We start from the raw sequence: 72,089 nt of genomic DNA on the forward strand, positions 1-72,089 counted from the left end.
TTTTCAGCACTATGATTGCAAATTTAATTTACTGACTTTCAGATTTCCCTAGAACTTCGGGATGTTTCAGAATTTTTCTTTGATGTTTACCAATTCAATTTGAATTTCACCATAGCTCCAATTCTTTATATTATCTTTGACAGAATTGAAAGCTTCAATGTAAGTATTCTGAAACGATGCTAAGTTCTATGGAATACTGATTCTATTTTAACTAATGTAACGTAACTAATGTAATGTCTCTGTTGGTTACGTCTGTCTGTTTCAAAGCATTGCAATGAAATATAAGTAAAAGAGCTATAAGAATAAGTCGCATGAGAATAAGAGAAATGAAATCTTACATGTTTTTCTTACATGATGATAGATCGTTAAAATTTAATGCAGCGAGCCTATATAACTTGTCGTGTAGAATATAAGAATCTCACTTGAGTCCTAATAGTGTTTTATTAAATGTTTTTGGGTAGCATGTGCTCAAAACCGTTGTATTACTTTTCATTAGGGGAAAACAAATTATATTTGAAATAGTCAAGACATGATAACTTAATAAATGCCACACTGGCTGGCAATCAAACATGTGATTATTAGAGCTTGTATAATAGAAATCATTGATCCACTATAAAAATTATGTACTAATGCTGTAGAGTTGATACTTCAGCTTCTTCCGGGCCATCGAATCTGTCTGAATCGCGGGCCTTTTCGGGTCACCAAGTCAGACCATATCTCGAAAAGCTAAACTCACACCCGGATGATTGGAACAAAAGTAGTGGCCAGGCGCGCACCCAGAAATTTTCGTTTAGAGGGGTCTAAGCTTGGGGACCTTCAACACTTCAAGTTATTACGTCTTTGGTAGTATTGAACGGGCATTATTCTGCATTCAAAAAGACTATGAGCAATTGTAAAATACTTCCAACTATATTTTCAGAAAAAAATGATAGAATTAGATGATTGTTTTTATAAGAGAAAGTGTACAGATGAAGTGTATGATCAAATTTTCATGCTACATCGATAATTTCCCTATTGAAAAAGTATAGTTTTATTGAAAAAATGTTGTCAAGCTATCAAGTTTTTGGTTGCGTCCCTGGTCGTGACCCAAGTGATCCGTGTCATTACTGGTGCACAGGCGTACATTTTACATATCTCCTGTCTTCTGTGTGACGTTTTGTTTTATTTTTACAGTTTTCTCTAATAATGTGGAGTAAGTTCCCATAATAATAATAATAATAATAATAATAATAATAATAATAATAATAATAATAATAATAATAATAATAATAATAATTCTTAACTACATCAATAAATATGAAAGTCAGGACATTTTTCAAGTCCCAGCAAAGCCATATTGGGGCGCGAGATATCTTTTTCAAAAATTGGGACTATTCCGATAAAATTGGGATGGTAATAACCCTTTCTACTATGAGAAATAATTCTAGTTACACAGAATAAAATGTTCCTTTAGTCTGTTTACAATTTGAATCTAAAGTGAGCTAATTAAGTGTCAAGTTACTGATAGAACTTTATATGCATGCTTCATACATGATAAGGTGAGAAAGGAATTCAAGGTTTTCCTCCTATATTGCTGTGACACAGCCCAATTGTCTATCTTAAGGTGTAAGTGTAAGTGCTTACTAACGATTTCCGTAGTGTGAAGCTGATCCTAGGGTGGTACTAAAGATGGGCGGGGTATGGCAATGGTACATTCTTCGCTCATTGTCTCCCCTCCTTTCTAACTAAAAATATCTTTCTCATACTCCCTGTCGAGTAACACGTTTATCCAGCTCCAGAATCATCTCACTGGCCTTGAAACATTGCAGCTTCTTCTTCTTAAAAAAATAGAAGGTGAAGAAGAAGAGGCAGAACGTGAATATACTGCATGGAATAATTTACTCTACATAATACCTGTTGCTACGCTAGTGAGTTTAAATAATTGTTAACGTATACTGAATAGCAGAAGTCGGTTATCTTCTTTGACGACTTCTTCTCTCATGTAAAGAAAGGAGAAAAAAATAGGATATGTAAAATCGTACTTGTGAGTATTGATCAACTGTCCCATTTGCACAACTCATTTTTGCACAATTTTTCAAAATATCCTGGAAATTATAAAAATATAATTTAAAATTTTCACTGTCTAATCATTTACTACTGAAATAGTTTGCGTTACCGAGGTGTGGTCTCCATTGCAAATAATATGTCTCTAAATAAATTCTAGTGAAACACTAAAGAGGATTACACGAAACCAGTGGCGTATAAAATCTGGGGGAAGGCAGCCAGAACCCAGACTATGATAGATATATTATAAGTTTACATATAACCTTTCAAAAATATATAAATAATAGCTTCAGATATTTTTGTCATTTAAAAACCTGGGGGCCTAGACCCCCGGCCCCGCGCTAGGTCTGGCACTACGCGAAAGTTACATTTATGAATGAACCTATGCTGGTCGGTCAATATACTCTCATACCCCCAAGTATGTGAGATTTCAATCTCATCAATATTATTTTAGGTTTAGCGAAAAAAGTTATATTTGTTGTTAAACTGATGCCATGCAACATATGATACTTTATGCTTTATATACCCTTTCATACCCCAAGTATGTCAAGTTTCAACCTCAACAATATATTTTTTTTTTAAAGTTTTACGAAGAAATTTTATATTTGTAGTGAAACTGATGTCAAATATCAACTATATTCTAGGTTTTATATACCCTTTCATACCCCAAATATGAAAAGTTTTAACATCACCATTTTTTTTTTTTTTTTTTTTTTTTTTGTAGGTTTATCGAAGAAATTTTATATTTGTAGTTAAACTGATGCCAAACAACAAAAATACTCTAGGCTTTATAATATACCCTTTCATACACCACGTATGTCAAATTTTAATTTCACCAATATTTTTTTAGGTTGTTGAAGAAATTTTATATTCGTAGCAGTGGCGGAGCCTCTTGCTCAAATTCTTGGCCTCCCTAGTGAGCCCCCTCCCCACACACACAGACTGATACTGCTATAGGTCGAAAAACTGTGAGTTGAAGTGGCCACAATAAAACTACTACCGAAACATCTCTCGGACACAAAGTTACCAACTGCAGAATAGCGTATGTTGCAAGCAATAGTCTGCGTTCCGAGTAAAAGGTCCATTCTCGTTTTTGTAGTACAGCAAGATCTAATTCATCGAAATCTGTAAGGTGCATGCATTGACCTCACCATCTGAACGTTCCTTTTAACCTCTGTCCCTTATCTGGTTATCTTCTTTGTTTTCGACAAAGAGCCAGAAAAAAAGTACAATCAGTTGGTATTCTCATTCGCTTTGATGTTGAAAGTCTTACTAAAATAAGAGATGCTTACTTACAAATAGCATATACTTCTGTAAAATATTATACTTGTGTTGGACGAAAGAAGTCTTCGTAAACTAAGTAATTAATTTCCATTGATTACGGCGACATAGAAGAAATGCATACCACCCATTAAATAATTTATTATTATTATTATTATTATTATTATTATTATTATTATTATTATTATCAAATAATCTTAATATCGAGCCGTCTTGTTTAATATACAGTAAAAGAAGAGAGCAAAATTTTTATTATTTCTGTCATTCTCTTTGTTGTTCTTATCCCAATCGTTTGAGAAAATTAAGATATTGTACACTACCAACACCTACTCTGCTACTGATACTGGTTCTCCTTCTCTTTTCTAACGCTCTTGGCCGTTGACAACTCTGTCGAAACCTTCTGCTGCGATGTTAACAAGTGATATCCAAGGAAAACGGAGTTAGCGCGTGGTGAACCTATACTAGTCTACTAACTAAAGCCTGGAAAAACGAGGCTAACAAAAACCAGTGATTCTTTATAAATCGTTCAGAAATATTTTCTTTTAAACGATTTTAACTGTAGCTTAATTCCAAAACTGCTACTACTAGAGAAATTCTGAAGTTTATCACAGAGCAGTGCTATAATCTCCTGATTACTAAGCATAAAATAAGATACCGAGATGATAGAACTAGGTCGCACCAGTAATGCTATTTTGTGTAAAAGTGTTAGTTACTCCCGTGACCAGGTTGAATCATTCCGTTTTCTGATGTTTAGTAATCAGAGAGATACCAGGAGTTTGTGGGACTGGTTCATATACAAGTCCCAAATGTTCCAGATATTCCATTCAGTAAGTTCAGTTAGTGAATACCCACTTTTATTACATATTTATATTTGTTCTTTGTCAAAATATGCATTTCTCAGAAAATTAAGTATTAAATATTTCTGAGAAAAAATCAATTATGACATTAATTTTCGACAGGATATACTAATTAATGCCCCTCCTTCAAATCTAATCTCAAAACTAACAATATTAATTTACCATCGACTACAGGATAGAAACGTTAAGGTAGATTTGAATTTATTTTAAGGCTCTGAAACATCCGAGGCTCAGGGAATAGAAATTAGGGAAATGAGTCAATAGAGCCATAAAAATTTCCCTACTGACACCGAGGAAGAATCTTGACAAACTTCTCAGTCGAAATATTTACCCACGATGGATTGATCACGCCATCTTCTTAAACTTAAGCTGATGTTCTACCGCTGAGCTTTGGTCATTCGGTGTGGGTATGAAGTGTTCGTGTATTTGAATTCATGTCAAAGTTAAAAAAAAAAAAAAAAAAAAAAAACTAATCAAGGTAAATAAATGAAAGAAAGAAAAAGGCCACATATATTTCTTTTGCTGTAAGGAGTTCTTATTGAAATGTCTGTTCTGATATTGTTTGATATTAGGGAAAGAAAAACATTTCCTCTTTTGCTTCAATGAGTATTCACTTCATCATTTTAATGAAGAAAAGGCAAATTCATTACCCAGTTTTAGAGCTCAAGGGTAAAAGTAACCAAAAATAATTGAACTACGGCCAGATCAAAACAAAAGGCTGCAACCTGGGCAGTTGCCCGTGCGCCAGCAAACTAATATGTGTGTTTATTGGTATAGATGTAGATGAAACGGATGCTAATCGCAAAATTTACCCTGGGTGGCAAGTGTCTGGTTTCATTACTGATTATGCTACCATATTCTCAGAGTGTGAAATCGGAACACTTTTCTGAAATGTTAAGAATACATGATAATTATTGGAAATTTACTTTAAAGTGAAACTTAAGCTTCAAGAGCAAGGCTTAAAACTTAAAGTGGGCTGGGACGGCAAATCAGTGCCCTGTTAGAATTCAGTTCCTATGTCTATGCGACGTTTGTTTCTTCAGAAAATTTGTCCTTGTCCATCACTTTTAACTTTATTATTATTATTAATACAGTTTATATACCAAACAACTATTTATATTATTATGTGGTATTAAACCAAATCTGGAACTTATGATATTTATTTGCTTCCATCATTCCATCCGATAAATTAGTGTAATCTACACAAAAGGGAATGTTTTCGGGATGGTAAACTTTGAGATGACTGCTGCCATGCTATAACTTTGAGCTTCGCCTTATCTCAAGTAGATGCAGATATGTCGGAAGGTTTGATTCTTGTAGATTCACTAGTTCAAACGATGTCGAAGATGAGTTCTGGAGAATATGACTCTCAAAAAACAACATTCGAACAAATTTATCAAGAATGTTTGGAAACATGCAAAGACAATGGTCTTGAAATTCCAGAACCGGAAACAGATAAACAATTGGGTTCCTCGTGAAAACGAATTAGACATTCGCCATCGAAATATCACAAATTCATTTTGGATGAATCTCTTCCTTCATTAGAGGCAGAAGTTCTTTAAAGATAATATAAAAGAGACATTTTTCTGCCTACTATTGATAAGGCAATCACTGAGATTGAAAACTGCTTCGGAATATGTAGCAAAATCATTAGATCAATTACTGCTCTACATCCAAAATTTAAAAACTTTCTAAATTACAAGATCGTGGAGCCTGTGGCCCGGTATTATGTATATTTTCGTGTTAAATATCAAGAAAGCAATTAGCGAATTTGACGACGATTTCGATCACAGTGCTCAAGTCCATAAGTTTGTTTTATATGTCAACCATCTTAATTTCTAACTATCTTAATAAACGCCTTGAGACCTTTGTCTCTGCAACATCTTTGTAACTAAAAGTTTCTAACTAAATCCTACTCTTCTGCCACCTGTAAAGTTTATTTGGTCCTAGCTGGTCCTAAAGAATTAGATAGTAGCAAAAAAGTCGAAACCAAGAATATTAGATTACTGAATCCAAATTAGAAATGTTGGAATTGAACCATAGAAGTTTATTTGATTTTTCATACACAAAAAGCTGTTAGTACTCTGAATTTACTTCACAGATGGAAAAAGAACATTATGTTTCAAAATTTTGAATATACTTCTAAATAGCACAAACTTTTTGAAGAAATACAGTGAAATTATGAGAATTATTAGTATAGATTAGGCTCACGAAAATGAAAAATGAAATGAAATCTTTCAGTTTCCATGATTATGCCCTTTAGGCTAATGGAAATGATGACTAAAGCAAGTGAATGATGATGGAACAGTAGGTGAATAATAAAGTCGGAAAAAAGGAAGTACCCCGAGAAAACTCAAGAACACGATCTTGTCTGCCACATACTTACTTGGATGGGGATTGAACCAGAGACCCCACGCAACAGAGATAAGCGCTCTACACTGAGCCACCGCGCCCACCTCACAACCAAACCGGTCTTAGGGATCGGATTCCTAAATTTTCAATGGTTCCCCAGACCATAATGTGTAATTGTTATAGTGTACAGTATTACAATGTAATACAAGATATACATGTATATATGTATAAGGAAATAAAAGATAAAGAAATGTAGAAAATAGCTAAAAACAAGAAAGAGAATACGCATATTTGCATCGAAATTCTTACACAAATTCCTCATGAGTGGAATTGAACTACAGTAATCATAGAATGTAGAATGGTACGGTACCGTATCTAGAAAATAATACAAAACAAATTCTATTTAGGAAGGATACAAAACAAATGCTAAAACCCACGAATCCCGACTGAAGTTGGGACCTTCGTGTGTCTGGACAGACGTCCAGAAAATAGCAAGTGATAATGGGGCTGGCAACTCATTAAGAAGTAACAGGGAAGATGTTATTATTATTGCTGTCAAGACACTCTTTGGTGTATTTTTGTTTGTCAGTTGGCAGAGGATGGAAAATGAGCATTATTAAGTTTTGGATTTAATCGTTGCTACTGTCAAACATGGGTCTACAAATTGGCAAAATTTTGGAAGAGATTTGTTGATTTAACAAGAAATAATACTCAAGGGCACCGATTTCTGTCAATTTGGGGGGCCCATTCAGATGCAGAAGGTATATATATATATATATGAGGATTTTAAGACAAATTGCATTCAAATTATGAAAAATATTGTATATTCATAAATACAATAGGGGCCCACATGAGCTTTAGGGGGCCCGGCCCCCCGGCCCCCGGAGGATCTTCGCTCTTGATAGTGCTACTACAATGTAATTCACTCAACAAACGGCAATAAACATTAATTAGAAAGAACAAATCGTGTAGTTTAGGCATTTAACGTTGTGCGAGGAGTTCTCCAAACAACATACTAAAAGACCCTGAGGGTGCAGGGTCGGCGGGCGGTGAAGAAAGGTTTGAATGTATATATATATATATATATATATATATATATATATATTTAATTTCTCTTAAATATCCCTAAAAGTATAAGGTCTAGAAAGAAAAGATTAAATCACAAAAGTACAAAATTAAATCACATTACATTTCCTACGAAAATAGTCCTACACATGTTTTTTTTTTTACCCTAGGATTAATAGTTAGAGAGGAATAAAAAGCACTTATTTGTTAAAAAAAGAACACATTGAAATGACAAAATTAAGTAAAGTGTACAGATAACCTTCAGAAAATCTCATGCCTTTATTACAGCAATACATTGCTTCGTGCATTAACCTACACATTCATCGGTGCGGCTATTGTTGAAAGAAACCGTTAATTATACGAAGAATCATAGTTATTTACATGGCGGATCCAGGGGAGGGGCGATCGGGGCGATCGCCCTCCAGAAGAGGAAACTTTCTAATTTTATATATAAATAAAATCCATCCTAGAGTTTAAAGCTCTTAAAAGTAGCTCTAAGTAGCAGTATTACTACTCCCCGCAGAAGTTTATCCTGGTTCCGCTCCTGGTTATGTACAACAGTTACGTAGTTTGAGAGAAACTTCCTCAATTAGAGAAATTTCGTAGGTAAATTTAGCAGAAAGGGAAAAAGCGGATTTTTCGATGAAACATGAACACCAAGGGAAATTTTCGCGCGGACTGAATGTCCAATACAAATGCTTAAATTTTTCGTTGTTCTTCAGAAATAAACCAATACAATAACCATAGTTTGCGTATTTTGTTTGTATGTGTCTGATCAAATTAGTATAATTTACACCCATTCTTGGCTTCACTGTAAAAAATAAAACACCATTGAAACACTTTTAGTACAGATGTTGAGAGGGTGAAAATTGATGTAAAAGTGTTTATAAAGTGTGCTTCGCGTGTCCAAAAGCGTTAATTACCTGAAACAGTATCTAGTACTATGACATATTTAAAAACACTTCTTCTCGGCAAACATTTCGGAAACAAAATGATGACACACATTTTGCACATTTTGTACATGTACATACATCTGGGACATACTTGGACAACACAGTATCTGCAAGGGGTAAATATGTGTCTTCTGGAGGTGTTCAAAGGGTGTCGGTAATGCGTACAGTGTCCTACCGTGTCTAAAAGTAGTCTCTATGTTTTAAAAAAGTGAAGAAAAGAGTAAAAAAAAAAAAAAAAAGAAAGAAAGAAAATAGAAGATAGATTCAAGAACAACTTAATAGAACAAATGTAGTTGGCACTTTCTTTAATAAAGTTAAATTAATCTTAACACATAACTTCTGTTATAGGAATTGGACAGTGACGTTGGCTTGTGCAGTTCGCAAGAGCACGTGAACAACCAAATATCGAGCAATGTTTGTTGCTCCTTAAGATATTTAATTATACTTAGAATATTATTATATTGTCGTTTCGTCTCTACACAGCAAAAAATGAGGTGTTGAAACAACACAAAATGACTACCACTTTAGCGTGTTACTTGTGTGTCAATTCAACACCAAGCACATCGCCTTCAGAGAATATTAGAAATACCTGGGTACTGGCTGTGAGTATTTGTATTGTTTTTTATTGTTTGGTAATATAGCTTTGCAAAATATATTTCGCATTTATGGCAAGTAGCTAATAACATTCTATGTCTTCTGTAATCGGTTACAATAATATAGTTGTAAACCTGTGAATTATCTGACAACAGTTACACAGATAGCAGTGCTTCCATCTGTCTTCTTTATCTGTTATTATTGTGTCTTAGTACGTATGAACAGAAGATGGCAGAACTTTTGCCTACGTAACTGTTGTCAGAAGATTCATAGGTTTACAAAAATATTATTGTGACTGATTACAGAAAATATAGAACATTATTCGTTGCTTGGCATAAGTGTCAAATATATTTCGCAAAGCTTTTCTCATATTAAAATAAATACGAATGCAAATTCTCTCAGGTAGTAAATAGATATTTCTGATATGCTCGGAAGGCGATGTGCTTGGTGCTGAATTAACACACGAGTAACACGCTAAAGTGGTAGTCATTTTGTGTTGTTTCAACACCTCATTTTTTATAGTGTATTCTCAACTTGCTTTGCCCCTTGCGTACATGCATTCCATCATCATACCACCACGTTCACAACAGAGCATGCGAGCGCAATAGACTGCTCTGTATGTAGTACAGGAGGGAAACGCAGGCAGCTGAAGGAGGAACTGTAGTCTCCTGACGTTCAAATCAAGATTTGAACTTGCAGCGTTGACGACTGTTGTTGAGTAATTTCCAGTAATGAGGCGCTTTAAACAGAATGAAGTTATGCAATTTAAAATACAAAAATATGGCAGTATATTGAAAATAAACTAATGGAACAAACAAAATTAAGGCTTTCCGAGGTCGTACCAAGGGAAATGGGAGGTTCAGAACCTCCCCCAGAGATTCTAATGTTAACGCAGAACAAAGTTAAATTTTAATTTATTTTTAAGACTTATTTTTAAATACATATAATCTCTGATTTTTCTTTAGGGTACTTTTTTCTTGCCTATAAACTGATTGTTTCTGAGAAAAGTAAGTAGCCTGTCAAAACATACTGTGCTTGCTAACATTGCTACAATAGTAAAATCTTACCTTATGTATTGTGGGAATCTGAAGGAAATTTTGGAACTGATTTTTCTCTTTCAACATTTTACTTTTGTAGCAACCTTCATAGGATATTGTAGAAACCTTCATAGGAATAGGAGAGACAAAATGTTAAAAATGTAGCGTCTGTGAGGTTTCCTAAAAACTAAATTGTTCATGGTCATTACAAGCAGTATCTTATTGATAATTTCTCTATCTGTTTCTGTCAGTACTTGGAAACCACTGTTCTATAGTAAAATTCCTTTTCCTATTTCTCAGTATATCCTTTCACTCCGAAGTTTTCCATAAACATCGTTGAACTACAAGGGGAAAATACTACCTATTAGTTTCTGACCTGGTTCACTGGTAGATCGCTTACTTCTGGTACGTGGGGTCCCTGGTTCGATTTCTGGCTAAGTAAGTTGTGGTGGACAACATCGTTTCCGTATGTTTTCTCGGGGTACTCCCGTTTCCTCCCACTTTCTCATTCCAATAATTATTCCATCATCTTTCATTTGCCTTAATCATCGTCTCCATTAGCCTAAAGGACATAATCGTGGGACGTTAAACTGAAAGATTTTATTTCATAGATTTCATTTTCGTTTCTGATTTTCTGACTCAGTGCCTAGCCAATTAGTGATTGGTTGATCCTATCTTCATCAAAAGCGAGGGTATGTAGGACAAGACCTAGAGTTTAGAATGTGAAACGAACCATTGTACTGCGATCGATGCTTTACCACTGAGAACCGAATATGGAGCCTTTTTGTACCTCTGCGTTATCCACTGGAACAGCGATGAAGGTATCTTGGTGAATTAAGTCACTGAACTAGGATCTATTATCGGATGGAATTCTCAGATAAGACAGCCCTTATCTCACCCTTTACATAACACTTCTACTGTTATAACTAAGTTTATATCGTCTCTCTCTACATCGATGGCTTACACTTTTAATCCTTTAAGTACACTTTGGGGTCTTTAGCACCCTACCACATTTTAAACCTATACCTACTGTAAATTAAGTTTATCAGTCTAATCGACTAGACTTGATCTAAAGTCAGTTTCCAGTCTCAACTTCCGAAAACACTACTCATGCTATCCGTATTTACTAAATATTTTCAATCCCATACTGTTATGTTGAAAGCGGCGTATCTGCTAATTTACATATATCTTCTATAGTACAGTTGAGTTCAGTGATGATTTCACTGGGTGCCACGGGGAGAATTTCTCCCCTAGAGCTACAAAAGTTCTCCCGAGACCTTATCTAATTGTGCTTAATATATATTCCCAGCATTTTCGTAATACCACTTTTCACAATAGTGTACTGAAATTATCTCCCGGAGAAAATCTTCTGAAATCTTCACTGGTTGAACTTATTTTAAATCGAACAACAATAATACACCAACTTTGCAATCCTCTGCGCTAAAAGCTCTCATGATCGTTCTAGAAAAAAAAATCTTCCTACTCATAATCTTCCAACATTCAGATATATTTCAGTAACATACATTTATTAATTAGTTTCTATGAAGTTAGGTTTGCTTAAACTCAATATATTTAATCTGCATGTTCCTTCGTCCGGCCGTACCTCTGGGAGACAAAGAATCTGAAGAAGTACTTGGACAATCACCCTAAATTTGGTCGGGATGTAGAGGATCAGGAGTTAGGAAACCGAGTTCATTAATGGATGCGATATTTACACTGGAAGTAGTAGATATCATCCATTAAAAAAAATTACTTGATCGTTATAAAGTAAAAACGATAATAAACAACGACAAGCGCTTTCCTACAGTCGATTAAGCGTATCGCGTTTCATCTCCATCCTCAACTTTGTACTGAAACGGAGGTGAATGAATTCACTACAACTTCTGGATATATTTAACATTTCAACATTATTTAAATATATCAAAAACGAGAACAGATAGCGAGAAGCTTTTCTTCTTTCTTGAATAGATTTAGTTGTTCTACCCGATATTCTCTCTTAAACCTCTATTGAAATACGAAGTGGCAGAAATTAAAAACTTCTGTTTTTAACGGTGATCGCTTTAGAGCGAAAACAGTAATAGATAAGGAGAAGCAGTTTTCTGCAGTCAAGCATCCCAAGAATAGTCTACTTCCACTCTAATCTCTCTGCTAAATTCGAAAGATTTAGAAATTTACTACTACTTCCGATTTCAGTATTAAACGAGAAAATACCACGACATACAAACCAAACTCCATGAAGTGGTGTACGCTTGGCATTGGTACCTGTTATATCTTACAAAAAATCATTCTAAGTATTCCGGGATCTGGCAGACTCTAATCTTCCTTTGTGTATCAAAAAGTAAGTGTATATTTGCAGGGTTAATACGGCAACAGAGGTAAAGTTATTAAAGCACTTTAATAATCTCAGCCCTAAAGTAAGATAAAGAAGAAACATGTAGTTCTGGTATATTTAATTAAGTATATAATAAAATAATGTGCGTGTCAGTATGTCTGTGTGTCATTAGATTTTTATATAGAAATCAGTGATCTAGAACTCACAATTTTATACATAGACAGATCTTCACTTGATTCAATCCCCTAAGAAGCCCCCTGTTTTCGACTTCCAGCTCGGAGGGCAGATTTGCGGGGGGAGAGAGCGAAAAAATATGCTAAAACTGCTTCACATTAGTAGCAGTTAGAAAAAACTCCTAGCTTATTTATATGCAACCCACACTGCGGTAAAGTTATGCAGGCTTACATAATATTACAGGATAAACATCAGAGATTCCAACAACATTTTTTCCCTCTGGTTCTGAGTCGTGGGTGTTTTAATCATGGTTCTGAATTTAAAATCGGCAACTATGGGTGCTACTCTCTTTATCCAGGTTCTGAATTAAGACCCGGCAATATGGGATCCATATAGCTAGTATATAATAAACTTTACAAGGTATAGCATTGATGCTGCTGCTTGGATCATTTCTTAAAACACTTTTGTTCTCTGAACGAAGGCCATACATCAGGCAACGAACTTCATATTACGTAGCGGTTTGAAGGTAAACCAGTCTTCACTAATCTATCAAAACAAATCTTTCATAATATCTCTTCCACTCGTACTACATATCGCTCTGTGAATCTTCGATAAGATGCTCACTGTATGTTGATCTCCAGTAGATTTAGTCATGTTTTGCTATAACAGTTATCATTTTATTTCATACTTTCATTCATCTTATGATTTCCTTTGTTTCGCATTATCTTGTCTTTCTTTGTCTGAGACGCACAAATACACACTTGCATACGCAAAATATAGACAATGGCAGAATACACACGCATCAAAGTAGGTGGGATACTCACACCCAGCTTTTTTATTACTTTTTTTTTTAAATAATGGATGGCCTTCAAATACGAAACTGCCTTTGATGAAGATAATGTCTACTGCTTTAACCCTGACCAAGAAACGAAAGTTTAACAGCTTAATGACACATTTTCGTGCGTATTTAGTAGCATAATTATGTATCTCAAAAGTTCATACGCACAAACGAAACATGGAACTAAATTCTATTAGACAATTAGGTATAATATACTTTTAAATGGTTACATACTATATACTTCTGTATATTTAAAAGACATCTAAAATGGCCACAAGAGTTTCCAATTTCTCACGAAAAATTGGGTAATATACATCATATACTTTGAAAACTAAGTCGTTTACTCAGTCACTTGATTCGATGCTTTTGGTAATACTGGGTGAGCACAAAAACAGTCATTGATTTGAAAAGAGTACTATAACTTTAATACCAAAATCACTATTCTACTTAAACTTCAGCAGTAGTTACATGAATTCAAAAAGTGTTGATGGTAGTAACTGAATTATAAAGAAACAATGTGTACGCCATCTGTTAAGCGGGAACTATCAAGATAATAATCCAGCTCCAGCAAATCTTGTGAAGCGTCACCGATGTATTGGAGTTTATAGCTGCACTAATGCGTTCCTGACGACCACTCAGGGGTCTGTGCAGTGTAGTGTACTAGGTTTACCATATCTTCAGGAACGCATTACTGGAGCTTTAAACTCCGTTATGTCAGTTACGCTTCATAAGATTTGACTAGAGCTGTATTAGCATTTCGATGGTTCCCAGGTGGCGCACACATCGCGTGTTTGTGATTTCAATTAACACCACCAAAAACTTATTGAGTTTATGTAACTACTGCAAAAGTTTGAGCAGAGGAGAACTTATGGTAATAAGTAGGGCCCGGATAATTATGTACTAAAAACAATGAAAATATGTACATATATATGTACAAGAAATCTCAATAATATGTAATAAAACCCTTCCAAAAGAGCAAAATATGTAAAATGAAAATACCAGCATTTTCTATTACGTTTTCTACATTTGATGTGGTAAATACAATATTTATTCAATTGCAATGTTTACTACCTGTTACTTTTCCAGCATGATCTCCGCAACATTAAGAAACAGAATGAGTTTCAAATTTTCAGTCAGAAAACTTATCTTGTTATCGCGTATAAAAGAGTTTCTATGCACTAAATGGTCGTTTCACACTACACAAAGTCTTGCTTCATATTTATACTTTCAGAAATCATCCGAAGGTCGTTCAACTGTACATTACGGGAGAAATCTAGAACACTGGCCCGCCTACCTGTACAACAGATAGTAACCTACCCTAACATAGCCTAACCTCTCTAATCTCTAATTAATCTTAATTAACCTTATTTAGGAAGGAATTTTTACGAAAACTTTGTTTATGCCAATGTACATCTAATGGGCGTCCAGCGTTATAGAACCTTCCCGTACATTACACACTCAAAACTTTTTAGTAAAAAATATCCTGAAGAACAAAAGATTCTCAATTAATTTTTTCACTATTTCAACAGTCGATCTCCGTAACAGTAAGGAAGGAAAATGTGTTTCAAATTTTCAAACACAAAACCTCTCCTGTTATCACGCAACAGAGCTTTGTATTGACTGAACTATCGTTTAACATTACACGAATTAATTGGTGCATACTTAAACTTGCACAAATCAGAAGGTGCGTATTCAATAGCCACGACATGGATTTAGCTTCACTTAACACTCCACTAATAGAATAGATTGTCTTATAGCCTGGATTTTTCTCCAAAACGAAAGTTATCTTCTTATTCACTGCATCCCCAACAGATCCTTTCACACCTACCAGAGAAGCAACTGTTGAGCGAACAATTTCAAGATTGTCTGAAAGGCTAGATGATGATTTCTCCAAGGATTCAATAGTACTACTGAGACGCGAAAAATTGCTCTGAATGTAGGCAATATCATGCTTAAACTTCCCGTCATCAAACATTTGTTTCGCTATTTCTATGGAATATGCATCTTCAGAATCAAAATGTTGTAACACGTGTTTCACTGCATCAAAGTTCGTAGCATAGTAACACACAGCATCAATCCAGCTTCCCCACCTCGTTAGTACCGGCTGAGGAGGAAGAGGTAGTTCAGGGAACAGTTCTTTAAATTTCTCAACTCTACTGGGAGCCTTCAAAAATACCTTCTTTGTATTTGAAATTAATGCATCCACATGTGAAAATCTAGAACGAACAAATGCGATGAAATGCGTGGGCAAGACAAGTTAGATGTAACAGCTTCGGGTACAATACTTGCAAAGCTTCTGCGGCTTTGCACATGTACAGTGCTGCATCAGTCACTAGAATGAAGACATTGTTATGCTTGATACCATCAGGCCACAAAAGTCCCTTAGGATCATTAAAGAGTTTTGCAATGGCTTGATGGTTGCAATCCGGCAACAAATCACTAGTTAACAAGATAGGCTAGCTGACTTCATTATCTTTCAACAAACCTATTACAACATTACCAACATGTCGCCCCTCTACATCAGTTGTTTCGTCAATTGACACCCAAATAGGACCATCACCGATTTCCCCACGAATAGAGTTCATCCGCCAAACCAATCCGCCAAACTACGCTTCAATACTATTTTAAAAGGGTGGAACGCAGTGAAACAATATAAAATAAGTAAATAAATAAAAATTAAAAATTAAAAATTAAAAATAACGCAAGCACTTTTAAATTCAAAGAGAGATGAGTGTTTTCTTCTTTCCAAAGTCTATTGTTGAACAGTTTTTGTATGAAAAATCCCGATAAAACATGAAAATATCAAGAAATATGTAAAATTATGTGCTCATGAGTAAAATATGTAATTATATGTACATAAATGTAAAATATGTAAATATATGTACTTTCAAATGGGTGTTTTTAGGCACTATGGGTCACAAATGACATTATTACCCTGATTTGGTATAAAAATATAACCCCTACAAAAATATGTAATTAAATAATTATCCGGGCCCTAGTAATAAGGTTATGCCCTTTTCAAATCATTAACTGTTTCAGTGTTCATCCGAAAAGAAAAGAAAAGAAATCAAAATTGATTTATATTATTTTGCTTAACGTAGTCAACTTTAGAAAAAAGATACGCAGGCTTAGAAATGAAATAGACAAGTACCATCTATAGGGATAACTTTTCTCTTTCTTCTTCTTCTTTTTTTTATCAGTTTCCTAAGTTTCACATTCATAACTACCAAATGACCCTACGTATTACTATGGGTAAAATTTTGTGTTACTCCTGCGCTTTTCATGTATGTAGAAGTCGTGAGAACTCGAAGTCTTGTAAGGAATTAGAATGCCTTACATGGGAATTTTAGACACAGTGAAAATTATAACAATTAATCCTTGCTCTAAATATGTTATTAGTAAAAATTTCAACGTAAACTCGACGAAGATAAAACCCTACTTTGATGGCCACGAAAGCGAGAACCAAATGTAAAAAAAAAAAAAAAAAAAAAAAAAAAAAAAAAAAAAAAAAAATCCCATTCGTAGTAACCGTGTGTGGGTCCACTTCAATGACAGTTTGACCAAAATCAGAGGTGTTCAGTACACTGCATAGGATATTCATTGGAATTGTGAGATTTTTTTTCAAAAGAAAAATCCAATGATCGAAAATTCAGAAACTAAGACAATTAGCAGTCATTTCTAACTTGTTTCGTGTGTGGTGATTTTAGGGTACACCTTCCATGGGTAATTATTTCCACTTAGACCTACCTTTACGGTTTCTACAGTCCCCTACTGTCTTCAAAACATTTTGTACGATGCTTTTTTGACTACTTGAACACCACTATTAACTCATTTCTCCTGTAATTTTTTTTGGCTCCCAATACTAGTCACCAGAAACTGTATAAATGTATGTTGAGTTAGGAAGTTTTTTTTTTTTTTTTTTTTTTTTACGGATACAGATCTGCTGCCCCCCCCTCCAGGGTGGAATGGTGGAAAGGGGTGGGATGGTTTAGTAGCACAGGGTAGGGTAGGGTACTAATACCAATTGCCACTGTCAGTAACTAGAGATTTTTGATACCCTAGGAAGGTTAAAATAACACGCTAGTACTACAAGACAAATTGAGTTGTTTTCACAACTTAATTTTATTTTGCAATGTATTCGTAGTACATGGAGTTTGATCTTGTCTTTTTGTTTCAGTAACGCATTTTGTAGTACTAGTCCTACCGGCGGTAGCGTTACAATATTATAAGAATACAGATAATTTAACACATATAATCTAATTTACTTTTAACTATACTTTTTTTCTTTTGATGGACGATGAAATTTTTCGCAAACGTGAATATGTACTAAGATATAGCTGTTATTAACCTTGTGTGCCATCTATCTCGCTTTCTTACAAGATTCACTACATAGTAATGTTGCAGAAATCTCTGATGAGTGTCCACAGAAAGAATGATATCACTTGTAGGCATGTGCGCCGACTACGTGGGTGCTCCGGGGCTCCGACACCCACACAAATAATCTTGTGGGTGCACCGCACCCACAAGATTTTTATTTTTGGACCCGAGTTTGACCCCGTTTTTCTTGCGTTTAAGTTAGCCGTCTAGCGACTGAGCTAGGGCAGCTCCAACTTATTCTTACAGTACCGGAATATTTTACTTTATCACTGCACATCCCTTTGTGACAGTGCTTATAAAAGATTTTAACTAAAAATAAATCACTCAAATGTCGAGATTTCCTTGAAAACATATACGTAAGCTAATACGTCCCAACATTGATATGCACCCACAAAAGTTTTGGAAAGTCGGCGCGGTTGCTTGTAGGCTATTTATTCATTTTTGCTTTGCACAGTGTACTTACAGTTGTCAGGCAAGTCTAGTTGCCTGTGAGGTTATTGGAATCCATGGCTGTGCATCAAATATGAAAGTAATTTTCTTGCTTCTCTTCGGAAGTAGAAGTAAATGACAGTATAAATGGAAGTTACATGAGTAATCCCATAGCAATTGTTTATGGGGTATCTGACTGTGAGTCGATTGGAGAATGGGTTCCCACCAAGGGCGCCCATGTTGTGGTTTCCAAGGGGGGCAAGTATAAGCAACGTTTCAAAAATAGTTTCAAATTTTGCTGTAACTAATGTAAACATTCTATTGGATTTTCGATATTCTGAAGTACAATTTCCTCTAGGGGGCGCGCGCCCCACCTTGCGCCCCACCTTGCACCCCTGATGGACACGCTTGGTTGTCACTACTCAAACAAATTCAATTTACTCTCCTGAGCAATGTAAAGTATCATCTAAAGGGGGAAATAAAATACTACGAAGAAAATTACACTTTTTTCCGAACATTTTTGCTACAGACTAGAGTGATACTGTAAGTTTGTTTGCAGACCTAAAAGGCAGGACAATAACTATGGAGTTAAGGTTAAACAACAAAGTCTCATTCCGTAGTAACCATCACAAAATTTGCAGACCGCAACACAAAACAAATCCTCAGTTGGTTGATACACATACACTTGCTCCTCAGTTGGTTCATTAGAGTTTAGTGTCCTCTTAAACAGCGAAGCTAAATAATATGTGGCTCTCAGCTTAATGCGGATACGAACCACATGAGTTCCAACCGGAAATCGAGCCTGCATCTCTCGCATTAATTATATGGAAAGGAGGGAACTCAAAACATCTTGGTATTTGAAGGCGGCGCTGAGAGTCCAGCGGTATTGCCACGTTTATTTTGTACACATCCACGTCTATCCTCTGCCACCTGATCGCGCTGTAGTTCGTCTGCTTGGCCATAGCCACACCCCTTAGCACTCAGCAACATTGCGTCAGAGCTTGCGTTTTATTCGTCTAGCTGAAATGCCAAGATGTTTGTCACAGGCTTTAGAATGCAAATTTTGTATTGCATTGATGCAAACCCTCCAGAATGATATCCAAAATTGCAAAAGATCAGTGTTGCATAGTGTTAAAGGATAAGAGCTGATTTCTTTTTTTTTTTTTTTTTTTCAGCACGGATACAACGAAACAACTCAACAAGAGATGCGGTTCTCGAGGTTAGTCATGTCGATCATAATTAACAACAAAGTCGCAACAAGTTAACTGCACAGAGGTATAATGACGCTTCTGTTATGGCGAAAAAAAACATTAATGGTCTGCACAGGGCCACAAAGTCTTAGTGGTATCACATCTGGCTCTTCGGATCTCTAGTTTAATGCCAGCTCCCACCAAGTGTGCTTTGTGGTTGACAAACATCGTATACGTGGGTTTTCTCGGAGTTAGCTAGTATCCTCCCACTTTTGTCGATTCACAATATCAGCTATCTCATCACTGTCTCCCTTATCTCAAATAATGTGATGTCACACTTTTCAAAAATGGTTTGAAAACTAAAGTTCGAGGAAAAAATATTACTAATCATTATTTCTTCATTGTTATATATAATCTATGTATTGTTATTATTATTATTATTATTATTATTATTATTATCCTACTACTACTACGAAAGGGGTGAACTGGCAAACTTTGGTCCACCCGCCTGAACTACCAAGTTGGACCACCACATGCATTGACTTCTACTACATTTATTAGTACGGCCATCGATTGTTTTCTAACCCAAGTTTACAGTTTGTCTATTCTGAATAATCTCTTATATTTCTTGAGCATTATCAGAGTTCCACGTCAGTTTTTGTTCAGCTGCTATTTTCAATCCGCTATATTGGATAAATTGACCATTTTCAAATCATATGACCAACTTTATTTTTCCTATTCTGATCATCTCAAACAAGAGTCAGAAGTCGAAGTGATGGGACATCTTTGTACACACTATACTAGTTGTAAAACTGGCCCCTAAACTAGTTGTAAAACAACAGTAGACCTCCAAGCTATGTAAATTCAATATTGAAACACAAATAATAATAATAATAATAATAATAATAATAATAATAATAATAATAATAATAATAATAATAATAATAATAATAATAATAGAGCAATTAGTAATAAATATATCAGAACCAATATTGAAAAGGAAGTAGCTCTAATTTTCACTCCCCTGGTTTCAGAAGAGAAGGAAGAGCTAAGATGAAACTTACTCTTCGGACGCTGAATCCACACCTTTGGGACTCTGAATCCATTATAAACAATTCTCGCTATCTCTTATTGTTTTTGTTTTATGAAACTTACTCTTGGGATGCTAAATCCATTTTAAAACAATAATTCCCTCTATCTCTTACTGCTTTTACTTTATGAAACTTACTGTTTGGACCCTGAATCCGTTTAAAAAATTCTCGCTATCTCTTACTGCTTTTACTTTATGAAATTTACTGTTTGGACGCTGAATCCATCTAAAAAAATTCTCGCTATCTCTTACTGCTTTTACTTTATGAAATTTACTGTTTGGACGCTGAATCCATCTAAAAAAAATCTCGCTATCTCTTACTGCTTTTACTTTATGAAACTTACTATTTGGACGCTGAATCCATCTAAAAAAAATTCTCGCTATCTCTTACTGCTTTTACTTTATGAAACTTACTATTTGGACGCTGAATCCATCTAAAAAATTCTCGCTATCTCTTACTGCTTTTACTTTATGAAACTTACTGTTTGGACGCTGAATCCATCTAAAAAAAATTCTCGCTATCTCTTACTGCTTTTACTTTATGAAACTTACTGTTTGGACGCTGAATCCATCTTAAAAAAAATTCTCGCTATCTCTTACTGCTTTTACTTTATGAAACTTACTGTTTGGACGCTGAATCCATCTAAAAAAAACTCTCGCTATCTCTTACTGCTTTTACTTTATGAAACTTACTGTTTGGACGCTGAATCCATCTAAAAAAATTCTCGCTATCTCTTACTGCTTTTACTTTATGAAACTTACTGTTTGGACGCTGAATCCATCTAAAAAAAAATTCTCGCTATCTCTTACTGCTTTTACTTTATGAAACTTACTGTTTGGACGCTGAATCCATCTAAAAAAAATTCTCGCTATCTCTTACTGCTTTTACTTTATGAAACTTACTGTTTGGACGCTGAATCCATCTAAAAAAATTCTCGCTATCTCTTACTGCTTTTACTTTATGAAACTTACTGTTTGGACGCCGAATCCATCTAAAAAAAAATCTCGCTATCTCTTACTGCTTTTACTTTATGAAACTTACTGTTTGGACGCTGAATCTATCTAAAAAAATTCTCGCTATCTCTTACTGCTTTTACTTTATGAAATTTACTGTTTGGACACTGAATCCATCTAAAAAAAATTCTCGCTATCTCTTACTGCTTTTACTTTATGAAACTTACTGTTTGAACGCTGAATCCATCTAAAAAAAATTCTCGCTATATCTTACTGCTTTTACTTTATGAAACTTACTGTTTGGACGCTGAATCCATCTAAAAAAATTCTCGCTATCTCTTACTGCTTTTGTTTTACTCAAACTTACTCCTGAGACGCTGAACCTGAAAAAAAATCTACCTATCTCTTATTTTTTGCTTTATGAAACTTTCTCTTGGAACGCTGAATCCATTTTTAAAGATCTCACTATCTCTTACTGCTTTAAAAACAAATTCTCCCTATCTCTTACTGTCTTTGCTTTATATACATCAAAACCAATTGAAAGTCGAATTAGTAGTAGATTTCTGTCACTACAGTCTGCAATAAAGAAATGAAGTGATAGTAAAAAGTATTCTTGCGTACTGAATTGTTAATAATAATTTCTTCTTAATAATAATTTCTTTTTCTACCACTCAGGTTTGAGTAGAGAGATAAAGGCCAACTTATTCTTTGGAGGTTGAGTCTCTATTTAAAAATAATAATAATAATAATTTATCGTTATCTTTTACCGTTTCCGTTCTGTGAGGATCAATATTGAAACTGTAAGTTATAGTGAATTTGTAACATTTTCACTTTGATTAGAGACGTAGTCGCTAACGCACTCGCCTTCGGTGCGAGTGGTCCCGGGTTCGATTTCCGGTGGGGTCACTCGGTCGTAAAAGTGCAACACGCTTTTTCAGGCCAGCCACCCTGAATGAGGTTTTCCTGGGTTTTCCTTATTCACACCAGGCAAATGCCGGGGTGGTACCTAACTTATAGGTCCCAGGCCGTTTCCTTCCTTCCCCAATCCTTTCTTCCTTCCGTTTCCCCGATGTGTGCTCGCCGAGGGACGTCATCCCTCAAATCGTGAAGGGTTTAATAGCCTTAGATGCCGAAAGCCCAGAAATCTAAATCCTAAATCCCAAAATCCTTTGAGTAGATATATAAGCGGTGGTATCCGTTCTTGGGACATTCGATCGATTCCAGATTCTTCTCATCAAATATCGTTTTTGCTGCTCCACAGAGGCCAATGATGAAACCGGAAATTGTACATTTGTATAAAGGGTTAAATGAAGAGATGCAACTAATCTTGGAATATTGAATTAATTCCCGAATAATCACTTTTTGTTATGTACTTCCTCCGAAAAATCACTTCTTGCTATGTATTCCCTTTTTACTATGGTACCTGTCGACAGAGAGACGGATAGGCAAATCTGTTCTATAGGACTTATTGCGGTTATGTATAGCATAGTTTGGAAGTCTTAAAAGAAAGGGCAAGGTGAAAAAGGTCTTCCCCAAACTACCTGCAAACTTCCACCTGGATCAAATCAGTACTTTTTCTGCACCAAAGATGATATAATTAATCATTTAGCCTGTAAAAACTGCTCGAAATTTTGGGCGTCTAGGATAAGCTCTCTACGAATTACATGCACGATTCGCCACTGAAATACACATTATGGAAACAAACAAACAAACAAAAAACGCATATAATTACGAAGATACAGAAGTTATTTTATTGTCTCATGCTATTAGAATTTTGAACATGTATTGAGCTCAATAAATAATCATGCAAAATAAATGATAGCAGAGAGAACTTATTAAAATGTGAGAATCACACTAATTTGATAATAATAGCCCTCTCACTGAAGACAAAAGAAAGAAAAGAAAAAAACAAAAGGTTGTAAAACTTGTCAACGGACCAGATCAGTTTCTTCCCTATCCTATGGCAACCAATTCTCAGCACACATGTTTCTCATATGTTTGTAAGCGTGTGTTCCTGTGTGTGTGTGTTTTCACCTTCAGCTATGCAAAAATTATTATCGATAACTTAAATTGTTACATCAGACAATGTCAAGGCCTTTAAAGATTGGGTGTGGCTCATTCAGAAGTCCCTATATATATTCAGAAGAGGAAATATCACTTGTCACATTCTGTCTACGAGATTTCCCGCAGGCTGTGAATCATGAGAACTTTGGTAAGTTATTAATATGAGAAAACATGAGTTATAGTTTCAGCTTTTAACATTAATTCAGAAACTGTCATGTTAGAGCCGTTTATCAATAGTTCATTAGTGATAAATTTGCTACTTGTTTTCTCTTCTTTTTTTCTTTCGGAAACTAATACCAAAACATGTGCAAATGTGTGGTCCTTTTTTTGGCTAACAATATAAATTGAAACATGAATGAAAATCAGAAACCGCAACAGAGCGGTAGGCCTTTAAAAGTCATAGTTGTTCTTTATGAGTTCATTGTTGAAGTACAATTCCTATCATGGGCGGCGATTAGGGGGGGGCAGTTGCCCCCCACTTTTCTGAAATGGCCTATTAATGTTTATAGTATCAACCAGGGAAATTTGTATATTAACATTGATATACAAATATTCAGATCATGTCTTCCCCCCCCCCACACGTTTAACGTCCAATCGCCGCCACTGATTCCTATATTGCATCAATCTTGTTCTATATCAGCAGAAGATAGCAACAGAGGAAACTGTGGGATAATACTAGTTTTAGCTACACCGTTCTATGCGAGGTCCTGAATTTGATCCTTGTTGCGAATACTTGTTCCGGATACGTCACGTGGTTCGGATTCCACGTTAATCAGTAGGTCTACGTCTCATATAGCCTCGCTGCTGAAAGGGACGCTAAACTAAAAATCAACTCAACTCAACTAGTTCAGTTTTCTGTTTAAACTGCAGTTTCTGTCTCATTCAGCCACAGTGTTGAAATGGAATGTTAAAACCAAATGAACTAACCAAATTTTAACGTTATCCTGGTATATACTTTGGTGTGCTATAATTACGATATGTTACGTTAGTTTTTATTCTCTGGGTTTATTGCAAGATTTATTCTACCTTATCTGTATATTCCTTGACGAAAATTATTTTATTGATAGCGTGCAATGTTCATGCAGTTTAGATATAACTTCATACAACAATTCGTTTCTTCCTCTTGCATAAAATAAAGACAAAAATATAAATATTTTTAAACGTTAAATTTCGTTTCCTCCTTTAAAATGGCGCCTGTAAATGAGGGGTTGCTATAATAGTATTCTTGGTTGTACAAGCAAATTGCTGGTAACGCTCACAAACAATTTTGTGCTGTCTGTTGAAATTTCCCAGTCCCGGATTTGGGATCAGAGTAAAAGTCTCGAGTAGAGAGATATACCCCTTCCTCCCCGAACACAACATTCTCCATAACCACCAACTCAACGGGCTGCTTCTATTGGGCCGCGGTGACTCGGGGGGTAGACCGTTCACCTCTGGCGCATGGGGTCCCTGGTTCGATCCCAGTTCACGCCAAGTGGACTTCGTGGTGGATAAACAGTGTGTGCATGGATTTACCCAGGGCTCTCCCGTTTCCTCACACTTTCTTCAATCCACCATTTCATTCATTTCTCATCACCGTCTCCATCAGCCTACACAGCATGACCGCGGAGACCAAAATAATATTCTATTATATGACAATAAATAGAATAGTATCAGCAGTGCCCTTCGGAATACTAAATGCAACCCCCGGAACATTGTTTCTGAAATAAACACTGTTCCCAACGCACTGCTTCTAATATTCGTGAGAACAAATGCATTATAATTCAATGCTTAGTTGAACATTTATCAGTTACTTATCAGTCAGCAAGTAACAAATAGCTTTCGCGGTGAGTTACATTTTGAACAACTCCATTGTTTAATTCGAGTTTTTCGGTCTGTTCGTCACCGGGACTACATGAACAGTGATGACACCACTTCTAATTTCTTCGGGGGAGGAAAGAGTGGGGCAATCTGTATAGGAAATCTGTGTACCGGAAAGTATAGTTTGATATTACTTGACTTACGTTACAGTACAACTTATCTGAATGGGAAGGGGGAGTCCCCAGACAGAAGTAGCTACCAGGAGGGTGCAGAACCATCTGGCGTCACTGTATGAGACATCGACTTATTACTTAACGTGGAATCTATATCATACGAGTACTCACCAGGGAACGAACGTGTTTCGGGCACCAATGGCGCATATACCAATTATATAGCCACAATAGTTCTTGAGGAACCCAAAAATATTGTATTACATTTTCTGACCGATTATGTTAAAAGTACGTGAACTGTTGTGGTGTATGCAATATTTTTATGAACTTAATTTGTTTGCTACTGTTTGCTATACAGTATTCGCACACTAAAACACTTATTCGACAACAAATTGTTTGAAATCATATTGAACATTAACGAACACAAGTTACGTTGTACAAATCAGTAGATAATCTAAATGACTATTAAAGTCCCAGTACTTCCTTTAAAATCTTTTCCAGGAATTCAAAATTTGTCGGTTCGTATGAAGCTCAGACTCTTTGCTCTCTAATTGCAACGAAACTGTATCCTTTTAATTCCTAAAATTTCAACTTTACGTAAAAGACTATACAAAAAGCAATAAAATTCAGTTTTTGTGGTGGTATTAAATTACGATAGAGAAATTATTTTATTTTCCAAACAATGAATCGGTGCTAACTTTTGAATAATGGTACAATGTAAATCCAATAGTTTCTATTGAATTTAGTAGAAATTACTTTCCTGTTCAATTTATTATTATTTATTAAAGTACTGTTTGAAATTTAAATAAGACTATTATGAGATTGTGAAAAGTATTCACCAATATTTTTATTAATTTTGCAGTGTAATCTATTAGGGAGATAATGAAAACATCAAAAGCCACAGTTTCATTACACACTGAATATTGTGAGATTATAAAAGGACTGTCTTAACACATGCGTTCGATGAGTGATTAGTGACCATACACATATGCCGACATAATATCTCCGATCTATTCATCACAACCCCTGAAGATAAATGCATTTTCTGCATTTGAAAGGTCAGAAGTTAATATTTTCATCTGGCTAATTGTCCGAGAAAACTTACAAGAATTAAGAATTTTTTTTCTTTTTTATTTCAAGCGAGAAAACTTTTCTACCGCGTGACTTCTCTCATGAGCCGCCTATGTTGTTAACGTTAACATAATCCAAAAGTTGCATTGCTATTTTTGTTCATAATTCATCTTTTACCTTGGTTCTGAGATAATCTTCATAGCTAGTATTATAAAGCACAACTTCAATCAAGTTTTTCATTTTTTCTCTTACCAGTGTTTCTTCCAGACATGTTTTTTTGGGGGGTGTACCACTCCGAAATGAAATGAAATGAAAATGAAATTTTGAGTTTTACGTCTCACGGTTATGCCGGTTAGGCTAAAGGAGACGGTGATAATGAACAATGAATGAAATGGTGGAATGAAGAAAGTGGGAGGAAACGGGAGAGCCCCGAGAATGTACCACTCCGAGAAAGGGGGCCTTCCTTACACTACACCTGTTTTCACTTGAATGTGCGACATAAAGTGTGGTTCCACTGTTTACTGTTTCCTTGGCTTGGATAGCCTGCCGTCTAGGGATGCGCACGAGACAAGATTTGAGGCTGTCTCGTCTCGAAAATGTGCTGTAAAAGTGATGTCTCGACTCGACAAACGTATATTTTTCTATTGGAAGAGCTGTGTCTCGACTCGAATTTTCTCAGTAAAATTCTGTCTCGACTCGACTCGTGCGCATCCCTACTGCCATCAATTAGCGACCGGCCTCAGCATTCAAGTAATCTCTGTCATAATACCACCTCACATGAATCTAGGTTTATCTACATTTTATACCTATGAGTACTTGTCGTTGGGGTGGGTTCCAGCACACTATTAAGAAGACAATAGGTCGAGGTCCGTAATTTTCAGAATGCATTTATCCGTACCATTGCTAGGTTTGGCAAGGCGGATTAGTTTGTTAAATTGGACCTCAGCCTCATATTCGGCACAAAGACTATACAAGACGAATGTCTACAGTTTAAGGTGGAATCCGAACCACAGTGGTACATTTAAATTTCAAACCTCTCCCATAGAATCGAACTCAGGACCCCATGTGCCATGGTTTTGCATGTTAGCTACTAGACAAGGGTGGAGAGTTATTTGAGAAAGAGTTTCCCCGATAAACAAAAACGGAAGACACATTTAAAAGTAAACAGAACTCTTTTCAAGGTACTTTAAAAAAGATTTAAATTACCCTGGGTTGCCTTAAGTTTGATAACATATATATATGTTACCTTGTTACGACGTCTTGGATTACGGTTGGTGTCTTCGAGACAACTAAGGATTTGGATTACTTTTTTGTTTATTTATTGAAGTTTAATATTCCATTTTGGCACCGAGACTATTTGAGATATGGGCTTTGTAGTACAAAGTGAAATCCAAACCCTAATGCATTCAATGCTCTCACCGAGAATCAAACTTAGGACAATATTCATCAAAGATGCGCGAACTAGCTACTTCCACTGCCCTAAAAGTTCGCCCAACACTTGACTCTGCTGTCTTCTAATTAATTGTATGCAATAGGCTTATTATATTGAAAACACTATGACAGGAAGGCGAACAGAGAAACTTCGGGATGGGGACAGTTGAAAATGCAAATGCTCTACAAAGAGACTCGAACATATGATGAATTGCGTCTCGCGTGATCCAAATCCGAATGCCCAAGCCTACGCGTCAATTATCACTGGAAGCTAATAGGCTAGTAAAGAGTGACTTGGCTACTTTTGTGTTTGTATTTTTCGTTGTTATTGAAGCTTGGCATTTTTCTTATCACTTAATGAATTAAAATTTTTAACACTTTCCAAACGGGAATCGAACCTGGAACCATGTGATTAGAAGGCAAGCGTGCTAAGAACTTTTCTATTATTATTATTATTATTATTATTATTATTATTATTATTATTATTATTTTTTAAATCGTTCCAACCTGGACATTTTTCTCCATTATCATCTTTTCATGACAAAGTACTCTTGGGGGGCGCGGTGGCTCAGTGGTAGAGCGTTCACCTCCGGTGTTTGGGGTCCCTGGTTCGATCCCACCTCGCAGCGTGTGGACTTTATGGTGGTCAAACACAATGCTCGTGGGTTTTCTCGGGGTTCTCCCGTTTTCTCCCACTTTCTTCATTCCACCATTTCATTCATTTCTCATGATCACCGTCTCCTTTAGCCCAACCGGCGTGGGACGTAAAATTTAAAAATTTCATTTTTTTCATTTTCAAAGAACGCTCTAACAGAAATATGGAGGACTGCTAAGAGTCTGACTATGCTGTTCAGGATGACTCGACACCCCATTGAATTATACTTCATAATTTGAATCCGAACGCCTGTGATTACTCGACTCTTGCTACCAGCATCACTAGACCAGCACGAAGGGCATTGATTACTTCTTGTTCAACGTTGCTCTTTCAATTAAAATCTTGGAGTCACTTGTCGATATGTGTAAAATGTACTCGCCTTTGGAGCGGAAGACCCTGTTTCGATTCCTGGGGGAAGCTCATAGGGTTGGGATCCAACATTAAACTGTAGATCCACGTCTCATGTAGCCTACTTGCTCAACGGGAAGCTATACTTAAATCCAAATCAAAATTAAATAAAATTTTATGAACTTGAAAGTTACTATACTTTAAAAAAAAAAAAAAATTGGTATTTAAATATTACTGACTCGTTGTACTCATCATAAGGAAATTTTAAAACGTACTTAACGTTTCGAAATTGATGTCGCAAATCTGTATGGATGATGCTAGAAAAAGAAAAAAGGCAATAAATCAAGTAATGAATAAGTAGGAAATATTTAAAGAAGTGAAACTAAAAAAAGAAATATTTTCATTACTTCGACGGAAAGAAATGATTATGAGAAATTTTTAACACTGATAATGAAAAAATAGTGAGTAGCTGCAGTTTCTCAGTAATAGTATTCTCTCCTTGGGTGCGTAAAGTCTCTTGTGATCCAAGTTCTCGCGAGTTTCCTGTGGGTTCTTCTGTTTCCTTCCACTTGTACATTACAGCATTATCTACCATCTCAACATTACTATCTTCCTTAACCTTCAGAACAATTGATGACATGGAGATGAAACGGTAAAACCTTAAGTAAACGTTCAGACACAGGGTTCTCCAAGTGATTAGTGGTTGAAGCTCAAACGTCATACTTACAGCAGACAGTAGTGTAGTCGTGTGAGTACGTAATGCGCTGTTGTGCACCGCACGTAGCGAAAAAGTAATACTGGAAAAAAAGTACTTTTCTTTCTTATTAGCAAAATAATCGTTTTATCTATTCGTTTCAGTGATATATTTAGTGTTTGAAATAATAGCACTGTTATCAACAAAAATTCAAAACTAATTCATTTTATCAGACTCTCATTCAATGCATTAGTATAGCCATTCAATGAGGAAATGTGTCGGCTATCTTGGGAACTTTGCCAACTGGAAACGAATTAGAAGACATCTTCCTTTTGTAGACAAATTATGAACTATTTGGAATAAAATTTTCGTCAATTAACATTAAAAATAATAATACGATGATGATGATGAAGACTGTTAATATAAAATTATTGTTTCGTGTGAAAAAAATTAAAAGTTAACCCAGTTTTAAAAAAATCATTTTATTATTGTACTTGTGCATATTGTAACAAGAATTTTAGAAATTATCCCAAAAAATGCATCAAAATATTGCGATCTTGGCCAATAATTAGTTTTTGTATCAGGGGCCACAAAATTTTTCAACAGCCCCTAAATCGAGTTATCGTATTTTTTATTTTTTTTATTTTTTTATTTATTTATTTTTTTTTTTTACGAAATAAGCACATCATACTGAGTTAAGTGATAGTTTGAGTTTGGCTACACTATATGTAGTTCCCCAGATATAAGGCCTACAAGAAAAGTTTTGATTGAAATATATTAGATCTTTTGATCCAATAACTAGTCATTCTCTGAAACTAGTCATTCTTACTTCAAAAATCGTAACTTAATAACCATTCAAATCTTTTTACAGCAATTTTCAAAACTAAAATTAATTAAAACTTAAACAAAAATGTTGGAACAAAAGTAAACATTAAAAAAGTACATTTTCTTATTTTAATCTATATTGGGGGCCACGGTGGCTCAGTATAGAGCGATTCCTTACCTCTAGTGCGTGGGGTCCCTGATTCGATTCCGAACCAAGTTAGTTTGTAGTGAACATTGTGTCCGTGGGTTTTCTCGGAGTACTCCCGTTTCCTTCTCCATTCTCATTCCACCAATTATTCCATCATTATTCACTTGCCTTAATCATTTTTCCCCCTTAGGCTAACGATCATAACCGTGGAATGTTGAAGATTTCATTTCATTTCCTATTTCGTATTGTGTTAGGAGCGCGAGTAGTGATGAGAGACAGCAAACACCTTTCAGCCTAGGGACGACAAAACATTAAATCCGGCCCTGATTGTATGAAAGAAATAATACTAGGAATGCAATGGATGTACCCGATTGCAATGAAATGAGCTGAGCGAGCTTAAACTACGTAATCATTCCTGGCCATTATGCAATAATAAATGTCATTTTTAATTGTTGACAAAAAAATCGCGTGAAAACTTTTTCCCCATGTTAAGTCTATGCAAGCGTTTTTCGGTGATTATTCCTCGATGGTACATCGGATTTTTGATTTCGACCTATGTTGTCACTCAACACGACATACTCTATCAGCGTGCTAAGTTTGGTTGAGATCGGCCAAACGGTCTAGGAGGAAGCGTTTTTCGGTCATTATTCCTCGATGGTACATCGGATTTTTGATTTCGACCTATGTTGTCACTCAGCACGACATACTCTATGAGCGTGCTAAGTTTGGTTGAGATCGGCCAAACGGTCTAGGAGGAAGCGTTTTTCGGTCATTATTCCTCGATGGTACATCGGATTTTTGATTTCGACCTATGTTGTCACTCAGCACGACATACTCTATGAGCGTGCTAAGTTTGGTTGAGATCGGCCAAACGGTCTAGGAGGAAGCGTTTTTCGGTCATTATTCCTCGATGGTACATCGGATTTATGATTTCGATCTATGTTGTCACTCAGCACGACATACTCTATCAGCGTGCTAAGTTTGGTTGAGATCGGCCAAACGGTCTAGGAGGAAGCGTTTTTCGGTCATTATTCCTCGATGGTACATCGGATTTTTGATTTCGACCTATGTTGTCACTCAGCACGACATACTCTATCAGCGTGCTAAGTTTGGTTGAGATCGACCAAACGGTCTAGGAGGAGTTCGCGGACAACCAAACGGCTAACCCGAGTATAAGAGCTTCGCTTCGCTCAGCTCAATAAAGGTACCCTGTCATTGTTGGGCATTACATTCGTCAACAAACTTTTTCTCTCTTTTCCTTCTGTCTTTCTTTTTTGTAATGATTTTCAGCTTAAACTATGGTAAATTGATGGGTTAAAAAAAATGGGAGATGTATTCAACACTGTTAAGGTGCTAAGAACAGTACTGCAAAAATTAGAGCTTCTAAATTTGCAGGAAGTGTGACCTGCCATAAATGATTATTTTAATGTTGCTAATAACTAATAATCTTTATGTATACAATTAAATTGAGAAACATAACAAAGAGTTGACTTTCACTTCATAGGAATAAACTTCTGTAGTAACACTTTTTTTTTCCCTCAAATAGATTGCTTTTGCTTTGCTGGTGGCTTGCGCCCTGGCTAACCCTCAGATCTTCCAATATTCAGTGCCAGTTGTCGGCCAAGTGAGCTCCGTTGGTGTAATCCCAAGACATCAAGTAGTCAGCCATGTTGTGAGCCCTGCTGTAGCCAGATCTGTAGTTGTTCCTTCAGTGGCTGCTGTGACCTATCCAGTACAGGATACATCCAGAGGAATTCCTCAACCAGTAGAGGATACACCTGAGGTAAAAAAAAAAAAAAAAAAAAAAAAAAAAAAAAAACTTTGGTATAAACAGTTCAGAATCTTTAAATGTTGTATTTTACGAGTTATCTAAAAAATAATGTATTTGTTTCATCATTTTAATTAGTAGTATTAGTAGTAGTAGTGTTAATGTTAGATTTTAATATAGACAATGAAGGCACGGTAGCTCAGTACTATATTGTTCCCTTCTCATGCAACAGGTCCGCCGTTTAATGACACAAGATGTAAGGTTGAGGTGGACGATATCGTGTCCGTTGCTTTTTTCAGGGTTATCTAATTTCCTTCCACATTATTATTTCACTAATAATTATTTCATAATTAGTCATTTTCATTAATCACCCGACTCTTTTGGTCTATAGAGCATAAACGTTTGACTTAACATTGAAAGATCGTATTTCATTTTTATTGACACATAGTTCATTATTAGGTCTCAGTAAGCTTGGCCCTTGTAACGCCTTCCAGAAATATTATTATACATATATATATATATATATATATATATATATATATATATATATATATATATATATATATATATATATATATATATATATGCTAGTTATTTGATGTTGCGTTATTAGAAACTAAAAATGGATTGCTATCTTTCTTCAGCTTTGTGTTTTTCTGCGTTTAAACGAAAAAGTCACGTATCAGTATTGTCCTACCAAAATGACTTGGTATTAATTGTAATGCTGGCTCCTGTTCCCTATCTTTTAGATTAACTTCGTCTCCTTATCTTTACTACTCAGTGAAGAATATTATTCGCTGCATGGCTTAGTCCAGTGGCATATTTAAGGGGGCTTCCGGGCTTACCCCCCGAAATTTTATTTATTATATTAAATTAAAAGAAATGTGTTGCAGAATTTTCACATTTCGAGGAATAAAGTTAGAAAAACTCCCTCCGAAACAACATCGTAAATACCCCACTGGCTTAGTCGATTTGTTACTTGTACCTAACCTCACACGGACGTTGATTCTGGGTACGATACTCGGGCTCCTCAACATTTGAGTGGGGCCCAGCATTTGAATTAAAATTTTCATTGATTTTTTGCAAATACCTTATATAGAAATACATATACGTCAATGGGCCCTCGAGAATTAGAAAAAATCAGTCATTGCTAACAGGTATGAATACGTCATCTACTTACTCTTTGCAAAGTGAATTTGGCGTATTTTAATTTCATCACTACCGGAGTGTACCCAAACCAGTAAAATTTCAAACATTGTTTCAATATATTTCAAATACTATCTGATAGGAAACCATGTTGTAACTGTATATAGGAAAAGTCTATTTAGGAGTCCCTCCTTTGAGAAATCCTCTCTTAGAATACTTACAGCTTGTTAAAAACTCATAAACACTATAACTTCCGAATTTTGCGCGTTTGTCTGGAATGCACTACAAATAAATAATACCATAAATACATTAAGCTAAAGAGCTAGATAAACTTCTTGAGCATAATGCCCTTTGCGGGGATATGTTGTTCAACAATTAAACTATCTTCTTTGACACGAGATAGTGTGGTGTGGAAGGACTTAATTTTGTGCAATGTGGTCTTGTATGATAGTCGTTTCCCCAATTTCCTTATAAATGTTGCTTCATTATCCTCTCTCTCCGCTAAATATGTTTCTATAAAACTCGCACATGAGACTTTGTCGAGAAAAAAAAAAGAACTCTCATATAGAAATGTATATTAAAACTCAAGAGCAATTTGGAGGAAGAGTTTCACTGGGGGTACACCAAAACCTTATCTAAATTGTTATTTTATATTTTGTAGAATCATGTATCTGTATGTGTTGGCAAGTTTCCATGAAATGTTATTGTGTACAAATCTTTCGTTTTGAAGTTACAACCCATCTATGTTGAATTTAAACTCAGTGAAATCAAGAAAGTTTAGTAAAGCTCAATTCATAAAGCTCATCCGATCTTTACCGCAATTGTGATGATGATGATGATGATTATACTTGCAAGCTTAGTGATTGCACACAGTCGTGAAGCTTGACCTAGATCTATAAATTTCAGCACCCAATAGAACACGCAAGTGTGTTCCTGTCGTCAACCGTCACTCATGAAATGTTGTCAGTGTTGTCTCTTGCACTGTAGGGAGAACATCTGACGGTACAGTGTTGCCAGATGGTTGCTAAGTTTCGTTTGGTATATTTGTTGTTATTCTCGTTGTCGTCATTTTATATCTTTGATATTATTATTGTTACCGTTTAATCCGTACAATTGCTGTTTGTGTTATAGTTCTTTAAGTGCTGTTTCTCTGTCCATCATTCGCCATGTCTTCTAAGTTTGGAAATATTGTTGACGCATTTCCGTTGTTTTACGTTTTCTCAAGTGTGCGTTCGGAAGGCAGCTTCAAGAATCGTGCCGAAATCTTCCGATGCATAGCTCATGCTTCACGACTATTCGCGATTAGTTATAGAACACATTTGAAACAGTATAGTGTACAAACCTTAAATTTTCCCGGGTTCAATTCCCGGTGGGGGTACTCGGTCGAAAAAGTGTAACAGCTTTTTCAGGCAAGCCACCTTGAATGAGATTTTCCTGGATTTTCCTCATTCACAACAAGCAAATGCCTTGGTGGTACTGAACTTATAGGTCCCAGGTCATTTCCTTCCTTCTCCAATCCTTTCTTCCTTCCCTTTTCCCGGATACTGTGCTCACCGAAGAATGTCATCCGTCAAACGTGACGGGCTAGATGGCCATAAGATGCCGAGAGCCCAGAAATCTAAATCCTAAATCCTTAAATCCTTAAATTTTCAAGTTATTTGCCATTGAAGTTAGAGTTTGGATTTGTAAAAATTATTAAGTGAAGTAATTGTAGTGTGTACTTACTATAAAGAGTTTCAGAAATCAATTACATATCTTTGCCTATTATAGAAAACTTACTAGCTACTTTAATAAATCATATGAATATATATATATATATATATATATATATATATATATAAGAGAGAGAGAGAGAGAGAGAGAGAGAGAGAGAGTATTCTACATGGAAAAGATTTTTTTATTAAGGGTGCGGAAATAGGGTTAACTTCATAATTCTTTATTCATCAATTATTTTAGAGTAGCAAAGAGACCTCTACTCCCAGCCATTAGAGGGTTACGCCCTCTCTTTGACATATACATGGAAAACAATCAGTTTGCTTGTTATATTTTTTGATTACAAATCTTTAACTGCGTTTTTATTTTATTATTTTTTTTACAAAATATTCGTAAGCATGGGATACGCCCCTTTTCTACCAGGCCCTTCAATTAAATAATTACTGTACTTATTTTCAATTATTCAGTTTTCTTTTGTTTGTTGAAATTTCAGGTGAAACAAGCCAAGGCTGTGTTTGCTGTGAACTACCACAACGCCGCTGTTGCCGCTGCTCTGGCTCCTGACACCCGCAAGAAACGCGATGTTGTTGCTGTTAGCCACGTACCAACAGTCAGCCATCTGAGCTACAGCGCTGTTCCCGTATCCGCATACTCTCCAGTTGTAGCTTTCAGAAGCAACACCCCAGCCAGCACTTACCCTCTGGTCAACAGTGTCGTAGGCGTCCCTTCGCATGTTGTTGTCCATTAAGGTCTTAAAAGAAATCTTTCCTTCTGTACATTAGCCATATTTCAATAAAAATGCATTTTTTGTAATTAGTTTGTACCTTTATTAACTTTTTTAGAACCTAAATTAAGATACAAGATGTTTATGTTTTACAGGATATTCTTGAAGTCGTCAGCAAATTTCAAAGTGTTATAGCTTGACCTAACCGTATTTAAATAAAACACCTAAAATTCAAAAGACGGAGTGTATAAGTTAATGCGCAAATACGCATATGTAGGAGTGCCACCTTTCCTGAATTAGACGATACATCTTGAATTTTAATAACATTTTCAGCGTCCGGAATTATGACGTACTACATGGCGGAAAACTAAATTATCTAGAACACTTACAAACTATGCATCACTTTTTTTTTTTTTTTTTTTTTTTTTTTTTTTTTTTTTTAGTAACATTTGTAGGGATTCCACCGACAATGACGGATGTTTGGTTGGTTGTAGTTTAGCATCCCGTCACAGCATCAAGGCTATATGAGACATGCGTATCCAGTTTAAATTGGAAATCAAATCACCACTTCAAATTTCAAGCTTCTCCCATTTGAAATAGAACCTGTGACCCCATTTACCAAAGGCATCAATAACAGTATACAAAGTTATTTTTATTAAGAAACCTAAAGTTTTTTTTACTTATCTTCTTTTCCTTAAGTTATCACTACATACTTAATATGAATTATGTTCATAGGTAATTTAATTAAAAATGGTTAATCCTAACTGCTACTTTTATGCTTTAAAGGTAGAATGATATCACTGCTTATAATTCTTAATATAAGTAAGGACTACATGATAGTTTTTTAAGTGTCAACTAGTTTTCAAACAGGTTCAACTTTCGTTTTATTCCCGGGTGGGGGTGGAACTCGGGAGCGGGGGCTGCGCTGATTGCAATGACTCATTATGCGAAACTTTCACTAGACAGGTAGCTAGACAAACATTTTGCAGTGACGATTGTCCGGGTATCAACCAGTGGGGATCCATGAAAAGGAGTGAGGGGCTCTTGCGCCCCTTCATGCGGAGTAAAATATATAAATTAGTTCCTAACGAAGCACTTTTTCAAGTACTGCGGAAAAAAAAAGTTTTAAAATTTCTCTCAAAGGGAAGATTCTGAGTGCGTTCTCCATTCATTGCAGAAAATGTAGGTCCTATGCGTTTCCAGTTCATGCTAATCTTGGATTCTCTCGTGTTGAACAACATGGCTTTTCTCAGTGCCGCCTCAGGAAGGGCGGAGATAAATAGGTATTATATATCCCAGCAAATGAGACTTCAACGGATGTGATTGATCTCATACGGCAGCTAGAACAGCAGATGAATTCCATGACACAGCAAATGAATTCCATGGCACAAAATTTGGAACAGATGGATTTCAAATTGCATTCCAGATTAGAACAAGTAACACAAAATTGGATTCCAGACTGGAACAAGTAAAACTACAAATAGAACAGCAGATGGATTCTAAATTGGTACAAATAACGCAGCAGATAAATACCAAACTGGATATAACCGACAACAGGATAGAACAAATTATCCATAGTTTTGCAGTGGTGAGAAGTACCGTTGATGTAGTAGAAATGCAAGTCAATGAATTTACAAACCAAATGCGGAGACTGCAAGAAGAAGTACAGACCATCAAAGAGAAAATCAGTACAGCAAAGTATAATCCTGATCCTGCCCTCAACGCAGTGTATGAAGAACACAAGAGAACTGAATCAAGACCTTGTGAAGAAGACAGCAACTCATCAGAAGTCTATTCTGAAAGGGAGGACACCATCTCTAATATCGAGGACGAAGGAAGAAGACCACGTCGAAGTGACCATACGTTAAACCTAGACATCTAAGGTATTTTAGTACTAATAATAATCGCGTGAAATTTAGTGAAATAAGATTCTTAACTAAATTCAACGGTAGAACTGAGGACATCCCAGCGAGTACCTTTTTAGAGAAATTTGAAGAAGAATGTGAACTAATTGGTATAGATAAGGCTAATTTCCTCAAAATATTGCCACATGTTTTGTTACCACCTTGTCCGGTATGGTATAAAGCTATAAGAGTTATCTGCGTAATTATTCAGATTTTTAAAAATGCGCTGTTAGCAAAACGATTTTATGTTAGCAGACCGGAATGCTCAAATTAGAAACCAAAGTTTTGATCCTAAAGTGAACAAACGTCTTACAGATTTTGTAATTTCAGCATATAATGACTTGAAACAGATCAACCCATATCAGCATGAATCACGCATTATTGCATCAATAAGAATATTATTATCATTTAGGTTACAGCAAATATTGATCTCTTCGCAGTGTATTAATTTTGATCACTTAATTATGATAGTTCAAAATTATGAAAGTCAGTCTAGATTGCAAGGTAATACTAATAGAAATCAAGCTAATCATATTCCCGTGCGAAACATCAATGTTAGAGAAGATTGTAATCATAATACAAAAGGTAATGTTGGATTTTCTCGTAATGACAATACGACCGAACCTAATTTTAGAAGAAACAAAAATAATAATCATACACCTTTTAGAAATAAATCGTTTCCAAATTAGAAAGTAAGGCATTTTTAAAATCTAAATAATTACGTAAATTACTTCTGGTTGCTTTGAACCATACGGTGGTAATAAAACATGAGGCAGAATTTTCAAAAATTTAGATTTACCTATTCCCATTAAATCACATTCTTCCTCGAACTTTTCTGACAAAGTGCTGGCCGGGATGTGATCCGACCTTCCACTAAATTTTGTTAGTGATCTAATTTCACTGAACCGGAAATGAATAGTTTTACTAATATGCTTAAAATGTTTAGAATTTACGAGAATGTTTTTTCCTGTGGTGAGATGAATGATTTCTCCTCCCATTTGTCTCTATACAAGCTTCACTATCGTCCTTTTTCTGAATATCTTACCGATGAATTACTATCTTCCACTACTACTCTGGATTCATATGGACTAGGTTCAACGTTGACAGCCGGAACTCGATCACCATTTGCAGTACTATACTTCTCTTTGATCGCATTTACTTCTTCTTGCAATTCCCTGATCTGACTAGTATGCTCATTAACTAAAACTTCCACAACTTCTACCGAACTTTGTACATCAGTAAATCGATGTAAAATCTGTTCCATCTTATAATCTGTTTGTTTTAATTTGGAATGTATTTGTTGGTTTATTTGCTCAAACTTAGCATCTATCTGTTGTATTATGGATTGAGTTATTTGGTGGGTCATTTGCTCCAGCTGAGTATCCATTTTTTGCTGTTGCTGAGATATTTGCTGACCAAGCTGTTGCGATATTTGCTGACCAAGCTGTGTTATAAGATTAGCCACGTTCGTTGATGAATTCGTACCTGGTAGCTCTTCTTCATTCATATTTTCATTCCCAGAAACACTAATTTTAATATTTCTATAAATTCTTTTCCCACTTTTGAGTATACTCCGTGTTGAACGCTATGCTGAGACTGCTTTACTTTACTTCAAACTAATCTCAAGGTGTTAATGGACCACCATCCCACCAACCAAGCAACCACCATCTAAATGTAACGAATAACTTCTTAGTATTCATATATTTTACACGTTACATTCTGCCCACAGTTCGTGTAATTTTTAAATATGTCGCCTTGTAACAACATTACGATTTATTATTGTTTTCACATCTCCATTAATAACAATAATTTTTTCCTTATGGTTGTCATAGCAACTTTTAAATAAAAAACTATCTGCCGTTACGGTAACAAGAAGCACAGTTTATACATATAAAATCAACATATATTTTTAATACTAAGATTAAACCTTATTTCTTTGTATTTAGAATCAAACATATAACTTCTATTCTTATTTTTCTTCTTCAACAGATCGTGTACTTTTTAAGCACCGTTGCCCAAAATCAAGATACAAAAAATGAAAATAATTTATCGCATAGATATACAATATCGTTATAGACTGTGCTCGATTCTATTTACAATATACTGTAGCTTTTTATTGTGAAAACTGCCTTTGACTAGGCAATGTGTTGCCTAGGCAAGGAAGGGGACAGTGTGTTGCTTGGTTGTCATTGCGCAATACAAACAAATTTGTAACAAACAATTATGTTTTAGAGGTTAGAAATTTTAACTTCCATCTCAATGTTTTAATTGTTTATTATTTTTTTAAATGGCCAGTGAGAAATATTTCTATTATTTCTATCAAACTAAAAGTCTTGTGGGTGCGTCGCACCCACAGGATTATTTGTGTGGGTGCCGGGGCCCCGGAGCTCCCACGTAGTCGGCGCGCATGCTTATCAATTTAATAGAAACACGAAAAGTACAACTTGCTAGATTGATATTGCATTAAACACCTTTCGCCTTCTGAAAAAATATGACGCGACCTTTAGTAGATTCATGGATGTCCTGATTGATAGCAAATGGAATCCATCATTCCCCAGCATTGCATCACTCAGTTCGATGAGAGATGATGGAGATAGAAATGACGATTTAAGAAAAGGACATTTACAGTTTGTTCTCATAAACTGTGCATAGAAATATCTGTAAACAGAACATTGTATCTCTAATCCACACAAGAGAAGTCCACCAAATTAGCTACAGTGGTGTTCCAGTATCTGCAGTTCCTCGATCCTCAACTTTTTGAAGCTGCGATCATACTCCGACCAGTACATATTCCATAATCGTCAAAGAGCCATCATATTTTTGTGTATTTTTTGTTTATAAGTTTACGCTCTCTCCTATTGTTGAATTTATATGAGAAGACACGTACTGTATAATATAGTCTTAGAGATTACTTGTATTATACAGAAGTCAGGCTTGGAACCACACACACACATTGCAAAACATGGAAAAGTCTAGTAGTTCCGTAATTTTCGGTACAAGAGTGCAAGCAATGTTTCGCAAGTTGAATTTACTGTCCTAAACAGTAGAGTTGTTAGGTAAAGGAAATACAGGCTGGTGAACAATTCACTTTCACATGCATGCAATACAATTATTTAAGTTCTTTTATCTTTGAACTATTTATTGTATAACCCTTTCTCTGCTGTCGACGTCACAATGACGTCCACGGAATTTGCCTGATACTAATAGATTATAGAACATGCTGAAGATCCGAAACCACGTTGACAGTTTATATTCTATGCCATAGAAGCCAGGCTTTTAACGTATAGCCACTAGCAGTCAATGTGACGGTGGACACAATGATGACATTGAATTCCGCGGTGAGGCGAGAGCAGTGAAAGAGTTAGAAAAGAGTCTGTTTGTTGTTTCAGAAATTATAACAAAATTCAAAGTTCTGCGTTTAATGACTACGTTTGTAAGTTATAGCATAACATACCCGAAAGTCCCATAACGTAACTCGTAGGTCCCATATGTAACATTCTTCTTTGGAATCCACAGGAAGCAAATAATTCCAAGCAATATGATTGACTTGTCTACACCAGCTTGTCACTCAGCTACTCTAACATCCTCATGTAGGTTATTGATTCTTGTCATTAAAGAACTAAGCAAATTGTCTTGCTTTTGTAACAATTACCTTATTTAAATAAACGCATATGACTTTCATTATGCAAACTTCTTTCTTGCTTTAACTTATTTATTACATTAGCAAATTCAATACACATTAATTATTTGCTGAGTAAAACTATATTTTCATTAAAACATAAACCTTACTTATGAAAAATATCATAGCAAATTCATAGTTACGAATACGTTTGGCTATGTCGGTCAAATAACGTACCGTATCTGCTCACTTCACTACCTATAAGTAACGACATACATGTACAGGTAGTGCACATTGAAAATGAAATATGTGCTGGACAACATCGTAGGTTTCCTCGGAATACTCTCGTTTCCTCTCACTTTCTCATTCCACCAATTCTTTCATTATCATTAATTTGCCTAAATCACCTTCTCCCTTAGCCTAAAGGGTATAATCGTGGAAGCAGTGTTAAAAATACTTCCTTAAATCTAAGAAACCGTTTCTTATTTGTGCACCGAGAATATCTTTTCTTAGAAACAAGAATTTAAAACTCTTATTAATGAGAAATGAAGAAAAGTAGATGAGGTTGTATAAAGCGGAACGAGAAAATATACTGTTACTTTCCTTATGAATGAGAAATGTCAAATCTCATTTCTAAGAAAATGTTGTCTCCGTGCACAGATAAGAAACAGTTTCTCATATTTTCTACAGTGGAGTTAAACTGAAATATTTTGAAACTAAAACACCTGAGCAAATAGCGTTTGCGGGGATCACCAAAGTCACCTGGTAGTTTATATCGTACTTTTGGGTAATGAGGTACGTGTGCTGGTCCTTGATAGTCAATCTAGGACTAGCAGATAAACATTTTTCATTGCCGTCCGTTAATCAGTGATTTCAGAGTATAACATTTGTAAGTGCATTAAACTCCCTAGTCCAGCGTTTCTCAAGCTTTTTCAAATGGAGAATACTTTTATTAGTCAGACCGTTCTAAAGACCACGGTGCTATTCTTCTCTTCGCAAGCAATTTATCATATGTTTTTAATGTTTTCATCATATGTTAATACCAATAGCACTTAATTATTTAAAATAATACTAGTTAAAATTACTTTTATTTTATAGAGGTATTAGGGTCTAATAAAAGAAAACACATATTAATAATTGAAAGCTGTCAGGAAGCTATTACATTTTGTATTATCTTTAACTTTTAATTTGTATAATCTATAATTTTCATATGACTAATCTATACCAGTTTGACATTTTTTTATTATAATGTATGATACGCAGTTGAAATGAATTTTAGTTTCACTGTCTCATTTCGACTAATGCTCAATCTTAACGGTCCTCCAGTATTTAAGAGTAAAAAGCAATAAAGAGCAAGTATATGGGAAATATAGATTTATATATGGAGCTATATTCACGAACATGATCAACAACCTGATTGCACTTCTTCAGATACAGAAGTTCCCAAGAGACAGTGAACCAGTTAATGATTTTTGGCGTTTATGTGCATTTATAGATATGAAGGATTTCTCAGTGATACTGTACATTCGAATCAAAACTTAGCCCGTTTGAGAAACTTGTTCGATTTCCACGACAATGGTTTTCCCTTTAGACTAACAGGATTGGATTAATCCGTTCCTGGGTCCTACTAACTGAAATTTTCAAAATGATTTTAAAAGTAAGAATACAGAAAGGCAAAGTAAGTTGAATAAAATAAAAAAAAAATTCTCGAATTTAACTTAAAAATCAATGATAATTGCGCATATGGAAGCTGAAGTAGGAGGAAGGCAAGTAATGTTTCTTGGAAGGCAGGAGACTTTTGCTTGGAAGGCAAGTAATGTTTCTTGATGGCATAAGGTAAGTGCTTTCTGGTGGTCTTGAGGCCTGAATTTATAACGTTCGGATCATCATCATCATCATAGGTATTCTGCCTTTATTGGCAGGTCACTTGCCGCAACTGAGAAGCTTCCATGCTCCACGGTCCTCCGCTAACCTTTTCGTCTTCGCGTATGATCTTTCCGTTTTAATATCATCCATCAATTGTAGTCTCCTTCGTCCCCTCCCTCTCTTTCCCGCCACCATACCTTCTAGGACGTCCCTCATGATACAATTTCTTCCTAGGCAATGTCTCAACCAGTTTCTCTTCCTCTTCCTAATAATATCTAAAAGTGTTCTTTCCTCACCCACCATTTCTAACACTCTCTCATTCGTTTTCCGCTCGACCCAACTAATTCTTTCCCTTCTTCTCCACACCCACATTTCGAAGGCTTCCAGTCGATTTTCGTCACCTTTACGTAATGTCCACATTTCCGCCCCATACAGTACAACACTCCACACCAAGCATTTTATGAGTCTTTTTCTCAACTCTTTATTCAAGGTCCCACAAAACAGACTTTTCTTCCTCCTAAAGGCTTCTTTCGCTATTCCTATCCTTGCTTTTATTTCACGTTCGCACTTCATGCCATTACTAAGAATACTACCCAGGTATCGAAAACTATTCACTTGTTCTATTTTCTCCCCTCCAACTTTTATATTTGACAGACCCCTTCGTTCCAATCACCATGGCTTTTGTCTTTCTAACATTTATTTTCATCCCATATTCTTCAAAGCCCTTTCTCATTTTTTCTAACATTTTATTGATTTTCTTTTCAGATTCTGCAAGAAGCGCCATATTATCTGCAAATCTTATGCATCTAATCATTCTACCTCCTGCCGAAATGCCATCATCATCATGTAGGCTCTTTTTCACTATCTCTTCTAGATAGACATTAAATAGTGTTGGCGAGAGGCAGCATCCTTGTCGAACTCCCCTTCCAATTGCACTCTCTTCCGTCAGTTCTTTCCCTATCCTAACACTTACTTGTTGGTTCATGTATAACGTTCGGATAACAGGGTTCGGATAACGTTCGGAAATTGATTCCAATTTATTCGAGTTCGTAGCGTTCGGATTCTGGAGGCAATACTGTATTTAGGTAAAAATAAATGAATAAATAAATAAAATCCATGCCCATTTTATTTACAACTTGTTCAGCAAGGTTACGTAAATAAGTTTGATTTTATTTTTCTTACGATTGTTAATTCCAATGGTTGTATGTAGCTGAAGCAACCCAATTAACCAAATTACATGACAAACCATTGGAACATTTACATAGTTATAATAGAATGTTTTAACTGCGGAAAAGAGAGAAAAAAGTTAAAATCAGATGATCAAGCGAAAGTTCTCGTGGGAAAACGTGCAAATTCAGTCAATACCAATTATGTACTTCCCTTATTACTAGAGCCTAAAAGACATTTTTAAAAGGCAATACACACAACACAGAGATCATAAAAGCCTAGCGGGTAGTCTCAACACAAATGTCCAAGTGACTTATATCTCAAGACGAAGAACGAAACGATCACCAAGTGGTTTCTTGTGTAACCTTGGCCTTTGAGTAGCAACTTCTTCAAGGCCAATATACCAACTGACAAAAAGGGTTTCTGACCCTTCGAATTGGCGTTAAATTGTGCAGCTTCTTCAAATAGGGCGGTGTCGCTTTTCAGGCTACTTCCATTCAATGTGTTCTTGTATTCGTGGTCAGAATAGCTAATAAACAACTTGGGACGTGTAATATCTTTTAAATTACGTTTCCAAAATTTACTACAAGATCATATTTCTTTCAATGTCGACGAAAGGAAGAATGTAATTGATTTATTCCTAATTACAAAATTCTAATCAAATTCATCAGCAAAGAACCTTAATGGTATATGGTAGTCCTGGCATATATTGGATGTAATCATTTTGCAATTTTAAATTATTAATCTAAATACCTTCAGGCTCTCATAAATCAATTTCCATACATTGTTTAAGCCCCTGTTATTACAGGTCTTAGCTATTCTCCATCCACTTTATAAAATTTATTAAATAACGAACTTTTATTCAATAACACACTGAGGAATGTCAAAAGTGTAACCAGGAGGCTTGTTTTATTTAAGCAAGTGTCGTTTTGAAGAAAAAAAAACAAGTATACTTTTTGTAACAATTTTATTGTTACATAAAAGCCTGTACTTTCTTCTACATTTCTACATAGTTTCCACCAATATTAAGGCACTTATCGTATCGTATAACAAGCTTTTGAATACCATCCTCATAGCAGTCTGCCGCTTGATTTGGCAACCACTGGCAAGACGGCAGTTCTGACCTCATCATTGTCGTCATGACGCTGACCACCCAGATGCTTATTCAAATGAATAAACCTGAGATAATCACTTATCAGGTAACGATGAAATCATAAAACGTCTGTTCTCTTTTACATTTTCGCCAACTTTCTGCATAAAGTCTTCAGTGGTGACAGAAGATCGTCCACTTCGTTCCTCATCATGAACATTCGTGTGGTCATCTTTAAAGGCTCTAATTCAGTTTCGTACCATTCTATTACTGATAATATTTTCTCTGTACACTTTACTGAATTTCTGGCGATGAATTTCAGAAGCTTTTACGCCTTTAACACTAAGAAAAGCGAATCACTGCGGGTATTTAACAGTCGGTGGGATTTTCAACCGCCAGAGGCATTTTAACTACTTATAAGCAAACGTAAACGCGATAGAATGTTTCCGTAATGGCGTCTATGGTTTGCCAACAGACATAAATGCACAATGCGCATGCGCGGATGACGACCGCAGCGCTGCAATGGCCGAATTTCAAAATGGCATTAACTTTTTAAAAAACACGCATCGTAACAACAGTTTCTAAATCTTTTCTTATGGAACAGAAATTTAGGTGCACAGTTTATGACGCGATAATTATTGGATACCCAAATAATATACACTATACGAAAGGTCTAGAAAATAATTAGGGCCTATTACTTCATACTTAATACAGTAGCGCTTTGTTGATACAATCTGGCTTACTTTGTACATTTTTTTTTTAAATATTCCTCATTGTCTTTCAGTTATTTGCTATTTCTTTTAAAGTTTGGTTGAATTTAGCGAAGTGCCTTGAAAGCAAAAAGAAGTTACTGTAAAATGGTCAGAATTCTTGTTCCAAGATTGAAAAGTCTTGGTTTTGAAATCTGTAGACGGCCATCCTGACTAAACCTTTTTGCAGGAATTTACTTTCAATCTCATTTCACATATAGTTTACAATATACAGCCTGGTTGATTTTCTTCCAATTTTCTTTCGAAATTTATTTTACAGTTGTTGGTATACGAGAAAGCTTGATGGCCTTGAGGGCCCTTGATGGAAAGTGCACTATTCGTAAGGTAAACGGTAACAACTGTCTTTAGATTGTTTATGCTGTGGATTATATATTACGCTGCTTGCTTTCATCAAAACAATAATTATGATTAACGAAAGTGAATGATTGTGAAATTAACTTTTTGTGCTCTCCCACTGGGAATCGAACCTGGAGCCGCATACACCAGAGTCACACGCTCTAGCCACTAGGCTAGCAGGAAGTACCAATTGACTCAATCCGCCTTATGCAGAGTCGTTTTGACGTATGATTAACGTCATACTAGAGGCCTTACTTTTGCAGTATGTTAGTCTAACTCTTTAGTATAGCACTAATCGCGTGTCAGAACGACTCTGCATAAGGCCTAATGGGTTTTGCTGATAGCTTATTCAACTTGTTCTAATTACAACACTTGAAGATACACCCCACTCCATTTCTCTCCATTTTCATTTGATATTTTGACTAGATACATTCACAACCTGCAAAACAAAATCTCCGTGTTGTTAATTTCTACAATGATTTTATAATGTTATATTCAGATTCTTTGACCTAAAACATAATTAAAAACTATGTCTCACATTTACCTATTACCATATTCCAAAGTGGATATTTTTATAGCGGCGATCATGCACACCATTTTGGAATTTTTAGATTGCTCAAGTTGTGCTGAGTGGCGTCAATCGGTTCTGAAATTTACCTATTTACTCTACGAAGAAACTATGAAAATATTTTATCCATACGAAATAAGCTTTTTTACCTGGTACCTAGACTATACGTACATGATATTGCGTTTCCTTTCTTACAACGGAATCCTTATGATTTCATTTTAAAAACTAAATGACCAGTCTTCCGTTTCATATATTGTTTTGTACATAACATGTGTGAAATATTTATTTCTTCGGTTATTACTTCAATGGTTTAATTATCTCAAAAGGTAGGTTATCCATACAATTGACATTACCAGTCCTTAATCATTATCCAAACTCATTTCTCAATATTTTAAATACAGGGTGGGTCATAAGTCCCTTACCACCCCTTGTAAAATCCGTGTTCGTGGCAAATAGTGAACAACAACCATGTAGTAACATAGTAGTCCGGTGGCCATATTGAAAGCCACCATCTTGAATTCACGTTAACATTTTTAAATGGGAACATGGTCATGCGGCACATCATTTGAGGCTAATTTGAAGGCAAACACAATGGTGAAATTTGTTTGTTGCTATCTTTGTTCAAAAGTTACAGGCATTTCAAATTGCTAATTTTACCTGTCACGCATGGCGGAGCACGTGCTCTACGTGGCCCACATCCCGAATTATGCACAAGGTAAGTCGTTCAACCAAATTGTCCATGACCCTCAAAAGAGTTTCTAGTGAAATATCGGCACAGGCTGCAAGGGCCCAGTCGCCAAATTCCACACGACGATCAGGGTCATCTACAGATAGATGATGTTGAAGTTGCAATTTGTACGGATGACACCACATTTCATTGACAGACGACGCTTACTGCGGTGAGGTAATGTAGCAAATGATGTCAGCACTGTTACTGATGTGGCTTCATCTGTTCCGGCCGTGGGTCTTCCACACCTGGGTTTATCTGCTATGAAACCAGTATCCATGAACTTATTTATTTATTTATTTAACAATCACCAGATACAGCTCAGAGACCATTTTACACTGGATATCCAACAACAACAATAACAATGGAAAGGATTTGGGAAGGTATCGGCCAGGGCCTGTTTTAGTAGGTACCACCACGGAAAACCCTGGAAAACCTCAGTCAGGATGGTCGGCTGCGGGATTCGAACCCACGACCTCCCGAATGCGAAGCCAACGCTCTACCACTTGAGCTACGTCGCTCGGTTTCTGGAAGAATTGGGCGACACTAACATGGTACACGGGATGTCGATCTGGGTGCCTGGCATTGAATTCAGCTGGTACAGCCCTTGCACTCCTTCCTCACCATGCCCTGATTAACTCCTTCCTTTCGGCTGTCGTTAGCGGCATAAAAATTATTCACCTGCAACAACAGGAACAGTACGGTAAAATTAGCAATTTGAAATGCCTGTAACTTTTGAACAAATTAAGATATCAACAAACCGATTTCACCATTCTGTTTGTCCTTAAATCCTAGCCTCAAATGATGTGCCGCATGACCATGTCCCATTTAAAAATCTTGACGTGAATTAAGATGGCGGCTTTCAAAATGGCCGCCATCTTGGTCACCATCACAATCCGATTTATCCCTCGGCCTACTATGTTACTATATGGTTGTTGTTCACTATTTTACACGAACACGAATTTTACAAGGGGTGGTAAGGGACTTATAGCCCACCCTGTACTTTCCCGTCTTCATTCACTTATGTATTATTTTCATCTTTCAGTCTATAATGTATGGTATATTATCATATAATAAATTGAAATATTTCTTCCGTTTTCTATATACCTTTTTCCTCTTTAACTATCTTAATATGTGTATTTTTTACGATCGTATTTGTCCTTTTTTTCTCCTGATATCTCCAACGATTTCACTTTCCAATCTATTTGTTTACCTTTTCCTAACTTCTCTGAAAGAAGTTTTATATATATATATATATATATATATATATATATATATATATATATATATATATATTCCTTTCCTTCGAATTCCTTAAATTGTCTTGGTTTGCTTAAAAAAAGTTTATGGTTTCAAAATCAAATATTTTCGTGCAATATGATCTGTTTGAAGATATAATGATATTTTATGTGCTTTTGTTTCTCTATGACAGATGAATATGAAAATCGAAGCAAATTAACAGACAACAATTTGAATGATGACAAGAAAACCTCTACCTGATGAAATTTTAATTGCAGGCAATGAAAATATAAGAAGATAAAATGATCTATAGACAAATTTATACCAAAAATGTCGATGTGGTTTATAATTATAAGTTGCCAAAATCCTGCTTTGTCCCGAAGAATTTTATTGATTGAAAGTGCTAAATTTTTTCTTGAACTACAGCACAAAGATTACAAGAAATAACGGTTTCCACGTTTTGGATAGATAAGTTCATAGTCGTGATATATGAAAGATGATACAGATAAAACTTAGATGATCCGAATATTTATGTATTCTGTCTATTGGTACTATACAGCTGAAATAAACATGAAACTGACAAATGAAAAAAGACATGAATTCTAAGACGGAATAGAATATATAAAATAAAATATGAGGATAATATAAAGAAATCAGTTTGTGATGTGTACGAGAATTGTGTACAAGTAATGATGAATGTAATATTAAATACATAGTGATTACATAAAGTAATATAATGTTTCGAAGGTATTATGATATGAATAAAATGAATATAGATGAAAAGATGAAATAATGGTAATAAAGATAACTCTTTGGAACTTTCCGTGACTTCAATCCATTACACGGAATAATCGTTTTATTGCATTACACTATTTGTTTTATTGAATATAACTATTTGAACTATTAGATATTGTCATATAGGCATTGATAATGTGAAGCATTGGGAGAATGAATCACAGCATAATTATGAGCATTACTATGGTTAACGGAACAATCATCTAAGTTTGCTAACCTGATACATGTTTCACTCTAATGATTTCATTTTGTTTAGTTTCTATAATTTAATAGACCTTAATTTGAAAGTACAATCGACTGTTGAAAAGAAAAGAAATCATGATAAAAACCAATCCGAATTTTATGTTACAAGTTTCATTTCATAATGCGTATCTATATAAGATTGTATTAGAATGTGCATTACATTACATAGTAAGGTTTTAATCTTTTCTTAGGTGGAAATTCGATCAGTGTTATGTCTCGAATCTGGAGAACTTCAAAAGCATTCCGCATAACAAAAAACAGTTATTCTAAATGAATTGGAAGTAACCAAACGAATTCATGAAACAATAGAAATTACATAGAATTTTGAGGCTTTGTTGTAGAAGTGAGGCCTGACTTATATGTGCTTTAAGAACGTTTCGATCATTAGACTACCCAAACTGTACTGATAATAAATATGCATAAAATATAAACATTGGTTTGTCTGTTCAGTTATAAAGGGCAGGAGGAAAAACATTTTTCCTTGATTACAGATTAGTGACAAGAAATTGCTCATCTCGTCTCGAAAATAAAACTACAGCCAAAACGAAAAGCACATTTTCAAATTTGTAACATGGCAATTCTCGTCTCGTTTTCGAGAGGAGATGAGCAATTTCTCGAATCTCCTCAGCAACACTAGTTCATCCAATTCTTAGATCTCAAACACTGTTCTAGAGTTACATAATTCATAGTATTAAATATCTATCTATCTATCTATCTATCTATCTATCTATCTATCTATCTATCTATCTTTAGCTGCTAGGGGTCTAAAAAGGACGAAACAATAGATACATTCTAAATTTTCTAACTTTGATTTATTTGCTCCTCTCTATACTATATTGACTAAATCTTGATCTGAAGAAATGCGTGAAGCAATAAAACTATGGATATGCTATTGCCATCAACACGTTCTGTTCTAATGTAGTTTTCGAAATGTCATGATATTTTTCCTAAAATATCACTATTTTTGCAGAAACAACTTTTGATGTCAACGTTTTACAAAGAAATAAGTATAAAAAGCTTTATCGACCCTATTATCTATTCACAAATAAATATTTTGTTGTTTTTTAAGAAACAAAATGTATTTTGTTCATTACATACCACCAAGGCATCTTTCTGTGAGGCGAAAAAGTCGAAGGACAAAAAAGTTTATATTTTCCAATAAATTTTGTTGAGAGTGGTAAAGGACTGTGAGAAACATCGTTATAGAAAGTTTCGTTAATTAATTTTAATAAATAACATATTTATACATATCTATAATTTTGAGGGGTTTAAACGGGACGAAATGTTTCCAATAATTTGGATTTTTAAAAAATAACAACGATATTTTACATCTTATTGCAATGAATCTGACATAATTCAATCTAAGTAGCATAAGAAACGTTTTCCCGAGATGTGTCAGTAATTAGATAGAAATAACGTTGATTGATATGACGATATTTTTTATGGTCAAGGGGTTTTTTCGGGACGATTTTTGGTTATTTCCAGGTATCCAACTCTCAACAGAATGTGTAAGAAAATGTCGGCAACTGTGAGCGTATTCTTTAAAACGTCTCTTTTCAAGCATTTCTAATTTCATAAACTATTCTGTTTAAACAGTTCACAGAAATTAGGATGGAAAATTGACAAAAACAGTGTCTACCAACATTTCAGATAGAACATCATCGCCATACACAATTGCTTCGGAGAAAGTCGCATCACCGTTCGCTCATAACAAACGCTATTGAGAAGGGGGAAGTATGTAGAGGAGGAGCCCTCCCCACGTGCGTCACGCAGCAGCTCAATAGTTGATTGACACCTGAAGTTCCTTTATAGCTGTTTTCTTCCGCTGGTTATAAAGCAGTAAAGCGAACAAGAAAGACTGGTTACAGATTTCAATAATAATTGTATAGGCTGTGCTCTACACAAACATATTTAAAGCTGAGAAAATATGTAGAAGCCCTAGACTAAAAGACACACACCATTTGAAATTATAACTACAATACATGTATATAGAATAAGAAATACATGTTACTCAATGATAATTAAATAATCCAATGTAACACCACTCTACAATATATCCCGTATTTTCAGGAACACCATCAATAAGACCATTATATTCATTTTATTTATGGTTTAATGTCTCACTGGTAATTACACTGAAAGGAGAGGTTCCGACTTCATCTGATCGCATGCAGTTTTTTATATGGTTTCTTGCCTTTCACTCCTTACATTGTGTCGTTTATTATTATTATTATTATTATTATTATTATTATTATTATTATTATTATTATTATTATTATTATTATTATTATTATTATTATTATTACATTACTAGAGAGTTGAGTTGATTTTGAGTTTAACGTCCGTTTCAGGAGCTAAGCTGTATGAGAAGTGGACGTACTGATTAACGTGGAATCCGAAACACATGAGCTCCTACTGGGAATCGAACCCAGGTACCCCACGCCAAAAACGCGTACGCTAATCGCTTAGGTATGGTGATACTCATAATTATAATAATAATAATAATAATAATAATAATAATAATAATAATAATAATAATAATAATAATAATAATAATAATAATAATAATAATAATAATAATAAAGTTTAAATTAAAAGACAAATTCTGACCAAAGCATATATTAACTAATAAATAATAGTATTACAGTTTCGGCAAATTAATTTGCCGAAACTGTAACGCTATTATTTATTAGTATATATATGCTTTGGTCAGAATTTGTCTTTTAATTTATACAAGAAGTTCCAAAGCTAGAATGAGTGGTATTCAAATAATATAGTTAATAACATCAAGAAATTTTGAAAACAATAATTTTGGGAGAAAATAGTTTTTGTGGTGGTAAATTAAAGAAATGAAATTAACACTAAAAGCATTTGCGAGATTAAATGTTTCTATAAACTAAACTACTTCCCTGATATTCGAGAAAACCGCACTCAATGTTTTTAATTTCTTCATTTTACTTTCTCAAAAATAGCTTCTTCTTTTTAATGCATTTTATAAAAACTTTGCTTTGTTATAATTTCAGCATCATCTTTACCAAAGGATTTACCAATGAATAAATTAGAAATTTATTTATGACCTCTTTCTAGTACCGAAGTTATACGTTGCTTGAAAGCAGTAATGGTTTTAGATTTTACCTCGGGGGTGAGGATTTTAATACACTAGGTGTGAAAAGTAATATTGTTGAAATGGTGGGAAATTCACATTTACCATGTCCAGGAGGAATTCAATAGCTCCAAGGGGCTCCCTGTCACTCTCTGAAATAATCACTGCTTGAAAATGAAATCTCTGAGTTTAGTGCCACACAATTATGCTCCAAGGCTGAAGGAGATGGTAGCGAATGAAACAAACAAATGATGGTAAAATCTTGGCGATATAAAAAGAGGGAGGTAATGGAAGGTATTCGAGAAAACCCGTGCACATAGTTTTCATCCTCAATGAAACTGGCTTGGAGAGAACCAGGACCGAAGCTGGGGCCACATATCCTAAGAAGTAGGTAGGTGCTCTATCACTGAGCCACCGAGGTTTCCGTATATGTGAATCCTACCTTAAGATCGAATCAGATATACGTTAATGAGTTCAAATTTTAAGACTGATCAAGAATCGAATTTGGAGCCTCTTACATCACGCTCGCTAACCACTAGAACAGAGCGGAGACTGTAGGGGATGAAATACAGGGACCTGATCCCTATTAATTGTAACTTCCTGAAGATAGCTCCTCACTCATCACAAATATAATTTCCAAATATTATACTTCATTCCTTTTAAGACATTTTTAGTACTCAAAGAGCATTCCCTAAAAATCTCGAAATTTAATTTTGTAAAACAAACACAGGGGCGGATCCAGGATGGCGATCGGGGGTGATCGCAACCCCAAGAATATGATTTTAAAAAAATAAAACCCATTACAAAGTTGTAGCTCTTGATTTTTTTAAAACTTTGTATTATAATTGTAGAATAAAACCTAAAATAAGTAAGTCTTCAATTGCAGAAGTTAAATGAATCAATACATCTCAATAAATAACTTGCATTGGAATTCTTGCTCAGAAAATGCCCACTTTCGAAAATGTAGGTGGCCGCTTCTCTTCTTTCTTTTCAAGATGCAATATTTTGAGCTATCCGTTCTTTCTCAAAACTGATTTCTGCTTCTTGTTAACAATTGGTAAACAGTAAGCTATAAACCCATTTATCCGCAAGTGTTTGCCAATATTCCTGTTTTAGAAAGTCCAGTTGACAGTACAGAAAGTCAATAAACGTAATGGTTCTGGCATTTTACATGCAAGTGCAATTGAAAATACAAAGAAGGAAGTAATATAACTAGCGTATGAATAGAAATTAAAGTTCATGATTCAAGAAGAATTCGTATTCTTATTATTATTCTTACTCTACTGCTACTACTGTTATTTATTATTATTATTATTATTATTATTATTATTATTATTATTATTATTATTATTATTATTATTATTATTATTATTATTATTTGTAATCCATCAGTATCAACGTTTAAACAAGTCAACATGCATGGCAGCCAAGTTCCGCGAAGAAAATGAAAACTGGCCTGCACTGCCGTAAGCATATTATACACGAACAAGAGTTTTGGGTAAAATCGCCGATTTCGAGGCTCTGTAAAACCGATTCTATTAAGGGTAGAAACATGAAATTTAGAATTTAAGGAGATATCCGAGAGATGTGCTCATATACCAAATCTCACATTCCTACCTTCAACCATATTCGAGTACTGGACCCCTAAAAATATGCAGTTTTCAGGTTCGCTGACTCACTGACTCACTCATCAAATTGATTAGGTACTTCCCAATGAGACAGAGACGTGAAACTTAGCACAAAGGTACCTTATAATGACCTGAGTATAGAAAAAGTCCGAAATCTGATCAATTTGCTATGGGAAATTTTTCATGGGCAAAAAACTGTCCTTAGCTAAGCAAGAAATCGTTTCACTCACTCACTCATCAAATTGATAAGGTACTCCCCAATGAGATAGAGACGTGAAACTTTGCATAAAGGTACTCTATAACGACTTGAGTATAGCAAAGGTCCGAAATCTAAGGAATGTACTATGGAAAATTGTTTATGGACAAAAAAAAAAAAAAAAAACTGTCATCAGCCAAGCAAGAAATCGTTTCATTGACTCACTCATCAAATTGATAAGGTACTCCCCAATGTGGTAGATACGTGAAACTTTGCATAAATGTACTCTATAATGACTTGAGTATAGAAAAAGTCAGAAATCTAAGGAATGTGCTATGGAAAATTTTTTATGGGCAAGAAACTGTCCTTAGCCAGACGGGAAATCGTTTCATTGACTCACTCAACAAATTGATTAGGTATTTTCCAGTGGGATAGAGACGTGAAACTTTACATAAAGGAACCCTATAATGACTTGAGTATTGTGCTATGGGAATTTTTATAGGCAAAATACTGTCCATAGCCAAGCAAGATATCGTTTCACTGACTCACTCATCAAATTGATTAGGTAGTTCCAACGAGATAGATATGGGAAATTCTGCATAAAGGTACCCTACAATGACTTGAGTATGGGAAAAGTCTGAGATTTGAGAAATGTGCTATGACAATTTTTTATAGGCAAGAAACTGTCTTTAACCAAGCAAGAAATCGTTTCACTCACTCACTCATTAAATTGATTAGGTATTTTCCAGTGAGATAGAGACGTGAAACTTTGCGTTATTAAACACATCATGTGCATTGTGATAATGTTGTCAATCGTCCGAGAAGTCGAGTTGGTGCCCTCCTCGCTGTCTATCACGTGCGCCTTTGGAGTATGGGGTCCCGGGTTCGATTTCCGGTAGAAGAGCCTTTGGAATTTTAACTCTCCTCGATGTTTCTGTATTCGTGTCCCTGTCGTTCTAGATTAATAGAAAAACGAGCTAAGGTCACCGACAAAAATTCGTTATCGGGACACATCGGTATATTGTACAAATATACGGGATCCTTATGTTTACTATAGAAATCAATACTTAACATACGTTATCCATATGCTACATACGTACTGGCCTCTTTCCCGCTTAGATGTTACTCAGTGGCGTTACAGGATGACTGACATCTAACAGTCTTCCGTACATTACGTACGTCAACTATAAGTTACAAACGGCCATGTGTATGTGAGATCCTGACTGTCTATATAGTTCTTTCCTTTGTGCGGAAAGTACGTTTATTCGGAACACTTATACGGAAACTGTGTTTAAAATATACTCTTTCAGTTATACGTTGTCCAAAAACTACAGGATTTACATATGTAACCTACGTACGCCACATACCTACCTATGTAACCTATGTACCTAGGTACATTTTTTTCTCAGTGTGCGAGTAAAATAAGTGAAAGCTAGTAATAAGTAGTTAAGCAAGTTAATGAGGCACATTCTGAGAATCAGTTAACTTTTAAAAACGTGGGCTAAGACACGTACATACTGCCGTAAATTTCGTGGTTGGAAACCCAGACAAGGGGAGCCAATATTTTTTTTTCTTTTTATAATGAAGATTTTTTCTTTATTGCAGTCATTTGTATTAAATAGATATTGAAATTAATTGATAAGTAAGAGATTGTAGAAGTGAGTATATTTAGATTTAATAAAGTTTCCGAAGAAATGAAAAATTTAATTGTTCGAGTTTACGTAAGACTAGCAACAAAATGTAACCGATTTCGTAAATATATTGGTACCACGAGTTGTATTATAGTTACCACAGTCATTATGTAAAAATGTTCTTGATGCTTCGTGTCTCTATCTGTGAACAGTGTGCGAATCTCTTACGTATCAGCCTTTTCATCAACAGTGAATTTTGTGCCTTTGCTCTTCATATTTCCTGAATTTGCCCAGTTGGGGGTTCGCCCCCACGCGTCCGCCTTTGCTCGGCCTACTTCCTCACACCTCTTAAGCTCACAATTCTACCGAATTTCAAATTTCTTTTCCTATTTCAACTATCTAAAACATAAGATTTTGTATCCCAGGAAAACACCTATTTAAATAACATGGGGATTTCTTTATCTCCCTTTAGATTCCTTAAAAATTAAAAAAAAAAAAATATTCACTTTTAGCAATTTTCCTGTAGGTTAGTCGCGGGAGGCTACAATCGTGTCAAATTTCATCATTCTAATCTTGCCGGAAGTGAATAAACATTTTGGGGTGCAGAAGACGTCCAATATAAACAACATGGAAATGTTTTTTCAGTTCCTCTTAAAACCACTCTAAAGTTGGAATTGTTTGTTATTACTGATTACTTAGGTAATACTAACGAAAACGTAGAAGCATACTGAATTTCAAGATCCTATTCCAATTCCAAGTTCCTAAAACATGAGATTATAGGTCTAAAAAAAGACATATTTAAATAACATGGGGAAATTCTTCATCCCCCCCTCATCATTTCAACTTTCCACGTCAACCGGAAGCACCTCTTTAATTTATGTCAGTTCATGTAGTTTTATATACAGTTAGGATATGTTGGTGGCAAATATTATTATAATTACAAGCTATTTGAAAGGTGTATATCATTGGAAGGAAAACCCGAGGCAGTATGAAACTGCGCAACATGCGCGTCATGTAATGAACTCCGTAATTTCGCAATGTGGAATGGTAGAGAACAATTAAGTATATTGAAACACCAGCCATGTCTAGTGATGTAGCAGCGAGGATTCAGCATTAAGGGTTTTGGGCCCTGTTGATACTCTTCGTATTTAGGTAATGAAAAATGAGATGTTAGCGATCGTGATTTTGTAGTTCTGGTAAATGTGTGCCTTTCTTGTACGGCGTCCTGGGTTCGATTTCCGGTGGGAGAGCCCTTTGGAACTAATGTTGCATGTGACACATTATGACTCCTTTAAAAATGTACAATTTTAAATTTAAATCCAATAATATGCCACAATTAAGATATACGATATTGACATGGTGAACTACAAAAAGAAGTGAAATATGAACAAAAACACCAGAGGTACAAAAAGTGCAGCCAAGTTCGTCAGCCTCAAAAAGTGTTGAGATGAGGATAGATGAACCAAGTTACTTGGCCCTGTCTGAAACGAACACTGGAACTTGGCGCGAGATGTCAAGGAAAATGATGTTAAGGAACCTCAGGGATAGTAGTGGTGGGCGTGGTGGGTTTGAGACCACCACCAACCTTAGGAATATCAACTTTGCTAAGGCGCTAAGGCACATATACAGTATACTGCAGTAAGATTGGTGGTTCGAAACTCAGACAAGGAAAACTTATATTCCTTCACGAAGTGTCAAGGTAAATGATGTTAACGAGCCTTACGGATGGTGTTTGTGAGTGTGGTGGATTTTGGGGTCACCATTAGCCTTATGGCTGAAATGTCCCGGCCGTGAAACTAGGAACAGACATCTTAATGTATTCGAATATGTTAGACATCTCGCGCCATGTTCCAGTGTTCGTTTCAAATGCAGTGGTAAGGAACTTGGCTCATCCATCCTCATCTCAACACTTTTTGAGTCTGACGAACTTGGCTGCACTTTTTGTACCTCTGGTGTTTTTGTTCATATTAATTCTACAGAAGAGTCCATTCCCTTTTCTAAAATTGTTTCACTTTCCGTTTTTTCTTTCTTCTTTCTTCTTTGCAATATATTATTACCTTGTTTTGAGCTCGAACGACTGCCCCTCCCCCCTTAATATTTAACTTGGATCCGCCTCTAGTTACACAGTTAAGGAATTATCCACAGAAAGATACATTTAAATTTTTTTGTTGTTTATTACAAGCGCTTGCATGCGTGGAATAAAAAGAAATTTCTATTTTACGTAGATACCAATGTAAAGCTAATTAATATTAACTGGAAAGCAAAGTTGTTAATGTTTAATTTAGTCGGCAATGTCCTAGTGAGATCAGCAAAGTTAAATAGTACCGGATCTGGCCCGAGTGACCATGGGTACTGATTACATGGTATTGGCATTTCGGTATCCACCCAGCGTCGTGAGAACAATTGGGAATTTACTTGAAGGAAAGTATTGAACTCGGTGACTTCAACTTTCGGCTATTCAAGATTCGTCTAATAACCTCAGGCAATGAAATTTGCGATGTTAACTCAAGAGAAAGTGTAAGCGAATCTTGAATTCAAGATTGCCTAATGTGAAATTATGTTGGTACTACTGACCAAAAATGACACAATTTAAGAAATTTGCAGTTTCTAAATTAAAAAAAAATAAATAAAAATAAAAATAAAAAGTACACATCAAAATAGTATAAGCGCAATTACACTATATGACTAGATATTATATGTTTGACACCAAGATATAAAAATATTACATGAAGTTACAAAATCATTATAGAAAATATAAAATGAAGTCACAAATTCGACGAGAGTTTGCATAATTCATAAAATAAAATTAAACAAAGCACCAAAGATCAGTATAAGAACAATTACGGCAGAGATAGTATACGCTTGACATCGAGCATCACCATTAAAAGTGTAAATTTTTAATTAAGTGCGAACTGTTTTAGTGCAGTATGCAGGGGTCTGAACCGAAAAAAAAGTAACAATAAAACTTATGGGACAGCTTCTTCCCATCAAGTATAGGTATATTGTAAAAGTGACCAGGTATTCACTTAAGCTTCACCCAATATGGCTGCCATACCTCATGTGATCGCCGCAGTCTATAGAATATCCATGTTTCCTTGATTTCTTACCTTTCGTTCAATTATACGATTTTGAAACTTATAACAAAATATTTTGTAAACAAATTTCTTCTCGTTTGATATAAAGTACAATCTCTGTAGGTTAAGTAGATATAAAGTTACAAATGGAGGAGAGGGTTGTGTCGTTTAATCTTGTATCTGTTTCTCTCTCTCTCTCTCTCTCTCTCTCTCTCTCTCTCTCTCTCTCTCTCTCAAGCGTATTTTTCTGATTTTTCATAAAGAAAGCAGATTTCATCAATCAGTCAAAATGTTTAAATACATGAAAATACAGGAGGAAACATGGATGATGTGATGATATTTTTACATGAATTTTCAGGAAGTAACATGGCTTTGTCTCTGTTCCAAAAAAGGAAGAAAACCTTTGAAACTACTCAAGAGATAGACAGTTAATTGTAACAGATTATGAGTATATTCAATAATTCTACCACGAATCCTGAAGAACTAGTAAAAGTGGGATAACGTTTCCAATTATACTTTTATGCATCCCATGGGGTGACGCACTGGCTTTCTGTCGATATTTCACATACAGAAGACTTATTTCACACCAGTCACTTACCCCTCAATTTTACTCTTAAGAGCAAGTGCGAGCAGACGGCACGTATAGAAAGTGTACCATGAGGAGCTAGCTTTGCTGGAGCAACATATTCAAGTAATTGATATGGGGGAGCAACATATTCAAGTATTGGGGATCGGAAGAGAAAATGGAGAACGCTACCTAGTTCGTTCTTTGGACATAGCAACACCATTTTTTTTTAAGCTCGTGTATTGCAAATGTAAAACTCTCATATACTTGGGTCTATTGTTTATGTTCGAGATTGTTTCACTCAGACATGCGGTCTTGGGGGCTACGGGCTTGGGGGCCACCCAGCAGACAACGTGGAGTGGGGCCCCTTCTCTACGTCCTACATCACGATTTGGGGCCCCGTGATGGCTTCGCGCCCCCAGCAATGCGGGGTCTGCGGGGCCCTTATTTACGCCCAACCGTATCGTTTATGTCCCAACAGTGTACCGTGCCAGGGATGGACTATTTTTTTTTTTTTTGTCTTTTATGTACCATAAATTATTTCTATCGCTTATAAAAAACTGAATTTTGCTTAAATAACGTTTTCTCTATAGATTATTTTGCTAAATAAGATTACAGAAACTTCCGTATAATGCCCTATTGTTCTCAAATGCATCATATTTTGTATATGTCAAGTGTAATTCTAGCATGTTCACATACTTTCTTTCTTTTTTTTTACTTATATAAATATTATTTGTATAAACAAACAAAAGAAATTAGAAAAATACGCTTGACAGAAACACAGGCACAAAAAACAGGCGATACAAGCCTACTCCTTCATTTCTAGATTTATATCTACCTGACCTACAGAGATGAATATACGAAACGAAACGAAATTTTATTCACAAAAATATTTTGTTACAGGTACCAAGACCGCATAATTGAACCTAAGCTAAGAAATCAAGGAAAACATTATTTTTCTGTACACAGTGTCGGCTAAATTGAATATGGCAGCCACATTGGATGTAGCTCAAGAGGAATGTTCGGGGACTTTCAGGATATTACTATACTTGATAAAAGGAAACTATCCTGCAAGTTTCGTTAGGCTACCAATTTGCGCTGGGTTTGTCAAAATTTTCCGCTACATACTGGACTATTTAATAAGAACGTGAAAACACTTTCAAGAAAAAATGATAACTATTAATAAGGTGCAGGACTACCAACGTATGCGAGCTAAACGAAGTGCTTTAAAAAATCAACTTTCGCCTAGTAAGAAAATTAACTGTGTCATCGCTTTGATTGACGTTTGCATAGCTAGGAGGTATTACGCGAATCTTGAATAGGCGAAGCTTGAAGCCCGGTGAACTCCCGTCTAGTAATCCAGCATTAACGGCGAGGGGGGCGATGTGCTGACCACACATCACTCCAAAGGCATGAGTGTCGTAAGCCAGCTTTTAAGCCATGGTCCCCTAAAGGCTGTTACGCCAGTGTTTTTTTTTAAGTTTAATTCAGTGATGGTAGGTAGTATTCTGAGATTTATTAATTTTCTTTTTCCATTTTGCATAATTATGTTTTTTCCCTCGTTATTATATATATAAAACATTCTAGCAGTTTCGATTTGCTCGACTGCAAACACGGAAGTGTACGATAATTTGGAACTATTCATACTGTTAGTTGAAAAAAAAAAAGGGTTGTATACCTATATAATACATCACAGTCTTATGAGCTTGTATATGAAACAGAAAGTGAAATCTGAACTAGGAGAGATATCTGAGTTTGAATCTCGTGTTTGGTGACACAACCCGAGACCATAGATAATAAAAGATGATTGTTGGATTTGAGTTTAGTGTCCCGTTCTGCACCAAGGCTATATGAGACGCGGACCTACAGCTTAATGTGTAACTATAATATTATGGAGAATAAGCGCATCGTAAGGTTGAAATAAGCTCGTGTTATAAAGTGTCAATTAAAGTTGGTGTTGTGAAAGGTAATTAAGGATTTCATCCATTTGAAACAAATATTGTATTAGTAGAATATCTATTTGTTAAGATAATGAACGTGATTTTCTTTGTTTAACATGGCAGTCAAAGAAGAATTAATGGATAATAAATACGAAATTGTAAAATTTAAATTTCCTATCGTTTAAATACATTCTTGCTACTATCGACGGCATTATCTGGTAGGAATGTTGAATGACCCTGATACAGCAGGAAGAAAATAAGCTATAGTATTGAAGTTGATTGATTAGAGTTTCACTATATAACAAATATTGAGGTTATATGAGACAAGATATGTTGTTTAAAGTGAAATGTGGATCATTATCCAAGTGTGTTTTATCCAAGGCTTGATATACGTACTAGTGATTGAATCCGCAAACACGCATAGGAAGCACGAGCATTACAACTTAGCTACGAATGGACACGTAATTCAATAATTCTAATTCAAGAATGAAGGCTAAAAATAAGAAAGATGAAACGACAGTCTGTAAGATGATACTACTTTCACATTTTTTATTTCACACTACTTATTCCGAGACGAAATCGAGACTTGACATTCTAGATCGAGACAAGCGTACAGTGTGTTTATCGAGACGAGATCAGGATCGAGGCCATTATTTGTCAAACGAGATAAGACCTACACTGCGGTCTCGTCTCTATACCACCCCTAATCGGAACTCCTCTAAATTGGACGATTTTCTAAAAGAAGTTGAAAGAATTATAGGCTCAACAACCATTTGTAATATAGTTTAGAAAATTTTCATGATTTTTTGATGATGAACTTTACCAATTAACCATCATTATTAGGGAACTATTCACACAGGTCCTGAGAATATTCAAGAAATCGCCACTGGAACTGTTCACATAGGCGGCGACAAATATTCGGCGGCGGTAAATTATGTGAAAAATTTTGGATGGCTGATGCCGTGAATGATAAGAAATAGTAGCATGTTTTGTGAAGTTTATTTCTATGTGCCAAACAAAAGGAAAGACAAACGGAAACAATGAAAGCAGAAATTTTATCTGCTTTAAATCCAATTGCTCATTTCAAACATGGAAAAGTGCGACAAGTGAGCGATGAAAAAAAAAAAAACGAAAGAAAATGGGAACGAGAAAAGACAACTGACATAATTTACCTGGAATATTGATCATAAAAGAAAGTTCAAAACAAAGAAAACATTTTACTGGATGGTAGAATAATTATTTCGTTCTGATCAGTAACCTTACAAAAATGAAGGTGTGTAAAATTAAGCATGTCTGCATGAACTCGTTTCAATCCCTGTACTCGTTTCAAAATTAACGTGACATTTCTAGACATTTTCTACGTTCTATCTTCTATCTGGATTGAATCAGGGATTCATTACCAGAGGTGAATACTATACCACTGACCCACCGCGGTCCCCTATTTAGGGGTCCAGGTCTCAATCCTCCCCCCCGACACACAATTTTGAAATTCAAAGTCTTTTGTACGGCAAAGTCTTGTGGTATTTTCTTACCTTTTGTACCGAAAACCCCAAGTATTGTGCTCTCGCTGTTCTTAAGTTATAGCAAGAATAATTTGGGAGGGCTGGAGACTTCGGAAATTGAAAGTTCATTCTATGCAAAAGTTTTGTACTAGTCTTGTGCTGAAAACTACTACTTTTGTTCTCTTGCCGTTTTCGAGTTCTCTCTCTATTAAATATGGGGTACCCATCTCTCCAGCCACTACTTTAGAAATTGAAAATCATTTCTATGCCAAACTTTTTTTTAAACCCTTGTACTCTGAAAACCCCAAGTTTTTTGCTCTTGTCGTTCTCAAGTTATAACAAGAATAAGTTTGGAGGGCGGGATAGAGACATGCAACCTCCCACTTTAGAAACTGAAAGTCTTTTCTATGTCAGTTTATATCCCCAGTTCCGTGCTCACATTTCTCAAGTTAAAGCAACAATAAATTTGAGGGGGCTGGAGAAATGCAACAACCCACTTTAGAAATAGGAAGTGTTTTTTATGCTAAAGTTTGGTGCCGTTTTTTGCTGAAAACCCCGAGTTTTGTGTTCTTACAGCTTTCGACTTACCCCCATTTTAAATGTGGGGGATGCATATCTCTAGCCTCCATTTTAAAAATTGAAAGTTCTTTCTATGCGAAACTTTTATGCATCTAGTCCAACTTCTCGCGAATATTCTTAGAACGTACACCAATCGTTTATGATTTGTTTGGGAAGATATAGGAGTGAAGTCCCGAAGTTAGAAGTTTACTATTTTAAAGATACATTACCGCAAATTGGGGGCCAACTTCGTGAAGTTAGCACCCCATACGTCACATATAATTTTAAAACCTACATCAATTGTTTTAAAATTGCCTGAGAGGATTTAAGATTGAAATCCTAAAGTTTAGAAGTTTACACTTCTCAAGATACAGCCAGTAAAATAATGAAACCTACGTTAATTGTTTTGGATTTATTTCGAAGGATTTATGGGTGAAATTGTTAAGTATATGAATTAAAAGTTCTGGATATACAGTACAACAAAATAGTGGGGTCTCCCATTAGTCAAACTCTTCGTGAATATCAATCGTTTAGGAGTTGTTTGCGAGGACTTAAAAGTGAAGTTCCAAACTTCAGGAGTTTTTTTTTTTTTTTTTTTTTTTTTTTAAGGGTTGGAAATAGTTTACGTGTTGTTTCCACGACTTCATTTTGCTGTTGTTTGCCACGGTATTATGTCTGGCTTATCTTATAACACAATCGTGAAGATTTATAATAATGGACTCATAATGGACTCATAAGCTGAGGGTTACCAGATGACCATATCATAAAAATAAAATCTATTATATTTATAAACATAATACATACAGTACAAACTGTCCCAAGCACGTTATTGGGTTACTACGCTATTAGCTGCTAACGCCGCTGTTAAATTTATTCAAGTTGAGTTTAAGCACTCGAGGAAATCATTTGTGTGCTTAAAATTTCCTCAAATGCATTTTCAAAATTTATATGACGTACAATTTGTGTGTGTTCGAATGTGTAGCCAACGTTAAATGTAGGCATTTTATCAGGACCACCCATAAGTAGGAGGTAACTATCCCGAAAAATGTAAACCCGGACCTTCAGGAGGCATGTTTGTTTTCTTTTTCTTTTATCTTTCATAGCTTTCCTAGAGATTAAATTAAACAAAATTAGATTTAAATATATGGATTTAGCAATCTTTTGAACATCTTTGGTGAGAGGAAGGAAACTTCTATTGGTAATACAAAAATTTAGTGACTTTTGTATTGTTAGTTGGCTATTTTCAAGCCCACTCAGAGGGCTCCTTTGTGGCTAAGCGGTTAGCGTACGCGTCTCTGACTTGGAAGACCCGGGTTCGATTCCAGCGGGAGCTCATGTGGATCGGATTCCACGTTAAACTGTAGGTACACATCTCATATAGCCTCGATGCTGAGCGGGCCGCTAAAAATCAAATCAAATCAATTCAACAGAGATTATTAAAATACATGGGTCGGCAATCCCTTCATAGTTTTTTTGAAACGATTTGATGCAATAAAACCTATGGCAGAAGTAAACTATCAGATTACATTTCTCTTGAACCATTAATTCTCTCGGACGTTTGAAGATAAAATTTAGACTATATAAATGTAAGAAGTTGAATTCCGCAATCGAAAGATACTGAACCACCCCCAGAAAAAAAGAATAATTTAAAATATTGTTTTTGTGATGTAATCGTACACAAGATCGTATCTCAGATGGATTCTCAGGGTGCAGAAATGAGAAATATTTGCTTAATTTTTCAAGCAAGTCTCAGAGTAAACACTTTAGGTGATGCAGTGGGTTCTTGTTTCCTACCCCTTTCTTCGTTACACTATTTTTCATTCATTCTGATCATTACCATATCCTTTAGCTCACACGTCATAACCATGGGAAGTAAAACTGAAATATTTCATTTCATTTTTCTAAAGTATTAAAACCCAGTTCTTTAGTCGCGTAGCATAACGGAAAATGTAACATTTTGTAACAGCCCATATTAAAAACTCAGTTAAAAGAGAAAATGCAGTTATATCTATTTACTAAGCTTTTGTGATATTAATGATGTTTTGTGTTCAAAGGCGAGAACATTTATCACTTGTTCCAGAGAATCAAAAACAGAGGCGCCTTACAACCCTTCCTTTTACTCCAGGTGTGTGTGAACTTTCACGATAATGAGATATGGTAAGATCGGAATGCAAATCGTGCCAAAATCGTGGCAATCAACACGAAAATCGAGTCGTGGCAAACAACACGCCACTTGGAAATACTGGGGAATAACTTCGTGAGGGAGTAACTTCCTGAAACTAGCTCGTCACAAAAAAAAAAAAAAAAAAAAAATCAAGCTCACTCTCGAAAATCTCGGTCTCTCGTTTCGAATATCGACAAAAAAAAAAAAAAAAAATACATACATATATACACCATTGTCTTTACTCAAAATGCACGCATTGTTAAGTTACATTTCTGATAGTAAACAATTACCCTTGGGTGACCTTGTTCAGAGGGATGTACACGGGAGAAAGAGGAATTCCACCTCTGAGGTGATTCACAAGGTATATCGAAAGTGTTTAAAACAACTCAAATTTTGAGTTGTGACTCGATATACTGTAGATCTATTCCCTTTCCAGTCACTTTTAGTTAAAGAGCATGTTTTAAACAAATTCCGAAACCTAATTTTGTAAATCAAGCACATGAGATTTCAACCTTCCAATATTATTTTGTTACACATAGGGGTAGATCGAGAGGATTTTTTTTTTTTTTTTTTTTTTTTTTTTTTTTACGTTGTAGAAGTTTAATGAAGCAATACATCGCAAGAAATTACTTGCATTGGCGTTCTTCCTCAGAAAATTTCGACCTTTCAAAATGCAGGTAGCCATTTCTTGTTCTTTGTTTTTAAGATTTGATATTTTGCGTTATCGCTTCGTTCTGAAGGTTTGGTGCTGATTGCCACGTGTGCTGACTGCCACAGCCATTATTGGTGCTGATTGCCACGACTGGCGCTGATTGCAAATATCAAGGTGCTGACTGCCACGACGGTGAGCTGACTGCCACGAGCCTGAGAGAAACTATTTGGCAAGAGCGGAATTAGTCCCTCATACTAAATTTACTAATCATCATACTAAATTAATATGAAGGACTAGCAGCGTTCACCCCGCTTCGCTGCGGTCACCCCGGAACGCAATAAACTTTGTTACTTAGATAATTTTTACTTTTTCGCTTTCAAGTGATATGATAAAAACCATAGAAGATTGCAGTAAATGTTAACATTATATCGCCTGTCATTTATGTTAACCCGCCCCGCTTCGCTGCGGTCACCCCGGAACGCAATAAACTTTGTTACTTAGATAATTTTTACTTTTTCGCTTTCAATTGATATGATAAAAACCATAGAAGATTGCATTAATGTTAACATTATAGCGCCTGTCATTTATGTTAACCCGCCGAGTGACACGGTCATGCGGGTTGCATATAAATACGTTTATTTTTATACCTATGATGAACTAACAAACGATTTGTACGTTATGGACACTTGAATGGTCAATTATCTCAAGACACTGGTAATTAAAAATTAAAGTGATATGATAAAAACCATCTAGGGTCCAAATCCTAATAACCCCCCAAAAATGAAAGAAATTGGTTCAGCCGTATTAGCGTGATGAGGGAACAAAGGATTTGTACGTTCTCTTTTATAATATAGATTAATTTAGTAATCGTCACAGCAAATCTATGTCGAATCCTGTAAGTTACAAAGTTACTCACTAAGTGTAACGACATACGCTTGGATGTTTATAAAGGGATTATCTTTTCTGTTATATGTACAATTTGCACATTTCGTTGTTTAAATTAATTGTTTTATTGTATTATTTAATGGATCAGTATTATAATGTAGAATTAGTGTGTATTTATTCACCCCAATAATGTTTTTAAAGTCAAAGGAAGGGCTATTTAAACAATGCTAGATGGACAGTTCTTGGCATTATTATTATTATTATTATTATTATTATTATTATTATTATTATTATTATTATTATTATTATTATTATTATTATTATTATTATTATTAATAATAATAATAATAATAATAATAATAATAATAATAATAACGATAATAATAATTGCACATCTAAAGAACTAGATTTTCCGGATGATCATCTTTGCTACGAAGACGGAACTTCCATTCTGCAGTACGATAGATTGGAAAAAGATAAACGGATTTTACGTTTTGGATATGATAATCTGAAGTCAGCGCTGACAAGGGAAGTTCGGGACAAATAACTCGTCTGCAGAGAAACTAACGAGGAAACGGTCTCAAGTGTAAACAACCGATTTGGTTGGAGTCCGGATATGTGTTACGGGAGACCAAAGTAGGAGACACGTATTGAGGCGTTTGGGCCCATACGCAGAAATTTCTGAAATACGGGGCTCCAAAGTGCCCTCACATGCTATAACTAGGAAGCGAATGACGTTACTTGTACACAACCGATTTGGCTGGGGTCCAGATATCTGTTACGGGAAACCAAAGTAGGAGACACGTATTTTGGCGTTTGGGCCCATACGCAGAAATTTCCGAAATACGGGGTCCCAAAGTGACCCTATATTAACTAGGAAGCGAATGACGTTACTTGTACACAACCGATTTGGCTCGGGTCCAGATATCTGTTACGGGAGACCAAAGTAGGAGACACGTATTTTGGCGTTTTGGCCCCCTAAATACGGGGCCCCAAAGTGACCCTATATCATATAACTAGGAAGCGAATGACGTTACTTGTACACAACCGATTTGGCTGGGGTCCAGATATCTGTTACGGGAAACCAAAGTAGGAGACACGTATTTTGGCGTTTTGGCCCATACGCAAAAATTTCCGAAATACGGGGCCCCAAAGTGCCCCCACATGCTATAACTAGGAAGCGAATGATGTTACTTGTACACAACCGATTTGGCTGGGGTCCGGATATGTGTTATGGGAGACCAAAGTAGGAAACACGTATTGTGGCGTTTGGGCCGATACGCAGAAATTTCCGAAATACGGGGCCCCAAAGTGCCCCCACATGCTATAACTAGAAAGCGAATGACGTTACTTGTACACAACCGATTTGGCTGGGGTCCGGATATGTGTTACGGGAGATCAACGTAGGAGACACGTATTATGGCGTTTTGGCCCACACGCAGAAATTTCCGAAATACGGGACCCCAAAGTGCCCCCACATGCTATAACTACGAAGCGAATGACGTTACTTGTACACAACCGATTTGGCTGGGGTCCAGATATCTGTTACGGGAGACCAAAGTAGGAGACACGGATTTTGGCGTTTGGGCCCATACGCAGAAATTTCCGAAATACGGGGCCCCAAAGTGACCCTATATGATATAACTAGGAAGCGAATGACGTTACTTGTACAGAACCGATTTGGCTGGGGTCCGGATATGTGTTACGGGAGACCAAAGTAGGAGACACGTATTTTGGCGTTTTGGCCCCCTAAATACGGGGCCCCAAAGTGACCCTATATCATATAACTAGGAAGCGAATTACGTTACTTGTACACAACCGATTTGGCTCGGGTCCAGATGTCTGTTACGGGAAACCAAAGTAGGAGACACGTATTTTGGCGTTTGGGCCCATACGCAGAAATTTCCGAAATACGGGGCCCCAAAATGAACCTACATGATATAACTAGGAAGCGAATGACGTTACTTGTACACAACCGATTTGGCTGGGGTCCAGATATCTGTTACGGGAGACCAAAGTAGGAGATACGTATTTTGGCGTTTGGGCCAATACGCAGAAATTCCCGAAATACGGGTCCCCAAAGTGCCCCTACATGCTATAACTAGGAAGCGAATGACGTTACTTGTGCAGAACCGATTTGGCTGGGGTCCGATTATGCCTATTATAAGCCCAAGTCAAAGAGATGCAGTTTTTTTTTTTTTTTTTTTTTTTTTTTTATACCGAACCTGACAGGCCGGCAAACTACTTCTTCCACACTGCCCGGTTTCCTGACAACACACGCCGTATCGATTAAATATTAATGATCACTCTCTGGCACAATAGTGTTCCCCCCAGTTTCCACACATCCTAGCCATAGGAATACAGGCGAAAATCGCAAACATTCTTTTGCTCCGTTGACATCCTCGTGGTCAACAGATCCACCCTCGACGGCTCGTGCCAGCTGAACATTTGTTCACAATTGCATGGGTACGACATTTGCCAACTTCATGGGCTTATTGAAAATCTAGCAATATGCGACCATGTATATTCGACATTCCTTTTTGTGGGACCTAACAACAAACACAAGTGATTTACTTTTGCATATATATTAACATCTCAATATAGCCAGGCCAATTTTAGTACCAGTAACGTCATTCGCTTCCTAGTTATAGCATGAAGGGCAACTTTGGGGCCCCGTATTTCGGAAATTTCTGCGTATGGACTAAAAAGCCAAAATACGTGTCTCCTACTTTGGTCTCCCGTAACACATATCTTGACCCCAGTCAAATCGGTTTTATACCAGTAACGTCATTCGCTTCCTAGTTATAGCATGTGGGGGCACTTTGGGGGCCCGTATTTCGGAAATTTCTGCGTATCGGCCCAAACGCCACAATACGTGTCTCCTACTTTGGTCTCCCATAACACATATCCGGACCCCAGCCAAATCGGTTGTGTACAAGTAACATCATTCGCTTCCTAGTTATATCATGTGGGGTCAAGACTGTGAAACTGTCACTAATCGGAGTTCGAATTTCTACGGACAATCGCTCAAGCACCACTCTGTTACAATAACAGTGGATCTGACCTTTACGATATAAAATGGTAAAGTGTTTGTCAATGAGGAAATTTTTGAACAATTCGAGGTGGGGGAAATTAGTGTGTGCCTAAAATATACTTGTACTAAGAGAGTATTCTTTCAAGTGTTAATTTCTGAACGCATTCCACAAGAAACTTTTATTCGCAGGAAAATACCCCTGTACAATATGGAAAAGGTTATGGTTTCTCAGTTCACAGTATTTTTCTCACAAAAGACTTGAAAAAACAGTTGTTCATAGGGTATAAAGGTGCTCGGGTACCCTCTGTGAGAGCATCTCCATAAAGTATGCTCATAATTGTAATTTGTGTAATCACTAAAGCACCGCGTTAAATTTAAGTTACAAATATGCATAATGGCAATTATTATGAATATTTATTCAAAGTAGTTTACCTAAAGCAAAGAAGAGACTTACTAAAAATTAAGTAAAAAGTTGAATAACAGAAATAAGCCATTAGTAATACAAGTATACATTTTCCATAACTCGTAATTTTCCATCTTAAAACAAATCTGAAATCGGATTTATTTCCTGTTGGTAACTTTTTGGTGGTAAATCATCAGCAGTGGAATGATGTCCATCCTTCAGCCAAGAAATAACTAGCTCGTCTACTTTGAGCTTGTCTAGCCGTGGGCCATTAACATTGATGAGTAACAAGTTAGACAATGTTTGA

The 72,089-nt window shown here is 35.7% G+C and overlaps 1 protein-coding gene across 1 annotated transcript; it reads left to right on the forward strand.

The window, feature by feature from the left end:
* The first annotated feature begins 23,714 nt into the window (after nt 1-23,714).
* Nucleotides 23,715-36,212, forward strand: LOC145686556 (uncharacterized). The gene is made up of 3 exons (XM_081759992.1): nt 23,715-23,778; nt 32,319-32,555; nt 35,893-36,212. Exons 1-3 carry the CDS (start codon nt 23,767-23,769, stop codon nt 36,145-36,147), a joined length of 504 nt encoding a protein of 167 aa, XP_081616118.1. The 5' UTR covers nt 23,715-23,766; the 3' UTR covers nt 36,148-36,212.
* The last annotated feature ends 35,877 nt before the right edge of the window (nt 36,213-72,089 follow it).

This window comes from Thermobia domestica, chromosome 5 (assembly GCF_964235325.1).
Source record: "Thermobia domestica chromosome 5, izTheDome1.hap1.1, whole genome shotgun sequence".
NCBI lineage: Eukaryota > Metazoa > Arthropoda > Insecta > Zygentoma > Lepismatidae > Thermobia > Thermobia domestica.

Excerpts from the sequence above, each read along its gene's own strand:
- LOC145686556 (XM_081759992.1), top strand. Across the intron at positions 32,556-35,892 it reads CAGTAGAGGATACACCTGAG|GTGAAACAAGCCAAGGCTGT; the intron begins GTAAAAAAAAAA and ends TTGAAATTTCAG.